The 60,948-nt window shown below is 53.2% G+C and overlaps 5 long non-coding RNA genes across 7 annotated transcripts; all 5 read right to left on the bottom strand.

Moving 5' to 3' along the window:
- Positions 1-22,672: 22,672 nt before the first annotated feature.
- On the bottom strand, positions 22,673-25,635 carry LOC136100294 (uncharacterized). The gene is made up of 3 exons (XR_010651173.2): positions 24,759-25,635; positions 23,463-23,590; positions 22,673-22,794 (listed from the first exon to the last, which is right to left on the bottom strand). It is a non-coding gene; the product is annotated as an uncharacterized lncRNA (long non-coding RNA).
- A 1,326-nt stretch (positions 25,636-26,961) lies between these two features.
- On the bottom strand, positions 26,962-31,591 carry LOC139826954 (uncharacterized). 2 transcript variants are annotated; one of them, XR_011737122.1, is made up of 4 exons: positions 31,474-31,591; positions 29,208-29,283; positions 28,151-28,297; positions 26,962-27,773 (listed from the first exon to the last, which is right to left on the bottom strand). It is a non-coding gene; the product is annotated as an uncharacterized lncRNA (long non-coding RNA). The 2 variants fall into 2 exon arrangements; XR_011737121.1 differs by having other exon boundaries at positions 26,962-27,621; positions 31,474-31,590.
- A 5,130-nt stretch (positions 31,592-36,721) lies between these two features.
- On the bottom strand, positions 36,722-40,171 carry LOC139826955 (uncharacterized). The gene is made up of 3 exons (XR_011737123.1): positions 40,038-40,171; positions 37,775-37,850; positions 36,722-36,864 (listed from the first exon to the last, which is right to left on the bottom strand). It is a non-coding gene; the product is annotated as an uncharacterized lncRNA (long non-coding RNA).
- Positions 40,172-40,281: 110 nt separating this feature from the next.
- LOC139826956 (uncharacterized) lies at positions 40,282-43,037 on the bottom strand. The gene is made up of 3 exons (XR_011737124.1): positions 42,779-43,037; positions 41,028-41,221; positions 40,282-40,780 (listed from the first exon to the last, which is right to left on the bottom strand). It is a non-coding gene; the product is annotated as an uncharacterized lncRNA (long non-coding RNA).
- A 2,443-nt stretch (positions 43,038-45,480) lies between these two features.
- Positions 45,481-60,666, bottom strand: LOC136109921 (uncharacterized). Of its 2 annotated transcripts, XR_010652558.2 has the most exons (7): positions 59,922-60,666; positions 59,651-59,739; positions 52,924-58,731; positions 52,377-52,456; positions 51,291-52,065; positions 50,874-51,031; positions 45,481-46,119 (listed from the first exon to the last, which is right to left on the bottom strand). It is a non-coding gene; the product is annotated as an uncharacterized lncRNA (long non-coding RNA). The 2 variants fall into 2 exon arrangements; XR_011737756.1 differs by lacking the exon at positions 45,481-46,119 and having other exon boundaries at positions 50,371-51,031; positions 59,922-60,665.
- Positions 60,667-60,948: the final 282 nt, after the last annotated feature.

Raw genomic sequence — 60,948 nt, forward strand, 5'->3', positions numbered from 1 at the left:
GACTCAAAAACTTCAAGATGCTGGGAAGAAGTGCCAGTCCCTGAGACTGGATGGGTAGAGAGCAGAGCTGCCGATGCAGCCCAGAACTACACCATAAACACAACTGACCAGCGACATCCAAGGCACAAGAACCGTCCACGCTTTCGGCTGCTGATACAAGAAAACCAGCACCCAATTGGCGCTGCGCCAATCGGCACCGGCATTCCAGATCCCGGGATGGCACCCGAGATGCCTGTCGTGCCCCTCGAGCACAACGAGACCCCAGCATCGTCTGACAGGCGCAAGGCAGGCTTCCCGAACTACACGACAACAGACACAGGCTGGAGCTGCCCTGCCCGGCACACCCTGCCATCGCTCTGCAAAGTCCCCAGGGTCTTTTCACCGCCCAAAGGGGACTGTTCCTGGATGGCTCTTTCCCCTATGGGAACTTGAACACCCTCCCTGCGATTCCCAGCCCCTTCCCAGCCCTCGTGTCTCCACTTAGCTTTCAGACGGCCCAGGGACCGAATCCATCTTCGACAGAGCATAACACCACGTGCGCTAACGGGCATCTCCCCGCATCGCCGGGTTCCTCTTCAACATCTACAGTAACACGAGAAAACACACGCTCACCGAGCCGTGCCAGCACACAGTATGGCGGGGTGAACGCCGACCCCTTCCGCAGCACCCACCTCCCGCTAAGTTCCACGGCGTTCCGCTCAGCGTGTGGTGCCTCGGGCGCAGTCAGAAACCCGCATCGCTCGTGACGCCTACGACAGCGAGAAACAAAAGAACCGTAGCGCTTGGAACGAGTCCCCTGCCCCACGCTCCTCCTCGCCCCTACCCCGGCTCACCGCAAACGCTCCTCCAAGTGCAAAGGGCCAAAAAGGAGCCTGCAAAACAAGAAGGAAACGCTGAACCGAGTCACCACGCGACACTGGGCTCCTCAACTCCCACCGCCGCCTCACCTTCTTGGCTGCTGCTGGTCGGCGTGCGGCTTCGCTCCTCCGAGCTCGTCTGCGGCACCTGCAAAAACAAAGGCACCCGCTCGGACGCTGCCCGGAAGCACAGCCTGCCCGCGGACGGGCCCACCTCCCCCTCCCTTACCTGGGCCGCTCGCCCGCCTGCCCGCCCTTGCTTTGGACTGCCACGCTGTTGACCACAAAGAGGTTCAGCTACCGCCCGTAAAACACAACCTGACTAGGCTTGGGTTACACAAACGGACTTGCACTTCTTTGACTCATTTTAAGCAGAGCCTCTCCTTGGGGAAAAAAAATGCCCACTCTGAGCTCCCGAACACTAGGGAGCCGTGGGGAAACCAGTGAAAGCCAAGACCGACAGCAGCAACGTCAAGTGGAATTTCGCTCAAATTCTGATGGTGCACTTAAAAGCCTCTCTCTGTCCTACCAATGACTGGTCCCTTGTAGCAAGGACAAACTTTCTTACCTGAACAGCCTAAATTGAAGACGCCCGCCCCTCCGGCAACCTGATTGGCTGCCTACGCACATCAACTGCCACTCTCCCGGTCTAGCAGCGCTCCGCCCCTCCAGCCCTCCCGAGCGATCCGATTGGCCCGCTCTGCATCCTCACTCGCCTTCTCGCCGCCCTGCCGGGACCACCCCACCCTTTGCCCGCGCAGCTTCCAACTGCCGCGTTTAAAAGGAAACAACAAACCGCGCTCCTTTGCTTGACGCTGAAAAGCGGGGCGGATGCTTACCCACGGCAGAAAAAACCCTTCTATCTTGCATTGCCCTTCGGCATTACAATTGCACAGGTATGAACTCGGTCGGGCTGAGAGGTGAAGCCAGAGACAAACGAAACCAAAGGAGCCCCATGAGGTGGGAACAATGAACGAGCAAGCGCCGGGCACGCGCGTGCAGAGCGCGTGGACAGTACACGCAGCATATCACGTTATTGCACGGCACTTGTTACAAACAATCACATTGTTGCTAGGCACTTGGACAGGGCAGCTTTGGTATAAAGCCAGCCCCGGCCGACAACAACGTGAACTCTGCGAACATCGCATCGGTGCGTCGGGTTCCGTCGCTCGCATGGTAAAGCAACGATTCGGTCCAATAGCAATAGCTGAGTCTGGGGTCTTCGTGATTCTCAGCGGATCCTTTCCACGGACCTCAGACAGGTCTTCGCTTTGTGCAGTTGGAGATACTGTTTTCAGTCATATTAACAATGCGGTCGCCTAAAAAGAAAAAAGAAATTGTTAACATGCTCAGTGAAAAAACAGCACGCTACAGAAAACATTAGTCACCAATGCTCTTGGCTGTGAACGGTAAAACACCAGTGAAGAGACTGCCCGCCCTCCTACCCATGGCAACTCCATTCCAGATGATGGCAACAACCTCTGCATACACAATTTAGTATATATGAACAAATTAACCACGGATGCCTAGAGCTCAGTCCGCCCACCCCTGACTCTGCAGCTCCGGGCAGAGCAGCTCCGAGCCAAACACGCACACGTGCAGACCAAAGTTCCACAGCACGTTACAGACAACATCACTACAACAGCACCAAAAATGCTCAACAACAAGAACAACTCCAAGACCAGACCCCACATCGATCAGAAGAACCGGCACAGAGGCAGCAGTGAGGCGAGCAGCCTCTACTGCAACCCCGGAATAAAAAGGAGCCCAACGTCACGGCCCCTTATGAATGGCACTGGCGCAAACACGCAGGGACAGCGCAAGCACAAGAAGCTGCTGCAAGACTCAAAAACTTCAAGATGCTGGGAAGAAGTGCCAGTCCCTGAGACTGGATGGGTAGAGAGCAGAGCTGCCGATGCAGCCCAGAACTACACCATAAACACAACTGACCAGCGACATCCAAGGCACAAGAACCGTCCACGCTTTCGGCTGCTGATACAAGAAAACCAGCACCCAATTGGCGCTGCGCCAATCGGCACCGGCATTCCAGATCCCGGGATGGCACCCGAGATGCCTGTCGTGCCCCTCGAGCACAACGAGACCCCAGCATCGTCTGACAGGCGCAAGGCAGGCTTCCCGAACTACACGACAACAGACACAGGCTGGAGCTGCCCTGCCCGGCACACCCTGCCATCGCTCTGCAAAGTCCCCAGGGTCTTTTCACCGCCCAAAGGGGACTGTTCCTGGATGGCTCTTTCCCCTATGGGAACTTGAACACCCTCCCTGCGATTCCCAGCCCCTTCCCAGCCCTCGTGTCTCCACTTAGCTTTCAGACGGCCCAGGGACCGAATCCATCTTCGACAGAGCATAACACCACGTGCGCTAACGGGCATCTCCCCGCATCGCCGGGTTCCTCTTCAACATCTACAGTAACACGAGAAAACACACGCTCACCGAGCCGTGCCAGCACACAGTATGGCGGGGTGAACGCCGACCCCTTCCGCAGCACCCACCTCCCGCTAAGTTCCACGGCGTTCCGCTCAGCGTGTGGTGCCTCGGGCGCAGTCAGAAACCCGCATCGCTCGTGACGCCTACGACAGCGAGAAACAAAAGAACCGTAGCGCTTGGAACGAGTCCCCTGCCCCACGCTCCTCCTCGCCCCTACCCCGGCTCACCGCAGACGCTCCTCCAAGTGCAAAGGGCCAAAAAGGAGCCTGCAAAACAAGAAGGAAACGCTGAACCGAGTCACCACGCGACACTGGGCTCCTCAACTCCCACCGCCGCCTCACCTTCTCGGCTGCTGCTGGTCGGCGTGCGGCTTCGCTCCTCCGAGCTCGTCTGCGGCACCTGCAAAAACAAAGGCACCCGCTCGGACGCTGCCCGGAAGCACAGCCTGCCCGCGGACGGGCCCGCCTCCCCCTCCCTTACCTGGGCCGCTCGCCCGCCTGCCCGCCCTTGCTTTGGACTGCCACGCTGTTGACCACAAAGAGGTTCAGCTACCGCCCGTAAAACACAACCTGACTAGGCTTGGGTTACACAAACGGACTTGCACTTCTTTGACTCATTTTAAGCAGAGCCTCTCCTTGGGGAAAAAAAATGCCCACTCTGAGCTCCCGAACACTAGGGAGCCGTGGGGAAACCAGTGAAAGCCAAGACCGACAGCAGCAACGTCAAGTGGAATTTCGCTCAAATTCTGATGGTGCACTTAAAAGCCTCTCTCTGTCCTACCAATGACTGGTCCCTTGTAGGAAGGACAAACTTTCTTACCTGAACAGCCTAAATTGAAGACGCCCGCCCCTCCGGCAACCTGATTGGCTGCCTACGCACATCAACTGCCACTCTCCCGGTCTAGCAGCGCTCCGCCCCTCCAGCCCTCCCGAGCGATCCGATTGGCCCGCTCTGCATCCTCACTCACCTTCTCGCCGCCCTGCCGGGACCACCCCACCCTTTGCCCGCGCGGCTTCCAACTGCCGCGTTTAAAAGGAAACAACAAACCGCGCTCCTTTGCTTGACGCTGAAAAGCGGGGCGGATGCTTACCCACGGCAGAAAAAACCCTTCTATCTTGCATTGCCCTTCGGCATTACAATTGCACAGGTATGAACTCGGTCGGGCTGAGAGGTGAAGCCAGAGACAAACGAAACCAAAGGAGCCCCATGAGGTGGGAACAATGAACGAGCAAGCGCCGGGCACGCGCGTGCAGAGCGCGTGGACAGTACACGCAGCATATCACGTTATTGCACGGCACATGTTACAAACAATCACATTGTTGCTAGGCACTTGGACAGGGCAGCTTTGGTATAAAGCCAGCCCCGGCCGACAACAACGTGAACTCTGCGAACATCGCATCGGTGCGTCGGGTTCCGTCGCTCGCATGGTAAAGCAACGATTCGGTCCAATAGCAATAGCTGAGTCTGGGGTCTTCGTGATTCTCAGCGGATCCTTTCCACGGACCTCAGACAGGTCTTCGCTTTGTGCAGTTGGAGATACTGTTTTCAGTCATATTAACAATGCGGTCGCCTAAAAAGAAAAAAGAAATTGTTAACATGCTCAGTGAAAAAACAGCACGCTACAGAAAACATTAGTCACCAATGCTCTTGGCTGTGAACGGTAAAACACCAGTGAAGAGACTGCCCGCCCTCCTACCCATGGCAACTCCATTCCAGATGATGGCAACAACCTCTGCATACACAATTTAGTATATATGAACAAATTAACCACGGATGCCTAGAGCTCAGTCCGCCCACCCCTGACTCTGCAGCTCCGGGCAGAGCAGCTCCGAGCCAAACACGCACACGTGCAGACCAAAGTTCCACAGCACGTTACAGACAACATCACTACAACAGCACCAAAAATGCTCAACAACAAGAACAACTCCAAGACCAGACCCCACATCGATCAGAAGAACCGGCACAGAGGCAGCAGTGAGGCGAGCAGCCTCTACTGCAACCCCGGAATAAAAAGGAGCCCAACGTCACGGCCCCTTATGAATGGCACTGGCGCAAACACGCAGGGACAGCGCAAGCACAAGAAGCTGCTGCAAGACTCAAAAACTTCAAGATGCTGGGAAGAAGTGCCAGTCCCTGAGACTGGATGGGTAGAGAGCAGAGCTGCCGATGCAGCCCAGAACTACACCATAAACACAACTGACCAGCGACATCCAAGGCACAAGAACCGTCCACGCTTTCGGCTGCTGATACAAGAAAACCAGCACCCAATTGGCGCTGCGCCAATCGGCACCGGCATTCCAGATCCCGGGATGGCACCCGAGATGCCTGTCGTGCCCCTCGAGCACAACGAGACCCCAGCATCGTCTGACAGGCGCAAGGCAGGCTTCCCGAACTACACGACAACAGACACAGGCTGGAGCTGCCCTGCCCGGCACACCCTGCCATCGCTCTGCAAAGTCCCCAGGGTCTTTTCACCGCCCAAAGGGGACTGTTCCTGGATGGCTCTTCCCCCTATGGGAACTTGAACACCCTCCCTGCGATTCCCAGCCCCTTCCCAGCCCTCGTGTCTCCACTTAGCTTTCAGACGGCCCAGGGACCGAATCCATCTTCGACAGAGCATAACACCACGTGCGCTAACGGGCATCTCCCCGCATCGCCGGGTTCCTCTTCAACATCTACAGTAACACGAGAAAACACACGCTCACCGAGCCGTGCCAGCACACAGTATGGCGGGGTGAACGCCGACCCCTTCCGCAGCACCCACCTCCTGCTAAGTTCCACGGCGTTCCGCTCAGCGTGTGGTGCCTCGGGCGCAGTCAGAAACCCGCATCGCTCGTGACGCCTAAGACAGCGAGAAACAAAAGAACCGTAGCGCTTGGAACGAGTCCCCTGCCCCACGCTCCTCCTCGCCCCTACCCCGGCTCACCGCAAACGCTCCTCCAAGTGCAAAGGGCCAAAAAGGAGCCTGCAAAACAAGAAGGAAACGCTGAACCGAGTCACCACGCGACACTGGGCTCCTCAACTCCCACCGCCGCCTCACCTTCTCGGCTGCTGCTGGTCGGCGTGCGGCTTCGCTCCTCCGAGCTCGTCTGCGGCACCTGCAAAAACAAAGGCACCCGCTCGGACGCTGCCCGGAAGCACAGCCTGCCCGCGGACGGGCCCGCCTCCCCCTCCCTTACCTGGGCCGCTTGCCCGCCTGTCCGCCCTTGCTTTGGACTGCCACGCTGTTGACCACAAAGAGGTTCAGCTACCGCCCGTAAAACACAACCTGACTAGGCTTGGGTTACACAAACGGACTTGCACTTCTTTGAGGAAACAAACTCATTTTTAAGCATAGCCTCTCCTTGGAGAAAAAAAATGCCCACTCTGAACTCCCGAACATTAGGGAGCCGTGGGGAAACCAGTGAAAGCCAAGACCGACAGCAGCAACGTCAAGTGGAATTTCGCTCAAATTCTGATGGTGCACTTAAAAGCCTCCTGCTGACGGCGCTCTGCTCGCCTCTTCCATGGCTTTTTCGTGCCAAGTTGTCCCTCTGCATCTGAAATCACGTTATTCAACAAGTCACCCAGGAGCTCATCTACAGCTTGACCATTCCACAGGTCTGCTTTCTATTCAGGAATCCCATCAGAAGCTCTAATTGCGTCCCTAAAACACTGGGGAAGGGACTGTCCCCCCCACTGCCCTCGGCTACTCCTTCCCAGATGACTGCACAGCCTTTGCCTACACAATTTAACACGTCCACAGATTAACCGTGGACTCCTACAGCTCAGTGCATCCACCCCAGACTCCAAACCTCCGGGCAGAGCAGCTCTCCGCCAACTGTGCACACGTGCAGACAGACGCTCCACAGAACGCAATAGACAACACGACGGAAACGCCACCAAAAAACGCTCCACAACAAAGACGCCAAAAGCAGACACGGCACCGTCCAAAAACCTACAGGGAGGCAGTGGTGGGGCAAGGAGTCTCTACTACAACCCCACAATAAAACTGAGCCAATCGTCTTGGCCCCTTGTGAGACGGCGGCACTGGCGCAAACACACAGAGACAGCGCAAACACAAGAAGCTGCTGCAAGAACTAATAACTTCTTCCCAGCATCTTGAAGTGCCAGTCCCTGAGACTGGATAGGTAGAGAGCAGAGCTGCCGACGCAGCCCTCAGCGATACCAGAAAACACAACTGACCAGCGACTTCCAAGGCACAAGAACCGTCCACACTTTCGTCTGCTGATACAAGAAAACCAGCACCCAATTATTACACCCAATTAGTAAGGCGAGGAGCCTCTATCACAATCCCAGAAAAAAAAGGAGCCAAACGTCACGGCCCCTTACAAGACAGCAGCACTGGCGCAAACACACAGAGACGGCGGCACGACCTAAGAACTTCTTCCCAACATCTTGAAGTGCCAGTCCCTTACACTGGACGGGTAGAGAGCAGAGCTGCTGATGCAGCCCAGAATGACACCATAAATCACAACTGACCAGAAACACCCAAAATGCAAGAACCATCCACGCTTTCTGCTGCTGATACAAGAATCCAGCACCCGATTGGCACTATGCCAATTAGGACCAGCATTCCAGATCCCAGGATGGCACCCGAGATGCCTCTTGGGCCCCTCGAGCACAACGAGACCCCAGGATCGTCTGACAGGCGCAAGGCAGGCTTCCCAAGCTACACAACACCACACACAGAGGCTGGAGCTGCCCTGCCCGGCACATGCTGGTATCGCACTGTAAATTCCCTGGGCCCTTTACCCACCCAAAGGGGACTTTTCCTGGACGGCCCTTTCCCTTATCAGAACTTTACCCCCCTCCCTGCGATTCCCAGCCTCTTCCCAGCCCCTGTGCCTCCACTTATCTTTAAGAGGGCCAAGGGACCGAATCCATCTTCAACAGAGAAAACGCCACGTGCGCTAACAGGGATCTCCCCACATCGCCGGGTTCCTCTTCAACATCTACAGTAACACGAGAAAACACACGCTCACCGAGCCGTGCCAGCACACAGTATCGCGGGGTGAACGCCGACCCCTTCCGCAGCACCCACCTCCTGCTAAGATCCACGGCGTTCCGCTCAGCGTGTGGTGCCTCGGGCGCAGTCAGAAACCCGCATCGCTCGTGACGCCTAAGACAGCGAGAAACAAAAGAACCGTAGCGCTTGGAACGAGTCCCCTGCCCCACGCTCCTCCTCGCCCCTACCCCGGCTCACCGAAAACGCTCCTCCAAACCCAAAGGGCCCAAAAGGGGCCTGCAAAATAAGAAAGAAACACTGAACCGAGTCACCACGCGACACTGGGCTCCTCAACTCCCACCGCCGCCTCACCTTCTCGGCTGCTGCTGGTCGGCGTGCGGCTTCGCTCCTCCGAGCTCGTCTGCGGCACCTGCAAAAACAAAGGCACCCGCTCGGACGCTGCCCGGAAGCACAGCCTGCCCGCGGACGGGCCCGCCTCCCCCTCCCTTACCTGGGCCGCTCGCCCGCCTGCCCGCCCTTGCTTTGGACTGCCACGCTGTTGACCACAAAGAGGTTCAGCTACCGCCCGTAAAACACAACCTGACTAGGCTCGGGTTACACAAACGGACTTGCACTTCTTTGACTCATTTTAAGCAGAGCCTCTCCTTGGGGAAAAAAAAATGCCCACTCTGAACTCCCGAACATTAGGGAGCCGTGGGGAAACCAGTGAAAGCCAAGACCGACAGCAGCAACGTCAAGTGGAATTTCGCTCAAATTCTGATGGTGCACTTAAAAGCCTCCTGCTGACGGCGCTCTGCTCGCCTCTTCCATGGCTTTTTTGTGCCAAGTTGTCCCTCTGCATCTGAAATCACGTTATTCAACAAGTCACCCAGGAGCTCATCTACAGCTTGACCATTCCACAGGTCTGCTTTCTATTCAGGAATCCCATCAGAAGCTCTAATTGCGTCCCTAAAACACTGGGGAAGGGACTGTCCCCCCCACTGCCCACGGCTACTCCTTCCCAGATGACTGCACAGCCTTTGCCTACACAATTTAACACGTCCACAGGTTAACCGTGGACTCCTACAGCTCAGTGCATCCACCCCAGACTCCAAACCTCTGGGCAGAGCAGCTCTCAGCCAACTGTGCGCACGTGCAGACAGACGCTCCACAGAACGCAATAGACAACACGACGGAAACGCCACCAAAAAACGCTCCACAACAAAGACGCCAAAAGCAGACACGGCACCGTCCAAAAACCTACAGGGAGGCAGTGGTGGGGCAAGGAGTCTCTACTACAACCCCACAATAAAACTGAGCCAATCGTCTTGGCCCCTTGTGAGACGGCGGCACTGGCGCAAACACACAGAGACAGCGCAAACACAAGAAGCTGCTGCAAGAACTAATAACTTCTTCCCAGCATCTTGAAGTGCCAGTCCCTGAGACTGGATAGGTAGAGAGCAGAGCTGCCGACGCAGCCCTCAGCGATACCAGAAAACACAACTGACCAGCGACTTCCAAGGCACAAGAACCGTCCACACTTTCGTCTGCTGATACAAGAAAACCAGCACCCAATTATTACACCCAATTAGTAAGGCGAGGAGCCTCTATCACAATCCCAGAAAAAAAAGGAGCCAAACGTCACGGCCCCTTACAAGACAGCAGCACTGGCGCAAACACACAGAGACGGCGGCACGACCTAAGAACTTCTTCCCAACATCTTGAAGTGCCAGTCCCTTACACTGGACGGGTAGAGAGCAGAGCTGCTGATGCAGCCCAGAATGACACCATAAATCACAACTGACCAGAAACACCCAAAATGCAAGAACCATCCACGCTTTCTGCTGCTGATACAAGAATCCAGCACCCGATTGGCACTATGCCAATTAGGACCAGCATTCCAGATCCCAGGATGGCACCCGAGATGCCTCTTGGGCCCCTCGAGCACAACGAGACCCCAGGATCGTCTGACAGGCGCAAGGCAGGCTTCCCAAGCTACACAACACCACACACAGAGGCTGGAGCTGCCCTGCCCGGCACATGCTGGTATCGCACTGTAAATTCCCTGGGCCCTTTACCCACCCAAAGGGGACTTTTCCTGGACGGCCCTTTCCCTTATCAGAACTTTACCCCCCTCCCTGCGATTCCCAGCCTCTTCCCAGCCCCTGTGCCTCCACTTATCTTTAAGAGGGCCAAGGGACCGAATCCATCTTCAACAGAGAAAACGCCACGTGCGCTAACAGGGATCTCCCCACATCGCCGGGTTCCTCTTCAACATCTACAGTAACACGAGAAAACACACGCTCACCGAGCCGTGCCAGCACACAGTATCGCGGGGTGAACGCCGACCCCTTCCGCAGCACCCACCTCCTGCTAAGATCCACGGCGTTCCGCTCAGCGTGTGGTGCCTCGGGCGCAGTCAGAAACCCGCATCGCTCGTGACGCCTAAGACAGCGAGAAACAAAAGAACCGTAGCGCTTGGAACGAGTCCCCTGCCCCACGCTCCTCCTCGCCCCTACCCCGGCTCACCGAAAACGCTCCTCCAAGCCCAAAGGGCCCAAAAGGGGCCTGCAAAATAAGAAAGAAACACTGAACCGAGTCACCACGCGACACTGGGCTCCTCAACTCCCACCGCCGCCTCACCTTCTCGGCTGCTGCTGGTCGGCGTGCGGCTTCGCTCCTCCGAGCTCGTCTGCGGCACCTGCAAAAACAAAGGCACCCGCTCGGACGCTGCCCGGAAGCACAGCCTGCCCGCGGACGGGCCCGCCTCCCCCTCCCTTACCTGGGCCGCTCGCCCGCCTGCCCGCCCTTGCTTTGGACTGCCACGCTGTTGACCACAAAGAGGTTCAGCTACCGCCCGTAAAACACAACCTGACTAGGCTCGGGTTACACAAACGGACTTGCACTTCTTTGACTCATTTTAAGCAGAGCCTCTCCTTGGGGAAAAAAAAATGCCCACTCTGAACTCCCGAACATTAGGGAGCCGTGGGGAAACCAGTGAAAGCCAAGACCGACAGCAGCAACGTCAAGTGGAATTTCGCTCAAATTCTGATGGTGCACTTAAAAGCCTCCTGCTGACGGCGCTCTGCTCGCCTCTTCCATGGCTTTTTTGTGCCAAGTTGTCCCTCTGCATCTGAAATCACGTTATTCAACAAGTCACCCAGGAGCTCATCTACAGCTTGACCATTCCACAGGTCTGCTTTCTATTCAGGAATCCCATCAGAAGCTCTAATTGCGTCCCTAAAACACTGGGGAAGGGACTGTCCCCCCCACTGCCCACGGCTACTCCTTCCCAGATGACTGCACAGCCTTTGCCTACACAATTTAACACGTCCACAGGTTAACCGTGGACTCCTACAGCTCAGTGCATCCACCCCAGACTCCAAACCTCTGGGCAGAGCAGCTCTCAGCCAACTGTGCGCACGTGCAGACAGACGCTCCACAGAACGCAATAGACAACACGACGGAAACGCCACCAAAAAACGCTCCACAACAAAGACGCCAAAAGCAGACACGGCACCGTCCAAAAACCTACAGGGAGGCAGTGGTGGGGCAAGGAGTCTCTACTACAACCCCACAATAAAACTGAGCCAATCGTCTTGGCCCCTTGTGAGACGGCGGCACTGGCGCAAACACACAGAGACAGCGCAAACACAAGAAGCTGCTGCAAGAACTAATAACTTCTTCCCAGCATCTTGAAGTGCCAGTCCCTGAGACTGGATAGGTAGAGAGCAGAGCTGCCGACGCAGCCCTCAGCGATACCAGAAAACACAACTGACCAGCGACTTCCAAGGCACAAGAACCGTCCACACTTTCGTCTGCTGATACAAGAAAACCAGCACCCAATTATTACACCCAATTAGTAAGGCGAGGAGCCTCTATCACAATCCCAGAAAAAAAAGGAGCCAAACGTCACGGCCCCTTACAAGACAGCAGCACTGGCGCAAACACACAGAGACGGCGGCACGACCTAAGAACTTCTTCCCAACATCTTGAAGTGCCAGTCCCTTACACTGGACGGGTAGAGAGCAGAGCTGCTGATGCAGCCCAGAATGACACCATAAATCACAACTGACCAGAAACACCCAAAATGCAAGAACCATCCACGCTTTCTGCTGCTGATACAAGAATCCAGCACCCGATTGGCACTATGCCAATTAGGACCAGCATTCCAGATCCCAGGATGGCACCCGAGATGCCTCTTGGGCCCCTCGAGCACAACGAGACCCCAGGATCGTCTGACAGGCGCAAGGCAGGCTTCCCAAGCTACACAACACCACACACAGAGGCTGGAGCTGCCCTGCCCGGCACATGCTGGTATCGCACTGTAAATTCCCTGGGCCCTTTACCCACCCAAAGGGGACTTTTCCTGGACGGCCCTTTCCCTTATCAGAACTTTACCCCCCTCCCTGCGATTCCCAGCCTCTTCCCAGCCCCTGTGCCTCCACTTATCTTTAAGAGGGCCAAGGGACCGAATCCATCTTCAACAGAGAAAACGCCACGTGCGCTAACAGGGATCTCCCCACATCGCCGGGTTCCTCTTCAACATCTACAGTAACACGAGAAAACACACGCTCACCGAGCCGTGCCAGCACACAGTATCGCGGGGTGAACGCCGACCCCTTCCGCAGCACCCACCTCCTGCTAAGATCCACGGCGTTCCGCTCAGCGTGTGGTGCCTCGGGCGCAGTCAGAAACCCGCATCGCTCGTGACGCCTAAGACAGCGAGAAACAAAAGAACCGTAGCGCTTGGAACGAGTCCCCTGCCCCACGCTCCTCCTCGCCCCTACCCCGGCTCACCGAAAACGCTCCTCCAAGCCCAAAGGGCCCAAAAGGGGCCTGCAAAATAAGAAAGAAACACTGAACCGAGTCACCACGCGACACTGGGCTCCTCAACTCCCACCGCCGCCTCACCTTCTCGGCTGCTGCTGGTCGGCGTGCGGCTTCGCTCCTCCGAGCTCGTCTGCGGCACCTGCAAAAACAAAGGCACCCGCTCGGACGCTGCCCGGAAGCACAGCCTGCCCGCGGACGGGCCCGCCTCCCCCTCCCTTACCTGGGCCGCTCGCCCACCTGCCCGCCCTTGCTTTGGACTGCCACGCTGTTGACCACAAAGAGGTTCAGCTACCGCCCGTAAAACACAACCTGACTAGGCTCGGGTTACACAAACGGACTTGCACTTCTTTGAGGAAACAAACTCATTTTTAAGCAGAGCCTCTCCTTGGGGAAAAAAAATGCCCACTCTGAACTCCCGAACATTAGGGAGCCGTGGGGAAACCAGTAAAAGCCAAGACCGACAGCAGCAACGTCAAGTGGAATTTCGCTCAAATTCTGATGGTGCACTTAAAAGCCTCCTGCTGACGGCGCTCTGCTCGCCTCTTCCATGGCTTTTTCGTGCCAAGTTGTCCCTCTGCATGTGAAATCACGTTATTCAACAAGTCACCCAGGAGCTCATCTACAGCTTGACCATTCCACAGGTCTGCTTTCTATTCAGGAATCCCATCAGAAGCTCTAATTGCGTCCCTAAAACACTGGGGAAGGGACTGTCCCCCCCACTGCCCACGGCTACTCCTTCCCAGATGACTGCACAGCCTTTGCCTACACAATTTAACACGTCCACAGGTTAACCGTGGACTCCTACAGCTCAGTGCATCCACCCCAGACTCCAAACCTCCGGGCAGAGCAGCTCTCAGCCAACTCTGCGCACGTGCAGACAGACGCTCCACAGAACGCAATAGACAACACGACGGAAACGCCACCAAAAAACGCTCCACAACAAAGACGCCAAAAGCAGACACGGCACCGTCCAAAAACCTACAGGGAGGCAGTGGTGGGGCAAGGAGTCTCTACTACAACCCCACAATAAAACTGAGCCAATCGTCTTGGCCCCTTGTGAGACGGCGGCACTGGCGCAAACACACAGAGACAGCGCAAACACAAGAAGCTGCTGCAAGAACTAATAACTTCTTCCCAGCATCTTGAAGTGCCAGTCCCTGAGACTGGATAGGTAGAGAGCAGAGCTGCCGACGCAGCCCTCAGCGATACCAGAAAACACAACTGACCAGCGACTTCCAAGGCACAAGAACCGTCCACACTTTCGTCTGCTGATACAAGAAAACCAGCACCCAATTATTACACCCAATTAGTAAGGCGAGGAACCTCTATCACAATCCCAGAAAAAAAAGGAGCCAAACGTCACGGCCCCTTACAAGACAGCAGCACTGGCGCAAACACACAGAGACGGCGGCACGACCTAAGAACTTCTTCCCAACATCTTGAAGTGCCAGTCCCTTACACTGGACGGGTAGAGAGCAGAGCTGCTGATGCAGCCCAGAATGACACCATAAATCACAACTGACCAGAAACACCCAAAATGCAAGAACCATCCACGCTTTCTGCTGCTGATACAAGAAGCCAGCACCCGATTGGCACTATGCCAATTAGGACCAGCATTCCAGATCCCAGGATGGCACCCGAGATGCCTCTTGGGCCCCTCGAGCACAACGAGACCCCAGGATCGTCTGACAGGCGCAAGGCAGGCTTCCCAAGCTACACAACACCACACACAGAGGCTGGAGCTGCCCTGCCCGGCACATGCTGGTATCGCACTGTAAATTCCCTGGGCCCTTTACCCACCCAAAGGGGACTTTTCCTGGACGGCCCTTTCCCTTATCAGAACTTTACCCCCCTCCCTGCGATTCCCAGCCTCTTCCCAGCCCCTGTGCCTCCACTTATCTTTAAGAGGGCCAAGGGACCGAATCCATCTTCAACAGAGAAAACGCCACGTGCGCTAACAGGGATCTCCCCACATCGCCGGGTTCCTCTTCAACATCTACAGTAACACGAGAAAACACACGCTCACTGAGCCGTGCCAGCACACAGTATCGCGGGGTGAACGCCGACCCCTTCCGCAGCACCCACCTCCTGCTAAGATCCACGGCGTTCCGCTCAGCGTGTGGTGCCTCGGGCGCAGTCAGAAACCCGCATCGCTCGTGACGCCTAAGACAGCGAGAAACAAAAGAACCGTAGCGCTTGGAACGAGTCCCCTGCCCCACGCTCCTCCTCGCCCCTACCCCGGCTCACCGAAAACGCTCCTCCAAGCCCAAAGGGCCCAAAAGGGGCCTGCAAAATAAGAAAGAAACACTGAACCGAGTCACCACGCGACACTGGGCTCCTCAACTCCCACCGCCGCCTCACCTTCTCGGCTGCTGCTGGTCGGCGTGCGGCTTCGCTCCTCCGAGCTCGTCTGCGGCACCTGCAAAAACAAAGGCACCCGCTCGGATGCTGCCCGGAAGCACAGCTCGCCCGCGGACGGGCCCGCCTCCCCCTCCCTTACCTGGGCCGCTCGCCCGCCTGCCCGCCCTTGCTTTGGACTGCCACGCTGTTGACCACAAAGAGGTTCAGCTACCGCCTGTAAAACACAACCAAAGGACGCTCATACCTGCAGCAGCAACACAGGACCTCAAACGAGCTGATGCTTCGGCCAGCACTCATTATTCACCTTGCCCGAGGAGCTGCGGTGCAGATACCCAGCTTTCCTCTTTACTTCACACCTATAAAATAGACAAACGACCAAAGTTACATACAGCCACACAGCACGTCTTCCCGCTGGCACCACGCACCGTCCCACCTGCTTACGGCGCTCTGCTCGCCTCTTCTGTTGCCTTTTTGTGCCACGTTGCTCCTCTGTATCTGAAATGAAGTTGTTCAACAAGTCACCCAGGGGCTCATCTACAGCTTGACCATTCTACAGGTCTGCTTTCTATTCAGGAATCCCACCAGAAGCTCTAATCAAGTCCCTAAAACACTGGGGAAGGGACTGTCCCCTCTCCTGCCCCATCCCAGATGACTGCACAACCTTTGCCTGCACAATTTAACACGTCCACAGATCAATCATAGACTCCTAGAGCTCAGTCCACCCAACCCAGACTACAAACTTCCGGGCAGAGCAGCTCCAAGCCAAATGCGCCTATGTGCAGAAAAAGGCTCCACAGAACGTTATAGACAATGCGATGGCAACAGCAGTAAACAACTCCAAACCAGAGACTGCGTCTATGAAAAGAACCTGCAGGGAGGCAGTGGTGAGGCGAGGAGCCTCTACTGCAACCCCAGGAAAAAAAGGAGGCCGAACTTCACAGACAGAGACAGCAGCGCTGGCACAACCAAACAGAGACAGTGGTACTGGCAAAACCAAACAAACAGAGATGGTGGCACACACAAGAAACTGCTGCAAGACTTAAAAACTTCAAGATGCTGGGAAGAAGCGCCAGTCCCTGAGACTGGATGGGTAGAGAGCAGAGCTGCTGTTGCAGCCCAGAACTACACCATAAACACAACTGACCAGAAGTGTCTAAAATACAAGGACTATCCACATGTTCGGCTGCTAATACAAAAAAAAAATATGTCTTTTGTGCCCCTGGAGCACAATGAGACCCCAGGATCATCTGACAGGCGCAAGGCAGGCTTCCCAAAGTACACGACAACAGACCCAGGCTGAAGGTGCCCTGCCCCACACAAGCTGGCATCAGTTCCCTGGACCCCTTACCCTCCCAAAGGGGTCTGTTCCTGGACTGCCCTTTTCCGTCTGAGAAGTTTAAACCCACCCTGCAGTTCCCAGCCCCTTCCCAGCCCTCGTGCCTCCACTTAACTTTTAGAGGGCCAAGGGACCGAATCCATCTTCGATAAAGGAAAACACCACGTGTGCTAACAGGGATCTTCCTGCAGTTGTCACTTTCTCCATCACCACCTACAGTAAGGAAAGCAAGGACAGGCACACTATTGAGCACACAAATAATACTTATCGGTAGTAGCCTACGAGTAATCGCTCACCTTGGCTGAGTTCTGGGAGGTACATTTGAATGATCTACCGGGGGCCACTGCACGCCGCAAAGGTTCTGGAGACAAGACGCCCTTCCAGGAGAAGAGATTATATTAACAACTATTAATACAGCAATACAAACCAAAAAATAACACGCCATCTTCATTGTAGTCAGGAATTTGGGGAAAATGCAAAGCACCTGGAAATGAATCAACAAATGAAACATAATGACAAACAACTTTTCTACTACAGCTATTGTCAAACCTTCACTGTCCCTGAAACTCTTACCTCAAACAGACACCTCCGCTTGTCCAAAGACATCTGCCCATGTAGCTTAAACGGCTCAAAAGCTGCTGACTGCTGAAGGAGGGGCAGAGAACAAGCACCCAAGCCGCCCTAGAGCAGAATGAGCTCCCTACCTGGGGACCGGGGCTCAAATATCCTGAGCCCCGCCCACCCCCTTCCCACAATCCCTGGGGAAAGGGGAGGGGGTCAATCACCCCAGGCCCCCCCCAGGACCCTTTTCAAATTACCTGGAATGTCACTGGAAGTGACAGCACCTGCACTTTATTAATGCTATTGCACCTGCAATGGGACTGAGTATGGATTTCAACTTAGATTTTCTAGGGAGCAGATAGAAAATGAAATACAATAACCAACACTCCATTTTCATTACAATCAGGAATTTTGCAAAAATGCAAAGCACCTGGAATTGAATCAATTAATGAAACATAGTTACAAACATACTTTCCACCACAGCTGCTACTAAACCTTTGCTGCCCCTGAAGCTCTTAACTCAAAGAGACCCCTCCACTTCTCCAAAGACATCTGCCCACGTAGCTGAGGACCTGCAGCCTCAGTTACATGTGTCCCCCACCTGCTCCCCCAAACAATGGTCCACAAAAAGGAGCATGCCCAGAAGCTTGCCAAGGGTCCTGAGGTCACCCGATGGACCAGAGAAAGACCCCTGAATGCTGGACACGTAAGCGTTGGCAAAAGAAAGCGTGAATCTCTCGAGCCTGCGCAGTACGAGCCTGGTCTGCGAAATCAAGTTGGAGACTGACCTAAAACAATGGGAGCAAGGGGGGTTGAAGAAGCATAAAAGATGAGACCAGAATGGACACCGTTGAAGGTCTTACCGCCAGAGGATCCCGAACCACGGCGTAGGACCGGCAGGACTCTACAGGACTGGAGACCAGAGGAACGCTTCTGGAACTGGACTGGTGATAAATCCAACCTCATTTCTCATATTTTCCTTTACTTTTCCCTGTTTCTTTCCCCTTTCTTTTCTCACTCTCTCTCTCTATCACGTGCCGCTTTACAGGCAAATTGATAAAGTAACACTGCTTGATTGAATTATAACCCCTTGGCTTTTTGGTCGCCTTAATTTTCCACTCTGAGATGAAGGTTAAAAAAGCATCACGAGTCCATCACCGAACAGACCGTGACACCATGGACTCCTAGAGCTCAGTGCACCCAGCCCTGACTCCACACCTCCGGGCAGAGCAGCTCCGAGCCAAATGCGCACGCGCGCAGACACACGCTCCACAGAACGTTACGGACAACGCGACGGCAATGGCGCCAAAAACGCTCCGCAACGAAAACGACTCCGAGACCAGAGAGGCATCGATCAAAATGATCTACAGGGAGACACTGGTGAGGCGAGGAGCCTCTACTGCAACCCTAGAATACAAAGGAGCCGAAAACCTGCACCCTTTGCCCTCCCAAAGGGGACTGTTCCTGGACGGCCCTTTCCCCTATGAGAGCTTTAAACTCCCTCCCTGCAATTCCCAGCCCCTTCCCAGCCCTCGTGCCTCCACTTAGCTTTCAGAGGGCCAAGGGACTGAATTCATCCCCAACAGAGGAAAACACCACGTGAGCTCACAGGGATCTTCCTGCAGTTGCTGCTTTCCCCTTCACCACCCGCAATAAGAAAACACACACACAATAATGAGCACTCAGATGATGTTTATCAGTACTAGTCCAAGAGGCATTGCTCACCTTGGCTGAGTTCCTGGAGGTACATTTGAATGATCTACCAGGGACCACCACACAGTGCAAAGGTTCTGCGGACAACACACTGTTCTGTGGGTGATCAGGGAGGCGATGAGCCACCCCGTAGCCTGAAAGACACTCTGCCCTATGGCCCTGCTGCTTCCTTCAGAAATGGTAAAACTCCATCTGTAGATACAAGGTGCTCATCCTAACCCCTGCTAGATAACCTGAGCATCAGTCCTAGGAGGAAAGATTATATCAGCAACGATTAATACAGCAATACAAACCAAAAAAGAATAGTCCATCTTCATAGCAGTCAAGAATTTTGGGAAAACGCAAAGCACCAGGCATTGATTCAATAAATGAAACATAGTTACAAACATACCTTCTACTATAGCTGCTGCTGAACCTTTGCTGCTCCTGAAGATCTTACGTCAAACAGGCACCTCCACTTCGCAAAACACATCGGCCTATGTACCTTAAACAGCTCAACAGCTGCCGACTGTTGAAGGAGTAGCAAACAACCAGCACCCAAGCAGTCCTGGAGCAGAATGAGCTCCCCGCTCAGGGGCTGGGGCTCAACTACTCTGAGCCCCACCCACCCCCTTCCCACAATCCCCTGAGAAAGGGGAGGGCATCAATCACCCCAGGGCCCGTCTACCACCCTTATCAAATCACCTGGGCCCTCACTGGAAATGACAGCACACTGTCGGTTTTTGTCAAGCCCTGTCGAGACCTCTTGGGGTGTGTCAGACTCTGTCAGGCTTTGGTGGGCTCTGTAGGGCTCTGTCGAGAGCTGTTGGGCTCTGCTGAGCCCTGTCAAGATTTCTCAGGCTCTGTTGAGACCCCCAGGGCTTTGTCATACATATCAAGGCTCTATCAGGAACTGACAAGATTTGTCAGGCCCTGACGGGTCCTGTTGGCCTCTGTCAAGCTTTGTCAGGCTCTGTGAGGATCCGTCAAACTCTCTCGGGCTTTGTCAGGCAGTGTCGAGACCTGTCGGGCTCTGTTGGGCTTTCTGGAGCTTTGTCAGTCCCTGTCATGCCCTGTCAGGGAGCCCACGAATGGGGGTTGAAACGTGGGTCAAGGGGGAGGAGCCCAACAGGGAGGGCGGGGTGCTTAGAAAGGGGGTGGGGCCTGGTTGGGACACACCCCTCGAGGGAGGCACATTGGGGGGACTGAGCTTGGGGGAGGGTGGAGTTGGCAGTGGCCCCAGCCACATCTTCAGCCCCAGCCTCAACCCCAAACCCCAGCCCCAAATCATTCACTGGAAACAGAACAAACCACATGCTTACGTTTTTTTTACATTTTTTAATTTTATTGGGTGAGAATTGGCCCCAAAACCAAGTTAAAAATCCCCCAACATGGCCGTGGGTGAGCCAAGTGAGGATGGCAGCAGCACAGTGCTGCCCTTTTCCAAGATGGCCCCCATGGGTAACCAGAGTCGTGAGTCCCACCACCCACCTTGGGCCCCAAAATGGCCACACTATGCAGGCTCCGCCCACCTCAGCCCCACCCTCCCAGTACAGGCTTGGCAGCCACGACATCCATAGCCCCAGCCACCAGCAGAGACACAGCAGCCAAGGTGGCCACGCCCATCAGGGTTGCCATCTTGTTCCCATTGGCAGGGAGGGCACAGGGCAAAGCACAGTGCAGGGCCACAGGGGTAGCCAATGGGAGCAGCTGATACAGCCAGGAGCTGCCACCAGAGCACAGCCCAGAAAAACAGCCCCTGCGGCAGTGCCAGCATGGGCACCAGCCTCGCCCCCCCAGTCATCTCGGATTCCAAGCAGGGTGGAGCCCAGCAGCCATGCTGTCCTCATTGTCTCCGTTGTGTGCAGGGCCCCACGCAGCATCGCAACCCAGGACATCTGGTGGGGTGAAGGGACCCAGGAATATGGATCTATGGGCAGAATGCAGAAACTGTGGGGTGCTAAATATTAATGAGGCACAGTGCTGGAACTATATGGTGCTGCAGAGCAGTGCTGTGGATGTATAGGGTAGACCAGATGTGTGGGGTGCTGTGGGGCACTGCTGTGGGTCTATGCAGCAGAGTGCAGGAGCTACAGTGTGCTGTGGGGCAGCATTGCTGGCCTATGGGCAAGTGTGAAGCAGCTATGGTGTTTTCTGGAACAGTGCTGTTGATCTATAGGGCAGAGGAGCCATGAGGTGCTGTGGGGTTACACTGTGGGTCTATAGGGCAGAGTGAACAAGATATGGGGTGCTGTGGGACAGCACTGTGCATCTATGGGGCAGAGTGGAGACATAGGGTGCTGTGGAGCAGTGCTGTCCATTTATGGGGCAGAGTAAAATCAGCTACGGGGTGGTGTGTCTGTATAGGGCAGATTAGAGCGGCTACAGGGTGCTGTGGATCTACAGGGCAGAGTAGAGGTGCTATGGGGTGCTGTGGGTCAGTGTGTGGGTCACTCACCTGCAGGGTTTCAGCCTCTTCAGGGGTGTTTCACCCCACAACAGCCCCATTGACCCCATAGCCCCCCTGACCCCCACAGCCACCCCATAGACCCTTGTGACCCACCCATAGTAGGCAGTGCAGGCGTGGTCGGGGGGGAAGGGTGGTCAGGTGGACAGAGGTGTGGGGTGCTGTGGGGCAGCACTTTGCACCTATGGGGCAGAATGCAGCACCTAAAGGCTGCTATGGGGCAGCTCTCTGGGTCTAAGGGGCAGAGTAGAGTCCTATGGGGTCCTGTGAGGCAGTACTGTGGGTCTATGGGGCAAGATCAGTATGGGGTGCTGTGAGGCACTGCTATGGATGTATGGGGCAGAGTACAGCAGCTATTTGGTGCTGTGGGGCAGTACTGGGCATCTATAGGGCAGAGTGGAAGAAATGAGGTACTCTGGGGCACTGCTGTGGATGTATGGGGCAGAGCACAGGAGCTATATGGTGCTGTGGGGCAGTACTGGGCATCTATGGGGCAGAGTGCAGGAGCAATGGAGTGTTGTGGGGCAGCACTGTGGCTCTATGGGGCAGAATGGAGCAGCTGTGGGGTGTTGGGCACTTCTGTGGATCTATGGGGCAGAGCGGACGATGTCTGGGGTCCTGTGAGGCAGTGTTGTGGGTCTATGGGGCAGAGTGTAGGAGCTATGGAGCATTGTGGGGCAGTACTGTGGGTCTATAGGGCAGAGTACAGGAGCTATAGGGTTCTGTAGGGCAGCACTCTGCATCCATGGGGCAGACTGAAGACAAATCAGGTACTCTGTGGCACTGCTGTAGATGTATGGGGCAGAGTGGAGAAGCTATGGGGTGCTGTGGGATAGCAAGCAAGAGCTATAGGGTGCTGTGGGGCAGTGCTGTGGATCTATAGGGCAGAGTGGAGGTGCTATGGGGTGCTGTGGGTCAGTGTGTGGGTCACTCACCTGCAGGGGGTTCAGCTTCTTTCATCCCACAACAGCCCCATTGCCCCCACAGCCCCCCTGACACCCACACCACCCCATAGACCCTTGTGATCCCCTCCGCTTCCCCACCATGGTGTGCAGTGGAGGAACAGTCAGGCGCGGGGGGGGGGGGGGCGGGCGCGGTCAGCCAGAGGCGGGGGGAAGGGGCGCGGTCAGCCGGAGTTGGGGGGAGGGTGGGCGCGGTCAGCCGGAGCAGGGGGGGCGCGGGCAGCCGGAGCGGGGGGGGGGGGGCGCGGTCAGCCGGAGCGGGGGGGGGGGGGCGCGGTCAGCCGGAGCGGGGAGCGGCCAGGCTGCCTTCACTGTTCTCTGAGCAGGAGCTGCAGGAGGAAAGGGAAGGAAAGGGCCGTTATTTGTGTCACAGTCCTGTCAAACAGCCTCAAATCCCCCCGCTTCAATCTTAACTTAGTGGGCAAATTATTTGCCAAAAAATGGATCTTAAAAGCTTCCTTGACAACAAATAATCCTAAAAACAGCCCCAAAATCAAGTAAATTGAATTTGAGACCAAACAGCCTTAAAAATCTCAAAGACCCACCCAAATATGGTCCCTCACAGCTTTATATAATAAGATATATATGTAAAAATAGATTAGATACATTACATAGTAATTATATATATTAATATAGATATTAATATTATATAATGAATATAATTATTAATACATTATGTTATATATGTCATTATATATTAAATATTAATTACATTAAGTAATATCAATGAATATTAGTTGATTAGTTCATTGTATCAGATTATATATTATATATATTTCTACTATTCATCAAATAATATCATTTATATTAGTATATTACTATATTGATTTTATATATTTAATGTTAATATATTATTTAATAAATAAATTAAATTGAAATATATTAAATTAAATTAAAGAATTTAAATGTAAATTGAATTAAATTAAAAATAAAAATAAATTATAAAATACAATGTAAACAATTAAGTGGGTTTAGGGAGGCGGCGACCAATCAGCACCTTCCTCTCCTCAGAGGCAGCGACCAATCAGCACCTTTCTCTCCTCGGAGACAGCCGCGCGGGGCGCAGTCAGTGGAGGCTTTCCCGCCAGACGGCACCGGCCAATCAGCGAGCGCCTCCTCGGCCCCCTCAGCGTGCGGGGAGAACGGGAGGGGGAGACAAAACGGCGGCGGGTTAAAAAAGCCGAATTTGTTCCCGCTTAAATATTAATTCAGTAAATTATCCATAAATAGATTTTAAAAGCTTTTTTTGGGGTCCAAATCAGCACCAGATCTGGGACCTCCAGCTCCGGACACGTTCAGTAAAGTGAATTCAGCCCCAAAACCCCTCAAAAAGCAACGAAATGCCCCTCCCGACTTTAAATACAATAATTCACACACTTATCTCAAAAACTATTTAAATTGTTTCCACAATTAATAGTTTAAACAATTAAGCGGCTTTAGGAGCCTCAGAACCGCCCAAAATGCTCAAAAAAAAAAAAAAAACGAACTCAAAATCTCAGAAAGCCCCGTTTCAATGTTATAGTTTAAATTAACAAGTGGTTAAAGGAAAAAGCCGCATTTGGACTCCCCAGATCGCCCCCCGGTCTTTAAATATTAATCCACTGTATAAATTCTTATCAATAAGTAGATTCAAAAACCTTTGAAGTCGCAAATCGGCTCCTCAAACTTTAACCGCGTTACATAAACTTTTTAAAAGCCGATTTAGACCCAAACGGCCCCAAAACGGCTCCTCCCCCCCCCCCGGATCCGCACTGAACGCGCTCAGCGCCCTCGGGAGTCAAACACAGCGATGTGACATTAATAAATCAACAATTACATTCTAGGAGCCTCAACCCGCCCGAGATGTTCCAAATAAAACCTCTAAACATAATAATTTCAATAAATACGGGCTCTAAAAAAACCCTGATTTGGACTCAAAATCCCAGGGAAAAGCCCCAGATCCCCCGAGGTTTAAACTATAATTCTCCTGACACACCGTCAATGAACGGATTTTAAAGGCGCCTTTTGGCACAAATCGGCGCCCAAAAAAAACAAAAAAATACCTAAAAAAACCTTTTACAAGCCGAATTCGACCCAAACCAGCCCCGATTGCTGAGAAAATCCCCGGACCGGCTCCTCCCGCTTTAAACACGATTTAAACCGCTAAAGCGGCTGCGGGAGCCTTAATCCCCGCCCCCCGTCACAAACCCGCGGCTTTAGAACCCCCAGCACAGCCCAGCCCGCGGTCCCTCATGAACCCGCCGAGCCCCGGTTAACACCGCACGGTAACGACCGCCCCAGCCCGCCTGCTCACTGATTCCGGCCGCCGTTCCCGCCGCTCCCGGGGTCCCACGGCGAATGGGGGGGGGGAGAGGGGGGGGGGTGGGGTGCTCAACCGGTTCGTCAGCGCTGAGGACCTCGAGCAGCCGCCGGCGCATCCACCTTTCTGGCCCTGCGAGCGCTCTGCGCCGCCCTATTTATCGCCTCGTAGTCCCGCCCGGTCCTGCCCCCCGCCCGCCCTCCGGCCAATGGGCGAACCGCCCGCCTCAGCCGCGCTGCCCAATCAGCGCTTCGTTGCTGTGGGCGAACGTCGGCGGGAAAACGGAGACCAATCAGCGCCTTTTCTACCTCAGGTGCGCTAGCGAATCAGCGCCTGACACTGGGAAGCCGAACTTCGGCGGGAAGGTAGTGACCAATCAGTGCCTTCCTCTCCTCAGCTATACGGTGACCAATCAGCGCCTTTCTCCCATCCCCTGGGAGAACCCCGCGTGGGGATGAGCCAATGGACGACTTCCGCCGCTGACACCGTTAGCCAATCAGCGAGCGCCTCCTCCCTCCCTCAGTATAAAATAGCGAATGTGACGGGAAAGGGAAAACAAGATGGCGGAAGAGGAGGTGTCATTACGGCAGTGATTGAGGAGGAAGGGGGGGGAGTCGGGGCTGGGCAAAAAAAGCGGCTGCTCTTTGGGCAGCGGCAACGATCGGGGGATGTGGGGGGCGGAAAAGCGGCGGCTCCTCAGGCAGCGGCAGCAGCCATCGGGGGATGTAATGGGCGGAAAAGCAGCGGCTCCTCAGGCAGCGGCAGCAGCGATCGGGGGATGTGGGGGGCGGAAAAGCGGCGGCTCCTCAGGCAGCGGCAGCAGCGATCGGGGGATGTGGGGGGCGGAAAAGCGGCGGCTCCTCAGGCAGCGGCAGCAGCCATCGGGGGATGTGGGGGGCGGAAAAGCGGCGGCTCCTCAGGCAGCGGCAGCAGCTATCGGGGGATGTGGGGGGCGGAAAAGCGGCGACTCCTCAGGCAGCAGCAGGGATCGGGGAATGTGGGGGGCGGAAAAGCGGCGGCTCCTCCGGCCGCGGCCAGGACGTGGCTTCACGGGCACCGGGGGCGCGAGACCGCGTGCTGCGGGGCTGCGGGGCGGGTGCGGAACCGGGGGCTCCGGGGGTCCCGCAGCGGTGGCCGTGGGGCGGGATGGGGCGGCTGTGGCCGTACCTGTGGGCACTTAAGTGGCGGCTGTGGGGGCTCGTGAGAGGCACGTCTGGGGCTCGTAGGGGGCAGGTACAGGGCTGCTATAGCGGTACCTGTACGGCAGCCATAGGGTTGCTGTAGGGTTACTTAGGGGTCACGTATTGCGGGACGGGTGGAGGGGGGGGGTGCAGCTGAACAGTGGCCCCACCTACGGGGGGGGGGGTTAATGCTGAGGGGCGGGAACGGGGAGGATACGCCCACGGGGAGGCCGCCTGGGAAAAGAGAGCAGGGGGTGGAGCCTCCGTGTGTCACGCCCCCGTAGGAGAAGCCTCTCGTGGTGGGGTCAGCATGGGACACGCCCGAAGGGGGCGTGGCTTAGAAAGGGAGGGCTGGAGCTGGGGGCGGGGCTTCGGTGCACTGTGCTGCTGTGTGTGGGTGCGACAGAAGGGGAGGGGTCTGTAAGGGACACGCCCCTGGGGGAGGGCACAGACTGGCAGGAGCGGAGCTTGGACGGGGTGGACGTGGGGTGTGGTTTTCTCAGACCACGCCCTTGGAGGAAGAAGCCAGACTGGACAACACACTGAAACATTAAAATTAACTGTTGGTAATCAGATGGAGGTTGCTGTCTTTTTATTTTAACTCAAAGGTAATTAATACCGATCATGTTTCACACAACCCCAAAAAAGCTGTAGTTAAATTTAGACAGTCATAACACTGTTTTCTAATTTTATTTTACATCTAAATATCTTCTCATGTTCTGTTGGGAATCATTACTGCCTGGGAACTTTTTAATACCTCCATTTATAAACACCCACTATCTAGTGGTTCCTTTTTACCTCTCTTTGGAAAAAAAAAAATGTAACGTTTTGACTCTGTTTGGTTCTGAGCATTGTTGCCTCCAATCTCATGGCTCTGTTGTAATTTAAATACTAAACACTCCCGATTACTTTCCAATGCTGTTTAAAATCTAAAGCTTCCTTACTTGGTTTCCTATGCAGTCATTCGTGTCTGCAGTTTATTTCATAACGGTTCCTCAAATGTAGCTACTAATGACTCCAATTTAGTTTTCTGCCTTTATCATTTAAAAGGAATTCCAAACAATGTGTTTTTTAAACTATGATACAGATTGGGAATAATTGCTGCCTAGTTCACCAAGTAATAGCTGAAATTAAATTTAGTTATTGATCACGCCTAAATAATTTCATTTACACTTCAACATTTTTATCATTACATTACGACCAGGCGAATTAACTAGCACACATTATTTTTTATTATAGATATAAACTAGAGATTTTTTCTCTACAGGTATTACTTCCAATTAGTGCTCCAGTATTTATATTCACTCTTTTAAATTTTACTATATAAATTTGGGATCATTACTGTCTGCAGAATTTTGAGTAACAGCTAGAGTAGATTATAGGCATTATTTACTCCCAAAGACTCTTCTGGTTACTCTTAAGTTTTAATTCTAAATGTCTTACAGTAAGTAAGTAGTTAAAATAATAAAACACAAGGACCTTGGAATTTCCAGGAAAACCCACCGTGGCGCCTCGACGTGTCCAGAGTTTCTCGGTGCCGGCTCCGCCAACAACGCGTCCGACGAGCCCCACGGTGCTGCCGAGGCTGCGGCAGCGCGAGGGAACCGACCGCGAGCGTGGGGAGGAGACTCAGCCCAGCAGGGACCGCACGGAACGTGGAACACCGGGCAGCGCACCTTCATTTCAAGGGAGAAACACACAAAGAGCACAAAGGACGTTACTCTACCTGAGACACACACTGTCCTTAGCAGCTGCACAGCAACATTGTCTCTGTGATTTGGAGTTCTGGTGGCAAATGATGGAGCTCTGTACGTTGCACCTATCAAACCTGCACACAGAAAGACGCTTCACCCCACAGGTGACATCAGAAACTAGGAAGCCTCCAAAAAGAATTTACAACCCCACAGCCAAACCAGTTACACTCACCCCCACAACCAATCCTGCTCTACACACATCTCCTTCTCCTTCAGACACCCTTCAACAGCCAGATCCACAGTCATCTCCCAATGGGTCATTCACTGCACTAAACGCAGCAGGGCGGGGGAGAGGGGGGGGGCGGAACTAAAGGAAATTTTAAAAAAACCCTCCCTGACTGTGTTTTTCTCAGTGGCATTTCTTGGCGTTATTTTTGTCGGGCGTTGGAGGTAAAGGTTTAGCTTCCATTACCTGCTGGGCAGTCGTCACTGCATGCCCAGGTTCACGTACCCCTTGCTTTATGCAAAGCTGCTTCCATCAGCGACCCAGGAGTCTTCAGCATCCTCCAGCGGCTGGTCCTTTCAATCCGCTCCGCCAGAGCGAACAGCTTCTGCTGTTTCCAAGCAATTGTGGGCCACCGACTGCAAAACGGATCCACTGAGGAAAGAAGCCGGATCGACAATGTTAGTGGTAGAAATATTTACATCTTTAAACGTTCTAAGGAGCCACCGAGGGAGGGATGTCGTTTTTACACAAATGGGGACGGACACTGACACACAGATACCTGGCCGCGAGCCCTGCGGGGCGAACAGCGCCTCTGCCCCCGGCCGTGCGCTGCAGTACCCGAGTTTCGCCACAGGGCGGCAGCACTGAGGCGCGCTGCGGCACGGCATTGGGGCGCCCGGGTGCAGCACCGCGCTTTGCCCACAGGACGGCAGCACTGAGACCGCCGCGGCAGCCCGGGCCGAGCGGTTGTGCCGCGTTTCGCGGGAATCCCGCAGAAAAATAAACAAAAAACAAACACAACAAAACAAAAACGCACACAGAGAGCCGCGGCACGAAAGCCACGCGTACAGGACACAGAACCCGCTGGGCCTCACCCCGAGCTCCCACTGAAGCGGCGCCCCACTCGCCACACCACCAAGCCTGCAACCGCACCTTAGCTCTGGTTTTATGCATCCCCCCCCACAGCGGAAAAAACCCTCCTATCTTGCATTGCTCTTTGGCATTACAACTGCACAGGTGTGAACTCATCAAAGTAAAGCAGCCATCTCACAGACACACACTCAGAACTCGACTAGGCTGGGGTTTCTCTTTGTGTTACACAAACGGACTCTCACTCCTCTAAGGAAACAAATTCATTCTTAAGCATAGCCTCTCCCTGGGGGAAAAAAATGCCCACTCCGAGCTCCCAAACACACTAGGGAGCTGTGGGGAAACCAGGGAAAGCCAAAACCAACAGCAGCAACGTCAAGTGGAATTTGGCTTAAATTCTGATCATGCACTTAAAAGCCTCTCTCTGTCCTACCAATGGCCGGTCATTCTTTGGAAGGACAAACTTTCTTACCTGAACATCCTAAATTGAAGACTCCACGGAACAGAACGGAGATTGAGCCACAGGACAACGGTGCCATTGATTTACACTAATGGGGAAAAAAACACCCTAGAAGTCAAACCCAAATTTACTTATTACTTCCCATCACATTTCATCCCTTACATTTCAACTGGCAGCAAGGTGTTCAAAAATTAACTATGCCCATGTCACTTACCACTTAGATTAAACTCTACATATAAATCTTAAAGGCTATTTCCAGCGTGCCCATAAATTCATGTGAACAAAGACAAGGGCAACGCTCGACCCTAAGGAGGGAAAGAGGCGGCTGTTCCTCTATGGCAGATCAAACTTCCTTCTTTTACCTGCAAAACGTGGAACTGCCGCGGGACCCGTTCGCCAACGGGGTGTGCGTTCTTAACTAAAACTGGTCGCCAGCTTCTCCGCAGAGGCACTGAATTTGCCTCTTCTTTTTTTTTTTTTTTTTCCCCCACGTGGGAAAAAAAAAGAAACAAAAAACACAAAAAACACACACCAAAAAAATACAAAGGAATGATCTCTTCCAGGCCATTTCTCTAAACCGTCAAGTCATTAGAAAATTGCACATGTCTTCTCCAAGCAGAATGAGCCTGTGATTCCATACAAAAGGAGGGCAAGGAGCAGGTCAGCTTGTCAGAGAAAGATAGGGACAGGGAGCAAGACAAGGTGACACAGAGAGAGGGAGAGAGAGGCAAAAGGGACGGAGAGGCAGGGCAAGGGGAAGGAGAGGCCAAAATGAGCGCTCCGCAGCCTCCCCTCCCTCGCCTCGACCCCCGTTTCCCCGTTAACTCCCGGTGCCCGCCCCGAGACACCACGGACGCGCTTGCCAGGGAGGCAGCTGTTCAAACGGGATTGAGTCGGTGCGCTCTGATTGGCTGCTTTTCACCCCAGCGCGCCGTCCTCCTATTGGATGCTCCTTCCCGCGCTCCGCGCCCAGGTGCCCGCCACAGGGTCAGACCTGACTGAGGACTGTGCAATTTGGGCATGCGCAGTACTGAGGCCTCAACGCCCGCCCCTCTGGCAATCTGATTGGCTGCCTGCGCACATCAATTGCCATTCTCCCCGCCTATCAGCGCTCCGCCCCTCCAGCCCTCCCGAGCGATCTGATTGGCCCGCTCTGCATCCTCACTCGCCTTCTCGCCACCCTGCCGGGACCCCCACGCCTTTTGCCCGCGCGGCTTCCAACAGCCGCCTTTAAAAGGAAACAACAAACCGCGCTCCTTTGCTTTACACTGAGGAAAGAAGCCGGATCGACAATGTTAGTGGTAGCAATATTTACATCTTTAAACGTTCTAAGGAGCCACCGAGGGAGGGATGTCGTTTTTACACAAATGGGGACGGACACTGACACACAGATACCTGGCCGCGAGCCCTGCGGGGCGAACAGCGCCTCTGCCCCCGGCCGTGCGCTGCAGTACCCGAGTTTCGCCACAGGGCGGCAGCACTGAGGCGCGCTGCCGCACGGCATTGGGGCGCCCGGGTGCAGCACCGCGCCTTGCGCACAGGCTTTCCTTCCTTGTCCGATTTATACAATGGCCTCTGCTCACAAGATTTCATCAAGGTTGCTCTATTCACATTATCACCAGGTGGTTCCTCAATCTCTTTCCTGTGAGCTAAAATACACCCTAACGGGCTCTTTTTCAGAATACCGCTACTACGCTGTCCTCCCATTACGCGTCACACGGAACGACACGGCTCATCTTGTAACAAATACGAGCAAATAACTATTAACACCTACAGCAGTACTCCACAGATAATACTCAAACCTACCCACGACACACCGCCCTCACAAGTTGTACTCCAAGTTTATCCCACCGTCTCCAAAACAAAACAATTCCGGTACCCAGCTCAAATCTCTCTAACACTCAGCACCGCAATTAGGACACTCTGCAACACAGATGGCTCCACAACGCTCACACTCCTCGCAAGTTAAAGCCACAGCAGCTCCTGCTGTAGTTTTTGGTGTTCAAGTGCATAGTCAGAACCAAGGCACATCCAAGAATTAAAGCGAACTACGGTACTCTTCACAGCTACATACAGAGCCAGCTTTGCACCACAACGAAGCACGGGAACAACCAACACCAAAAGCTGGCCGCACAAACAACTCCACAGCAACTACTGTATACCTCTAAGGTGCTCGCAACCCCGTCCACGCTATCCTGCCGAAATTCCGTACCACGACTTACGGACAGTTCACGAGCACGTGACCGGTCCCAAATTTCAGAGAAGAAAGACTTCTCACCAGAGGTCCTCGTCCGTCCCCGCGGCGATCCGACCGAGACGAGGAGTCTCTCCAGAGACATCCCCGGGGTGCGCCAAGAGAGTCCTCGACTCCATGGGCCCGGCGGCCGGACAGAGCGGGTCCTCCGGCTGGCTCACCGGCTGAAACGGGGAAAGAAACGGGACGGCAGAGTCAGCAGCACTGCTAAGCCACGTTCTTTATTTCATTTGACGATGTTAGTTATAATTGTTTAGTTTCTCGCTGACAATACATCTGTTAATTATTAGTCAAATATAAACTAAGCTCTCAGCTTCTAAACAACGTGTTACTTAATCTTCCATCTCCCTCTTGTCGTGCAGAAGGATCTAAAAGGTGAAAAATATCCCCTCATCGTGCAGGCGGTCAGAAAGCATTTACCTCATGTCAACTGGTTAATGACGGGTACACCTTCTATAACTTCATCGCAGTATACGTTAACTTGGCAGCTTCTCTTCAAAAGCGAGAAGAGAAAAAAGGGACAGGGCTCTGAAAAAACAAGGCAGAGATCAAAGCAGCGGCGGGGACAGAGGAAAAGAGGCCGGAAGAGCACCAGGAACAGGGCACAGAAAGAAACAAATCGGCGCGGCGGCAGCGGCGCGGAGACGGAGGAAAAAAACCCGGCACGGTCAACGGGACAGAGAGGAACGCGACCACGGGCAGGGAGCGGGACACGGGGACACGGCGAGGAACCACGGGACGCGGAGAGATACCAAAAAGTCGGCAAAAAAGACTCTCTAACGCTGTTCTGAAAGTGTTAAACGGCGGGCAATTTCAATACAGCGCACCGCACGCTCAGAGGATGGCCCCTGTAATTGAGCGTACGTGTGATTCACGCTTCTTGGTATTCTTTACATACACCTATTGCATATTCATTTGCTTCTACCGCTTAGTTAGTGCATTAAACAGAAGTCCTTTCCATAACCCCACCCTTCGCTGGCAGTCCATCTCTGGTATGCCAGTGTCCATCAAGGGTCTCCAGGGGTCCCCGGTGCCCCTGCAGCCCGGTGCCCCCTGCCCCGGTGTCGGCTCCTTGACCTCATTTCTTGAGCACGCCCGCTGTCGTTTTGTGCTGCTACCCAAGTAGCTCCTTCTCCATTTAGTGGAACGTCCCGTTTTCCCAGCCTGCGAGCCAAGGACATCCCGCTTTGCCCCACCTCCAGTCCCTACAGAGCTAGTGTTTCTCTGTTAGGTTTCTGTTCCGTTAGGCCTGGTCTTGCTGCCTTATGCCAAGGGCTTTCTAAAAGATTTGTGTTCCTCCTATCAACGGGAAGCAAGAGAGAGGGCAACAGGCAAAAACGATGGCAGAGCGAGAGACCGCGGGGAACACAGGGGCTTGGAGGAAGAAAGAGAGGAATGAGGAGCCCCGCGGAGAGACGGAGGACAGGAAAAAAGAAAATAAAAAGAGAGAAAAAAAACGGGGCAGGGGGCAGCACAAAGGCTCAGAACGTGAACGAGGACGGGAACAGCGCCGTATGGAATGAAGAAAGCCGGCAACGCCGAGCACGACAAAGGCACAGAGAGAGAGACGGCGAAGGGAGGGAGGAAGGAAAGAGACAGAGCAGCACATACAGACACAGAGAGGAAACTAATGGCAGGGAAAAGAACGGGCCAGAGAAAGCGTGGGGAAAAAGGAGACGGAGGGGCAGGGAGGCACCAGGACACACAAGCCGGGGACGAGGCCCCGAGGGCCAGGGACTCACAGCGGCTCTCGCTTTCGGTGGCTGCCAGGAGGCTTCTAACAGCTCAGACGCTCCCGTCTCCTTCTCTCCTCCCTTCCTCTCTGGTAACTCGGGGCGCTCGGCCGTCCTCAGCCTAGGAGAACACGGTGGGGTGTCAGGGCTCCACGAGACGAGGCTTCGGGGACACGGAGCCTCGCTGGCTCGCTCGCCAGGCAGCCGTCCCGCTCCAGGATACGCGCACGGACCCCGCCGCGCACGTTGGCCCCCGGCCCGCCGCACGCCGCGCAGAGGGAGCCTTCGCCACCCGGACAGAGGGGCTCGCTCTCTCGCCTGCCGCAGGAAGCGGACGTCGGGCCCACGGCCCCGCATTGCTTCAGGATCTTTCCAGATCTACAGATTTTGACATATTTACAATTACATAGGTTTAGACGGAGATATCTATTTGCACTTCTTAAAAAAATACGTACACGGGTATGAGTGAATACATAGAGATGATATTTAATATCCGTTTAGATTATGTAACGCACAGTCATTACAGGTAGCTCTACCTACTCACACTTTTCTCTATTTTAAATTGCTTTCTATATAATTTTTTCTCATTTTCGAGTCCTTCATTTTTTAATTTACATATAGACAAGATATTGGTATTTTTAAAACCAGCAACAGGAATTTTTTACATTCTAAAAATCCTTTATATAATAGAGTAGAAAAGGGGGTTGATATAAAAGCATTTGATATACACGTGAATGCCATCCTGCAATATATAAATACCAAGGACAGATTTCTCTGTTTGCAATTCCCACACTCGTGTTTACAGGTCGAACACGTGTTCTCCTCCCCCGGGAATTTTCAGGCACGTTTGGACTGTGACCCCCTCTTTTCAGGGGGACTCCCTTTTGACCCCCGCGTCCCCCACCCGCATCGCCGGCCCTGCTCACGCTGGGGCGCCACAAGCGACACCGTCACGCGACACGAGGGAAACGGCCCCCACAGGCAGCTCATTGTGTCATTTACTCTCATTGTGTCATTTACACGTGCACGTACCACAACCCCCAAAAAGCGGGGGGGGGCTCCCCTAGGAAAACAAAGCGGGGGCAGCGCCCCAAACAGCCGCAGCCCCCGGCCCACAGGCCGGCAGCCGCCCCCCGGCACGGGAATGCTCCTGGCCAACCTGAGAAGGGAGCTGCTGTGAGTGCCACCCAATAGCCATACCCCTCTTTTCTAGGCAGCTTGGAGAACCCTATTTGCCAGTGTTGTCCTGGGACATTTCCCTCGTCCAATTGTTCTTATTTATACCCTGTATACAGTATTAAGATGATGGTTTTCTAGACACATTTCACATTGCTGGGTCACTCCTTCGCAAACAGTTTATAAATTCACTCTTACCTTTTCACCTAATCTTAATAGAGCGCATCAGCTCCTTGCGCTGCGAGGTACCACTGCTCTCCCGTCACCAGCGACAGCTTCTTTGGACCCTAATTCTAATTCGGCTATAAATCTCCTATTAATTTCTTATCCTCTTTGTTGCGGTTTCCTGATGTTGGCTGGAGGAGACAGCCACCTGGGATCAGAGATGTGGCTTTTGTATCGGTCTCTGTCCTTTCGGTGGCTGGTTTCACACTGGCATCTGCTAACTTATTTCCAGTTTCCTGATCAGTGTTTCCCTTCTGAGGCCCTTTGCAACGCACGATGGTAACTTTTCCAGCAACAGCACAGCTTCCAACAACTGGAGTATCATGTTTCATCTGTTTAAAAAGCATGCAATTGAAGAAGTGAACGTATGCTTGCCTGTTTGAGTGAGCGTTCCTTAAACAGCTTCTCTACGTATGTCGCCGGATATCTTTGCTGCAGGTTTCGCTGCATCGTTCATCCGTTCGAGCAGAAGCTGACCGTTTCAACTGCAGTCATCATCATAGCCGTCACTTGGATTCTGGCCATCGCAATCACGCGTCCTTCTGCCGTCATGCTGCACGTACAAGAGGAGAAACATTTCAGGGTGATCCTCGGCTACGGCAACGAAACCCGCCCCGTATACTGGTGCCGAGAGGACTGGCCTGACCCAGGAATGAGAAAGATCTACACAACAGTTCTCTTTGCGAACATCTATCTGGCTCCCCTGTCGCTCACTGTTATCATGTACGCCAGGATAAGCATTGCTCTCTTCAACACTGCGATGCCCACGGTGGGAAAGCACAGCCAGGAGCGATGGCACAGCACGTCAAAGAAGAAACAAAGAGTAATCAAAATGCTCATTATTGTGGTTTTGCTTTTCACCCTCTCCTGGCTTCCCTTGTGGACTCTGATGATGCTTTCTGACTATGTCAACCTTTCAGATGTCCAGTTGCAGTTCTTTCACATTTATATCTATTCCTTTGCTCACCGGCTGGCCTTTTTCAATAGCAGCGTCAACCCCATCATCTACGGTTTCTTTAACGAAAACTCTCACCGGGGCTTTCAGGCCGCCTTTCAACTTCAGCTCTGCTCCCGGGAGGTGGCTCACAGGGACACCTGTTCTCAGCAAGGCCACAGCAATGTCATTTTGTCAGCTGGCAACCCCCAGACACCCCAGGATCAAGCTTCTCAAAACGCTAAGGGAAAAGGGAAGACAGTTAGGAAAGGAAATTGGGTGAATAACCAGCAAGATTTGACAATGGAGGCTCTAGAAGAGTCCTGCAATGACGGGATTAAGTGAAACATGCTATGCACCACCAAAACGATGTAAGCCTAGCAGAGTTGGTTTGTTGTGTTGTGAAACTCACGCTCTGTCAGCCCCCTGACAGTGTTTCTTTTCTGAAGGAGATACGCAGCTTGCCCAGTATCTGAATGTGTGATGTGAGCAGAAAGCCAAATTCATCCTCCTGTGTTAGCAGCTTGAAGAAGGTGCAACCGCCCTGCAGTCAGTGATGACCCACTCTGCTCCCGAACTGGGCTGGAGCAGAGACGTGGCTAAAACGGGCGAGCGTAGGGAGGAGACTCAGCCCAGCAGGTACCACACGGAACGTGAAACTCCGGGCAGCGCACCTTCGTTTCAAGGGAGGAACACACACACAGAGCACAAAGGACGTTACTCTACCTGAGACACACTGTCCTTAGCAGCTGCACAGCAACGTTGTCTCTGTGATTTGGAGTTCTGGTGGCAAATGATGGAGCTCTGTACGTCGCACCTTTCAAACGTGCACACAGAAAGACGCTTCACCCCACAGATGACACCAGAAACTAGGAAGCCTCCAAAAAGAATTTACAACCCCACATCCAAACCAGTTACACTCACCCCCACAACCAATCCTGCTCTACACACATCTCCTTCTCCTTCAGACACCCTTCAACAGCCAGATCCACAGTCATCTCCCAATGGGTCATTCACTGCACTAAACGCAGCAGGGCAGGGGAGGGGGGGGGGGAACTAAAGGAAATTTAAAAAAAACCCTCCCTGACTGTGTTTTTTTCAGTGGCATTTCTTGGCGTTATTTTTGTCGGGCGTTGGAGGTAAAGGTTTAGCTTCCATTACCTGCTGGGCAGTCGTCACTGCATGCCCAGGTTCACGTACCCCTTGCTTTATGCAAAGCTGCTTCCATCAGCGACCCAGGAGTCTTCAGCATCCTCCAGCGGCTGGTCCTTTCAATCCGCTCCGCCGGAGCGAACAGCTTCTGCTGTTTCCAAGCAATCGTGGGTCACCGACTGCAAAACGGATCCACTGAGGAAAGAAGTCGGATCGACAATGTTAGTGGTAGAAATATTTACATCTTTAAACGTTCTAAGGAGCCATCGAGGCAGGGATGTCGTTTTTACACAAACGGGGACGGACACTAACACACAGATACCTGGCTGCGAGCCCTGCGGGGCGCACAGCGCCTCTGCCCCCGGCCGTGCGCTGCAGTACCCGAGTTTCGCCACAGGGCGGCAGCACTGAGGCGCGCTGCGGCACGGCATTGGGGCGCCCGGGTGCAGCACCGCGCTTTGCCCACAGGACGGCAGCACTGAGACCGCCGCGGCAGCCCGGGCCGAGCGGTTGTGCCGCGTTTCGCGGGAATCCCGCAGAAAAAAACACAAAAAACAAACACAACAAAACAAAAACGCACACAGAGAGCCGCGGCACGAAAGCCACGCGTACAGGACACAGAACCCGCTGGGCCTCACCCCGAGCTCCCACTGAAGCGGCGCCCCACTCGCCACACCACCAAGCCTGCAACCGCACCTTAGCTCTGGTTTTATGCATCCCCCCCCACAGCGGAAAAAACCCTCCTATCTTGCATTGCTCTTTGGCATTACAATTGCACAGGTGTGAACTCATCAAAGTAAAGCAGCCATCTCACAGACACACACTCAGAACTCGACTAGGCTGGGGTTTTTCTTTGTGTTACACAAACGGACTCTCACTCCTCTAAGGAAACAAATTCATTCTTAAGCATAGCCTCTCCCTGGGGGAAAAAAATGCCCACTCCGAGCTCCCAAACACACTAGGGAGCTGTGGGGAAACCAGTGAAAGCCAAAACCAACAGCAGCAACGTCAAGTGGAATTTGGCTTAAGTTCTGATCATGCACTTAAAAGCCTCTCTCTGTCCTACCAATGGCTGGTCATTCTTTGGAAGGACAAACTTTCTTACCTGAACATCCTAAATTGAAGACTCCACGGAACAAAACGGAGATTGAGCCACAGGACAACGGTGCCATTGATTTACACTAATGGGGAAAAAAACACCCTAGAAGTCAAACCCAAATGTACTTATTACTTGCCATCACATTTCTTCCCTTACATTTCAACTGGCAGCAAGGTGTTCAAAAATTAACTATGCCCATGCCACTTATCACTAAAGATTAAGCTCTACATATAAATCATAAAGGCTATTTCCAGCGTGCCCATAAATTCATGTGAACAAAGACAAGGGCAACGCTCGACCCTAAGGAGGGAAAGAGGCGGCTGTTCCTCTATGGCAGATCAAACTTCCTTCTTTTACCTGCAAAACGTGGAACTGCCGCGGGACCCGTTCGCCAACGGGGTGTGCGTTCTTAACTAAAACTGGTCGCCAGCTTTTCCGCAGAGGCAGTGAATTTGCCTCTTTTTTTTTTTTTTGACCACGTAAAAAAAAAAAAAAAAAAAAAAAAACACACAAAAAACACACACCAAAAAAAAGACAAAGGAATGATCTCTTCCAGGCCGTTTCTCTAAACCGTCAAGTCATTAGAAAATTGCACATGTCTTCTCCAAGCAGAATGAGCCTGTGATTCCATACAAAAGGAGGGCAAGGAGCAGGTCAGCTTGTCAGAGAAAGATAGGGACAGGGAGCAAGACAAGGTGACACAGAGAGAGGGAGAGAGAGGCAAAAGGGACGGAGAGGCAGGGCAAGGGGAAGGAGAGGCCAAAATGAGCGCTCCGCAGCCTCCCCTCCCTCGCCTCGAACCCGTTTCCCCGTTAACTCCCGGTGCCCGCCCCGAGACACCACGGACGCGCTTGCCAGGGAGGCAGCTGTTCAAACGGGATTGAGTCGGTGCGCTCTGATTGGCTGCTTTTCACCCCAGCGCGCCGTCCTCCTATTGGATGCTCCTTCCCGCGCTCCGCGCCCAGGTGCCCGCCACAGGGTCAGACCTGACTGAGGACTGCGCAATTTGGGCATGCGCAGTACTGAGGCCTCAACGCCCGCCCCTCTGGCAATCTGATTGGCTGCCTGCGCACATCAATTGCCATTCTCCCCGCCTATCAGCGCTCCGCCCCTCCAGCCCTCCCGAGCGATCTGATTGGCCCGCTCTGCATCCTCACTCGCCTTCTCGCCACCCTGCCGGGACCCCCACGCCCTTTGCCCGCGCGGCTTCCAACAGCCGCCTTTAAAAGGAAACAACAAACCGCGCTCCTTTGCTTTACACTGAGGAAAGAAGCCGGATCGACAATGTTAGTGGTAGCAATATTTACATCTTTAAACGTTCTAAGGAGCCACCGAGGGAGGGATGTCGTTTTTACACAAATGGGGACGGACACTGACACACAGATACCTGGCTGCGAGCCCTGCGGGGCGAACAGCGCCTCTGCCCCCGGCCGTGCGCTGCAGTACCCGAGTTTCGCCACAGGGCGGCAGCACTGAGGCGCGCTGCGGCACGGCATTGGGGCGCCCGGGTGCAGCACCGCGCTTTGCGCACAGGCTTTCCTTCCTTGTCCAATTTATACAATGGCCTCTGCTCACAAGATTTCATCAAGGTTGCTCTATTCACATTATCACCAGGTGGTTCCTCAATCTCTTTCCTGCGAGCTAAAATACACCCTAACGGGCTCTTTTTCAGAATACCGCTACTACGCCGTCCTCCCATTATGCGTCACACGGAACGACACGGCTCATCTTGTAACAAATACGAGCAAATAACTATAACACCTACAGCAGTACTCCACAGATAATACTCAAACCTACCCACGACGCACCGCCCTCACAAGTTGTACTCCAAGTTTATCCCACCGTCTCCAAAACAAAACAATTCCGGTACCCAGCTCAAATCTCTCTAACGCTCAGCACCGCAATTAGGACACTCTGCAACACAGATGGCTCCACAACGCTCACACTCCTCGCAAGTTAAAGCCACAGCAGCTCCTGCTGTAGTTTTTGGTGTTCAAGTGCATAGTCAGAACCAAGGCACATCCAAGAATTAAACCGAACTACGGTACTCTTCACAGCTACATACAGAGCCAGCTTTGCACCACAACGGAGCACGGGAACAACCAACACCAAAAGCTGGCCGCACAAACAACTCCACAGCAACTACTGTATACCTCTAAGGTGCTCGCAACCCCGTCCACGCCATCCTGCCGAAATTCCGTACCACGACTTACGGACAGTTCGCGAGCACGTGACCGGTCCCAAATTTCAGAAAAGAAAGACTTCTCACCAGAGGTCCTCGTCCGTCCCCGCGGCGATCCGACCGAGACGAGGAGTCTCTCCAGAGACATCCCCGGGGTGCGCCAAGAGAGTCCTCGGCTCCACGGGCCCTGCGGCCGGACAGAGCGGGTCCTCCGGCTGGCTCACCGGCTGAAACGGGGAAAGAAACGGGACGGCAGAGTCAGCAGCACTGCTAAGCCACGTTCTTTATTTCATTTGACGATGTTAGTTATAATTGTTTAGTTTCTCGCTGACAATACATCTGTTAATTATTAGTCAAATATAAACTAAGCTCTCAGCTTCTAAACAACGTGTTACTTAATCTTCCATCTCCCTCTTGTCGTGCAGAAGGATCTAAAAGGTGAAAAATATCCCCTCATCGTGCAGGCGGTCAGAAAGCATTTACCTCATGTCAACTGGTTAATGACGGGTACACCTTCTATAACTTCATCGCACGTTGGCCCCCGGCCCGCCGCACGCCGCGCAGAGGGAGCCTTCGCCACCCGGAGAGAGGGGCTCACTCTCTCGCCCGCCGCAGGAAGTGGACGTTGGGCCGACGGCCCCGCATTGCTTCCTCTTTACCTCTCCCCAACCTCTCTGGCTCCAGCAGCAGCAGCCCCCGTCCACGGACGGGACGTGCTCCCCTGTCCCTTCTCCCGCCACGCTGCCAGACGAGCCTCGCCAGCCCGAGGCGGGCGCAGCCAACGGCATCCCCCGGGCTGGGAGCGAACGGCCACATCCTCAGCGCGGCCTCTGGGAGAGGGAGAGAAGAAGCAGCGGCCGTTAGCACCGTAGCTCATCCCTGCCCCAGCCTGCTCCTTCCGCAGGGGCCACCGGAGAGGTGCCGAGGGCCGGCTTGCCGCCTTCACGACGGGGCTTGGGAGCGGCCCAGGAACACGGGACGGGCTCGCAGGAGCTGCCGGAGCTGGGGGCGGCTGCACAGGGCGAGCGGGGCCATGGGAGGAGGCTCGGGGGGAGCTCTGGCGAGCTGGGGACGCACCCAGCATCCGCCCCCGGCCGGCTGTCGCCTCCTGCTCCTCTGCCGCACGCTGGGGACGGAGGATGGCGCCGCGTCTCCCACCCTGGCGCTGCTCCCCAGGTTCCATTCCCCGCCTGGGCTGGGGGGTCTGCTGAGCATCGGGCGTTCACAGCTCCCCCTCAGAAACACAGAAATTCCAAATTAGAGTTCAGCCTCTGAAAACAATAGAGCAGGAGAAAGCAGAGGAATTAGTCAGAAGAAGGGACAGGAGAGCAGCTGAGCTAATGGAGGATTCGAGGGAAACGGGCCACCCCAAAACACAAGGCATCCTCAAAAAACCAGAGCAACTGCAGCAACGCCAGACAACATTAAGACAAACTGACACCGTTTAGGACACGCTCAGCATAAAAGCAAACACATCCACCGGTGCAGGAAAGCATCTCGCCCCTTCCCCACAGCACCGCCACAGGACACAGCCCTGTGAGGCCACGGGATGGGCTCGTACTGAAACGGAGAAATAAGCTTGACAGCAGAGTCAATTACACCGTTAAGCAGGCAATGTTCCTTTCATCTGCACGGGGGAGCTCTGGGGGTCGTCCTCTGTAAGTGCTCCCACGACTGGATGCTCTTGCATTGCTTATAATCACACAGCTGCTACATATTAATTACAATTGTTTTAAATTTTAAACATACAATATATCTAGCCTAAGAAATAATGGATGAAGTTAGTTATAAATGTTTAGTTTCTCACTGACAACACATCTATTAGTTAAATATAAACTAAGCTCTCAGCTTCTAAACAATGTGTTATTAAATCTTCTGTCTCCCTCTTGTCATGCAGAAGGATCTAAAAGGTGAAAAACATCCCCTCATCGTGCAGGCGGTCAGAAAGCATTTACCCCACGTGAACCGGTTAATGAAGGGTACATCTTCTATAACTTCATCGCAGTATACATTAACTTGGTAGCTTCTCTTGAATTCCCCCCTTTTCAATATACTTGCAAACTCTTTGGCAGTATAAATCTACAAAATATTATCATCTCGCGTTGTGGTACAGCACAATTATTTGTTACCCACTAGCAGTACCAAACAGAACACTGTAGCGTAACGTAAGTAAAAACGACTAGCATCAAAATCAGAGTCCTAAGATCAATGCTGACAGAACTGCGAAGCCGCAGCTCCTGCCGGTTCTGGCGTTGGTTTCTGGCACTTCTGACCGCTTCGGGTCAAACGGCGCCTCTTCCCCCGGCCGTGCGCTGCAGTACCCGAGTTTCGCCACAGGGCGGCAGCACTGAGACCGCCGCGGCAGCCCAGGGCGAGCGGTCGTGCCGCGTTTCGCGGGAACCCCGCAAAATAAACCCCAGAAAACAAACGCAACAAAAAAAAAAAAGCACACAGAGAGCCGCGGAACGAAAGCCGCACGTACAGGACACAGAACCCGCCGGGCCTCGCCCCGAACTTCCGCCGAAGCGGCGCCCGAACAGCCACGCCACCGAGCCTGCAACCGCGCCTTAGCTCTTGTTTGAAACGTCTCCCCCCGACTAACGGGGGCTGCGCCGCTCCCGGAGGGACTGCTGTACCGGAGGGACACACGGCTCCAGACCGTAAGCCTTCGGCGCACCTGCCCTCGGGGTCACACACCTCCCACCGGCTTCGCCAGCTCGGCCGTAAGGGCAGGGGGGAAACTGAACCGAACGCCTCCTCACCGCGCCGGCCCATCCCACTCCCCCCCGTTCCAACGGCACGGTCACCCTCGCCGCGGACGCACTCACCTGCCGCCTCTTTCGCCGCTCCGTTCCCCTCGCACTCTCCCACCGTCCCGCCGGGCTCCGCGGGCACCGACACCCGCCGCGCCCCGGAGACCTCCGCGGCGGGAGGCCCCCGGCTGTCGCCTCCTTCCCCTCTGCCTTTCTGCCGCCTCCGGGGACCTCACGAAGGGCTGCCCTGAGCCGCCTGCCTCCAGGTCCCCGGGCGCCGGTTGCAGCAACCGCTCCGCAGCCGCCCCGACCCCCGTTCCCGTTAATTCCCGGTACCCACCCCGAGACACCACGGACCCGCTCGCCAGGACCCGCGCTGATTGGCTGCTTTCCACCCCACCACGCTGTCCTCCTATTGGATGCTCCGTCCGGTGCCCAGGAGCCAGCAACGCCCACCCCTCCGGCAAAATGATAGCCTGCCTAGGCACGTCAATCACCATTTTCTCCGCCTATCAGCGCTCGCAGTTTGGGCATGCACAGTAGGGAGGCAGCAGCACCCGCCCCCTTCCGCAACTCGATTGGCTACCGAGGACCAGTCAATCACCATTCTCTCGGCCCATCAGTACTCGCAGTTTGCTCATGCGCAGTACGGAGCCTCCGACACCCGCCCCTCCGGCAATCTGAGTGGCGGACAGAATGGTAATTGACGTGCCTTGGCAGCCTATCAACGCTCCGCGCCCCCAGCCCTCCCGCGCCATCTGATTGGCCCGCTCTGCACCCTCACCCGTCTGCTCTCCGCCCTGCCGGGACCCCCACGCCCTTTGCCCGCGCGGCTTCCAGCAGGCGCGTTTGAAAGGAAACAACAGACTGCGCTCCTTTGCTTTACGCTGACAAGCGGGGCGGGTGGTCACCTATCCTTAAATTCATTGTGAACAGAGAGAGCCCTAAGGAGCTCCGGCCGGCAGGTTTCTCTCCCCTGTGCCCGGGACCGAGGAGACGCCGCCGCCTCCTGCCGCCGCCTCGCCCGTCCCCCTCGCAGCGGGGCCTCCCCGGGAGAGCCGGGGGCCTCGTTTTTTCCCGGCGGCTCGTCCGACCGCTGCCCCCCCCTTTCTGACGGGCACGACGCCGCTCGCAGCGGCAGCGTCCCCCTCTTACCCCCGGCACGGGCACCGGGCGCCGCTCCCCAGCTGCAGTTCCGGGCTGTGGCCACCAGACGGCAGCACCGAGCGCGGTCACGCAGCGCCCCCGGGCCCCGCAGCGCGGGCGCTTTTTCTTGACCCGTGGGCAGCCTGAGCTCCCCGAACGCGCTTTCCCAGAGCCGCGCACATGGCAGACACACTGATAAAAGATCATAGCCCGACATTGCTAAAATGTGTTTTTTTCCTAAAGATGCCTTCTATCCTAATAAAATACATTGCCTCTCCCTGTGCCCCGTGTCTTGTCTGCAGCAATAACTTGGCTCGCCCGCAGCTGTGGCAGCTCTGCTGCTGTTACAGGGTCAGTTCCAGCCCTTACCCTCGGCTGAGCAGCAGCCGGGCAGGCGCTGCTGCTCTGGGCGCTGCGCATCCTTCAGGAATGGTTCTCAAACGATCCTGTGCAACGATGTCCAGAGCCAGGACCCCCGCGGCGGGGGACAGGAGCACACGGCCGGGCCCGTCCCGGCTCGGGGCTGTTTCCGCAGTCGCTGTGAGTTGGTCCGTGAGCTGGAACCAACCTCCCCATGCCCCGGCCCGGCCCTTTGTCCCCGGCTTTCCCAGGGCAGCGCAGCGGGCTGGGTCACACCAACTGTTCTCTGCTGGCACCACCCAGCCGGGTCACCTGTGTCTGCGGTTGTGGGGACACCCCACGGGCTCCCTGGAAACGGACATCACAGCACTGAGAGGGGGCGTTCAGGAGCCCATGCGCTTTTGGGTTGGTTTGTTTGGGGTTTTTTTCCTTTTGTTGTTTTGATCGTTAGCTTCTTCTTGTCGGTTGGTTTGTTTTTAAGCTGTTATTCTATATAGCTCATCCATGGTGCTTTTAGAGTATGGGTAAATCTACCCTGCTTCCTCACAGGAGACAACCATCTCGCTTTACAACAGGTGATTGAATCTGCTATAGAAAAGTTCAACCACCTCCTGTACAGCAAAGAATAAAAGAAAGTATGGATTTTTGTTGCATCTAATCCACAATGCAAGTACCAATTAACAATACATTAGCAGTGGGTTCCTTCAAATATTCACAGTGAAGGTAGTTCCTGGCACGATTGTATTAGCGTTCTTACTATTTTATGGGAGAAACACAGGGCACAGCTGATTTTGCCCACGTGCAGCGCAGTGATCACACGGGTGCGGTGAACCGGGTGGAAGGCCCTAGAAAAGGAAAATCAGCCTCCATGTGCAGGGCCAAAACAGAAATCCTTTTCAAACTGTGCCATTTTAAAAAGCTACCAGGGGTATAAAGCAGAAAAAAGAGCAGTGAATGTGTATAATGACACAATTAGATGGTTTTCCAGTTTCATGATGTGCTCTTTTACTAACAGTGTCTGCTGGAGTGGATACCCTGGACACGAACAAGCAGGTCCTGGTGCTGTGCCCACGGTGATTCATCCACTGTGGCCGTGGGTGTCAGGCCCTGATACAATAGACACAAAACCTTGGGAGGGAGGTGATCACAGTAGAACGCTTAAAGATAATGAGCTAGCAGACTTGATTTAATCTTTATTTAAAAATACACATGGCTGCTGTCTTTTCTACAGTTTAGGTAGGACAGGCTCCAATATCTCTATGAATTACAATACATGACAAAAATTAAAGGGGGAAAGCTTTATTTTTACAATGGTAAATACAGTCTAAATCAATTTGGGAAACAGGTAAAGGGGTGTAGCAAATGAGGCACAGACGATCCTGTTTTATCTCAGAAGGCTTTGGCGTATTTACAGCTTTAGGCACAGCGTGTCCAATCCCGTATAAAATGCACTGTCCATACCAATTCAGCCTGTCCCCCGATATAAGGACATTAGGATGCCACCCTGGATTCACCAAGGGACAATCCTGATCTAATGTTCTCTGTGTATTGTACACCAATATCTGTTCTTCAACAAACTTTTTACTGGTTTCAATTTCTTTCTCTGATGATGCTTTTTCAAATACAATGCATATGTAACATTTTGTATTGTGTAATATGCATTATATAATAGACAATATATGATTTAAAACATCTCATTATATATTACATGTAGTGCATTGCTATACTACACATCTCGGGTATACCCACCCAGACCTGTGCAGCATATTAATATTATTTACAGTGGCCACCATTAATTACAATATTCCCTGGTTGCTGTTCCCCAGGGAGTCAAACGATCCTTTTCCAATATCACAAAACACAGCCCGGGGGGGATTTCTTCCGAATCGCTCCTGTCCATTGTCCACTACCTATTTCACAATCACAATAACAGACAATTGGTGAACCATAAGTATTGGACTACAAAATCACCCAAGACACAAGTAACAACAACAACAAATCACTGAAGACACAAACAATCATACAATTGCTAAGGCACAAACAGCAAAATCACTAAAGGTACCTTTATCAAATTACTGTTCCCTTGTTTTTCTCTTTTATTTATTGTTTTCTCATTTTCCTCTTTTGTTTTTTATTTCTTTTTAATTTACCCAATTTACCAAAACGCGCAGACCCAACGCGCTGGTGTCGCCCACGTCTCGCGCAGGCAGCCTGCAAACAAACCAGACTATGAAAGTGCCTTATCTCATTGATGGGGTTTTACCCACGTCCCGAGCTGGCCCGAGGATCCGTGATCCCTTCCAGGAATTCCCCGGTGCCGGCACAAGGTCCCAGAGATCCTGGGGTCCACGGGAGGTCAGGCAGATTATCCCATCCTCGTCGCCAGAAAACGATACCGAAAAGTCGGCAAACAGACTCTCTAACACTGTTTTGAAAGTGTTAAAAAGCAGGCACTTTTATTACGGCGCGCTGGGCACTCGGGGGATCGCTCCTCTAATCCAGCGTGCGTTCCGCTTTCCTCTGGTTTTCCATATCCTGGAACTCCTGAAACAGCAAAACACGCCAACCACTGTTTACAGACGTCCCGTGCTCTTTCACCAGTGCGTGCAGCCGCAACGAGAAATCTGGAATGAGCGTCTACAGAAACACATACGTATTTACCCAATTCAGAACAACGCGTTACATCAGCTGGCCGTACTTGTCAGTAATCCCTCCTGGATTAACACCCTCTTTGGATGGCACGGGTGCCGACTGTTGGCAATCAGGGCAGGACATAAGAACGCTCCTGGCCTGATCCGTTGTAATTTGAAATTGTCGTTTTAACGACTTTGCATTCTGGTGAAAGAGTTTATGTGATAATTTAGCTTGCTCCAAGGCTTTAGGCACAGTAAGCGGCACAGCTCGTGCATCAGCCCTCCTATTGCCTTCCGCAAGAGGTCCTGGAAGGGCAGCGCGAGAGCGGATGTGCGCTGCATAAAAACCATGACGTCTATGATTTATTAGGAACCATAGCATTCTCAATTCAGCCATCAAAAGAGGATTATCCTCTTCCTTCAGTAAAGAAGCTTCCAGGCGGTTAAGTATGCCAGCTGCATAATGAGTCAGTTACAACATTCAAAGGCTCATTACAGAACACTCAAAAGCGATCCTAACAGCTGTCAGCTCAAGAACTTGTTTGACCCTTGGTCTCCTTTTTCTACCTTGTGTTTGGAACACTGGGTATCTGAGTTTAGCCATGTAATTACAACTTTACGTGAGCGACCAAAGGCATCAGTAAATACAGTCTTGTCACTTACTGGTCGTTGCTGACAGCAGCATTTGCCCTACAACGGTAAATTACCAATTTCAGCCCACAGTTTATGTTGGGGGTAATAAACTGATATGTTCCCTGCATATGTTGCCAATGCAATCTGGAAATTCACATCTTCAGTTAATTACCATTGCAAATTCTCCTTTGTTGTAGGAATAAATATACATTCAAAGTCTGTCCCATACATAGCATACAAACATTCTCTGCCTTTAATTATTGGGTTTGCATACATTTCTTTTATTATCCAAACTGTTTTCATTGGTGTGTGAGCTAGAAAAACCCATTCCAACTCTTAAAGAATCACTTAATGACTTGTCCCATTGAAACGGTACTGCACACGGTTGGACGGTATTGGCTATGAGTGCCAGCCAAACTGGCAGCTGCAAATTGCGTCCCCATCCCTATTTTTGTTCAACAGCATCGAATACTTTCTATATGGCCTGCTGAGCTTTGTCATCCAATACCTGAGTAGACAATAAATTCAGGTCTCCTTTCAAAAGTGTAAAAAGTAGACACAGTTCCTCTGTGGCAATGCCCAAAATAGGTCGGAGCCAATTTATGGCTCCTAGCAATTTTGTAAGTCATTTAAGGTCATGATATTATGGAATTTAAGAGTTACTGGCTAAGGAATGATTTCTTGTTCTGTTATTTGCCACCCCAAATATTTCCATGGAGCAGTTTTCTGAATTTTTTCTTGTGCAATTTGTAATCTAGCCTTTTGTATAGCGTTACATAGGACTTGCATTACTTGTTGTAGTTCCTGCTCTTATAACATGACAAGCAAGATATCATCCATATAACGACAGATACAAGCTGAGGGGTACAGCTTCCTCACAGGTTGTACAGCTGCTGCAACTACTGTCTTGCAAATGGTTGGACTATTTCTCATCCCTTGTGGTGATACCACCCAATGCTATCTCTTCATAGGCTCCTCTTGATTAAGTGAAGGAACACAAAATGCAAATCTGGGGGCATCCTCAGGATGTAGCAAGGTGGCACAGGTGTCCATGCCATAATTTTGATTTCACCTTGATAATCAGAGTCAATTACTCCAGGTAAAACAAACAAACCCAATTTGGTAGTAGATGATCAACCTATTAACAAAGCATGCACACTAGGCACTAAAGGCCCCCACACTCCTCTGGGAATAAGCAATACCACAGCAGTAATTAATTATCATCACTGACGGGCTGGCAGCCAAGTCCAGCCCTGCACTTCCAGCTGTTGCAGGGAAGAGATCTCGGGTCATGAGTTTAGACTTGAATTTATTTGATGGGGGTGGGGGAAGTCCTGTCCCCCACCTCCTGGGAAGGGTTAATTGGCTCCCCCTTTACATTAACCCTTGAATGATGTTCACTCACACAGTGCTTGCCCTTTCCCCATTTTGGACGATCTCTAGGAGGTACAGCCTTCGAAGTCTGGCGTGCATACTTCGTGTAATCTTTCTTTACACGACCCAGTGTCCCACAACAAAAACAATTCGATTTCAGTTCTGTTCCCAATACTTGTAACTGTGCTGCTAAAGCAGCAGCTAGAGAGCTGGTATAATGTTCAGTTGCATTATGTTTTGACACACTCTCATATCTGCTATAGTACACCTTTCCCTATTCCCCAAATCCTGCAACACACGCTGACAATCAGCATTAGCATTCTCAAAAGCCAATTATTTTAGTAACAACTCATGCGCTGTGTCATTATCAATTTGTCTCTCCAAAGCAGTTTGCAAGCGGTCTAAAAACAGCGCATAAGGTTCCTGTGATCCTTGCAAGATTTTTGAAAAGGACGTATTGGCATCTCTCCCAACCTCCAGTAACTTCCGAACCACTTTCATTGCTAGTTTTGCTATTACACCACATATATATCTCTCTGGGTTACGCAACTTGATTATCTGGCAAAGCATGGGCACATTCCCCAGCTAAAGGACTGCAATCAATCCATCTCATCCGATATGCATTATCAACGGTCTCTATAGTACAGTTCTCCCAAAAATCAGATAACTACTAGTCAATATACTGTATGGTTAAGATCATTTTCAACAAAGAACGCCAGTCATGTGGAGTAAGTTCGTAAGAGGAGCTTAATGCTTCAAAAATGTATAACAAATGATAAAGTAACCCCATTTTCTTTAGCTAATGTTGGTAATTCCTGTACAACATCATATGGTAGCTGCTGAAAGCCTGGAGATTGCTGTTCACAACAGATCACTGGCCATGCCGTAACCACTTTCGAGTCTCCTGTTTTCAAAGCCTCTTCTCTACATTTATCCCACATGGTTTAATTAGTGTGCACTTTCGGTTGCAAAGTAACATCCGGGGGGAATAAATCAGGCTCTTACTCTGGGTCCGTCGGGCCAGGATCAAGGGGCTTGTCAGGCGACTCCCACAAACCATCATTTGCCAAAAGTGTTCACTGTAGTGTACATGCAGGGGCTTTGTTATCAGCCAATCCTTTATCCACTACTACATCTGTGGTCAGTGCATTTTTGCCTAATCTATCTACAGGATCCCCCTCCTTCCCTGGCAAGGGAGGAGCAGAAGGTTCACAATTAGTTGCAACCCGCGCAACTACTTCCTTCTGAGTCGCTATTAAAGCAGACATAATTTTTGCCCAAGTAGATAAATATTCACAAGCAGCTTTATCTCCAGTTGCTGCCTGTTCATATAATTCTCGTTCAACTTTCTGCCATGCCTCCAACTAAAATGTACCAGTTGTGGGAAAGTCCAGCACATGATCAGCAAGCCTTTCTTATAAAGTCATTAATCGGACTACTGGTACATTGTGATTTTGCTTTCTTAATAAAAGTTGAAGGACATCTAGGGTTTGTTTGGTTCAAGGGATAACTTCCCTCCTATGGTTCCAAATTGCTCATCTTTTCTTGCTGATGGGCGCACGCTGTGGTTTCTGTTTCCTGGCTCTGTTTCCCTGTCCTTGTTCAATTGGGCTTTGCCACCAGAACGGCTGCTGCCTTTACAGCCGCACTCAAAGTCCCTGTTCGGGTGCCATTTGTAGTGAATGTGGCACCAACTCTCTTTTAAGGTGAGACAAGAGACATTTGTTACAAACTCAGGTTTGCATTTATACTCGCTATGATGCTTGCTCAAGCATTTGCTGATTTGGTAAGTTCGTCATAACATAAGTGATATATTGTTACTGCCATAAAAGCATCGTTGTCTATACCACAAGCTACCCCCGTCATCCCCCTTGATGTATCGTTCCTGTACCAATCCCTCTGTCCTCGATGTATCACGTAGCATACAGTACTTGCTTCTTGTGTTATTCCACTAATGACTGTTCTCACACTGTCAACTCTCACAGTTTCTCATAGGCCCAATGTCAGAATACTGCCACAATCACCTTTCTCCTTCCTTGAGCTCTCCTGACCTGCGGTTCCACCACCGTTGTCTTCTTTCTTGATCCCTCTTGACTCACAGGTGCCCTCCAATCCTCTTTCTCGATCACTCTTCCTCACAGGTTCGCCTCCTTCCTTGCTTTTCCTTTGCACGCTGCTCCACCTGAAGAGAAACACACAGAGGACTGAGCTACATCAGCCCCAGGGCACTACAGTCAGACGGGGGCTGAATCTGGGGGCTGACACCTCCCCACACCCCACAGCGTGCCCGCCTTGCCTTGGCCCCGGCCCCTCACACAGCCCTTCCCCTCAGCTCTGCCCCTCCGCTGCAGCACAGCTTCCGCACATGCCCTGCTCAGGCTGGACCCCAGTTTCATGGGTTAGAGATATCATAGCTCAGTACAAATCCCCACAGTCCTCACCTGCTGTTTGGTGCTTGCGGAGGGTCACACTCACTGTGCCCCAGGACACTGGCCCTGCCCGGCCCTGCGGGAGTGTCTGGAGCTGCCGGCTGCTTCTCCAGCTTTAGCGTCACCCGCAGAAGCCCGCTCTCCTCAGCTCTGCACACCCATCCAGTTGCGCCGCCCAGGCAAAGTCAGCTTCACCCTCTGCTCTACACCTCACCTGCAAACAACCAACTTTCAACTGACAACTGTCCAAAACCCACCGACAAACTCTCCACACCTCAGCCTTTCGCTTTCAACTGCTGCCTCTAGTGCATCTCACAGACAAGCCTTCAAAATCCCCTCATCCTGCAATAACACTCCAGCACTGATCACCTGTGGGAACAACTACCACAATACCATGCAAACACCAACCAGTTCTGGCACGGAAATATCACTTTCTCCTCAAGATTCCACCCTACACCAACTGCTGACAAACACACGCTGTCCTCACCAAAGCCAAACGCTGCAACAACCAGCGACAACTCAAATTTGCGTGTGTGGCGCAAAATCGCAGGTGTGAGCTAACATAGAGCTGGGCTTGAAAGCTGCAGAGTGTGCACCCTGTGGTATAACGTGGCGAGCTACTGCCATTCTGCCTTCTCCCTGGGAGAAGCGCGTGAGCAGAGGCTGCTTCAAGGCACGATGGGAACGGTTTGGTTCTCCGGGTCTCTCAGGGCGAGAGCGATAAATGTGACCTGTGTCGTGGCGCAGGAACTTCCCGTACACTTGCTCCTCCATTCGGTCTCCGGTGCTGCAAGAGAGGGAGCGAGAGATTCAGGGCAAGATTGACAACCTCGGCGTCCCCGTCCCAGCCACGGATCACCCAAACCTGCAGACATCCCGGGAGGCCCCCTAAGATTTACACTCCCCTATGCCCCACCCTTGAAGCCTGGACATCGCCAGAACCATAGAGCAAGTATTTCTTGAGGAGGCACCCAAAGGGTCCGTGTTCTCTTTCAGGCAGATGCTAGTGCAAGATTGCAAATCATCTCACAGCTACCAGGAAGGTAAAAAATAACGTCTTGAAATGGGAAAGGAACAGGTATTGTTTCTCTTCATCACCTCCCTCATTGCCACGTTATCAAGGTCTCCCGCAATGTTCCACAGGAAACTTGAAGCTTGGAATTCCTGGTATTCTGAACCTGGGCAAGAAAGGAAGAAAAGCATGAGACTGATCATAAAGAGGGTGGCTGCTCGTAACATGGAAAGAGCAGTAACAAGGTAAAAAGATATCACTTTTCCTTAGAGAGCTCTCAAAGCTGCCTGTTAAGGACAAGAAAAACAAACTTGTGACGGACCATTACTTAAAATCCAAGGCCCAGGAAGCGATCTAATGTACATTGAAACGCGGGCCACGAGACAGTGGAAGTGCCACGAGCTGAGACTGAAGGGACAGAGGATGAATTTCCAAAGAAGTTTAGGTTTCGATGTCAAAACGGAAAATTCTACGTCATTAAAATATAATGCAAAAGTCAGTGTAAAATCAAGTAAGGCAACAACTCCAAATGAACTCCCAGGCGCTTCAGTCACTCAGGAGATCAAAAATGCGGATCATTTCTCACCTGCCCACCTCCCAAACCCCAGCCTATGTCCCCTGCTTCCAGCTTACCTGAGCCCAGATTAAAGGAGGATTTCAGAGGCCATGCCAAGTTCTGCTGCTCCTCGTTCGGGTTGCCAGTCTTCCTCCTTGCTCTGGAATTGCAGGTCAACCGCCTTCCTGTTCTTCTTTGATTGACGCTGAGCTGCCGCGTTACCCGCTGCCGTCTGAGCGGATCTCGGGGAGCCTCTGGAACCGCCAGAGCGCTCCCCCCACCAACATTCTCTTGCCTTGTTTTCGGGGTTCCTCTTCACCAGCTGAGGCGCCCTCCCACCCCCCGCCGCCCTCTTACCTTTTTCTAGAGGTCTCTTGAGCCACCAGCAAGCTCCCCCGCACCTTCCCTCAGTGATCTTGGCCCGCCAGAGGCCTGCCCCTCGTCAGCCTCCTCCCCTTTTCCTGGGTGCTGCTTGAACCACTGGTGGGCTCCCCTCCACCATCCTCTCGTCCTTTGTAGGGGAGTCTCGTGACTCACCAGAGCGCTCTCCGCCGTTGCCTTGCTGGGGTTATTGACACCGCTTGACTTGCCAGAGCGCTCCCCCTCGCAGTTCTCTTGTTGGATTTCTTGGGACCTTTTGAACCACTGGAACAACGGGAATGCTCCCCCCCACTGTGACCTTGCCTTTCTTCAGTGCGATCTTGACGTGCTGGAGCACTTCCCCGCGCCGTCCTCTTGCCTTTTACTGGGGAGTCTCTTGAATATCCACAGCACTCCCCCCTGCCATCCTTTACCAGATTTTTTGACACTTCTTGACATCTCGGAGTGCTCTCACTCACCCTTGTCTTGCCTATTTTCAGGGCGCTCCTGTCCCGCTGGATGCTCCTCCCTGCTGTCCTATTGCCAGATTGAGAATTCTCGACCTGTCCCAGCGCTACCCCACCGTCCTTCTGCCTTCTACCTGGGAAGTCACTTGAAGAACTGGAGCACTCCCCCCTGCTGTCCTCTTGCCTTTCTTCACTGAGATTTTGGCCTGCCAGAGCACTCCTCCCTGTTGTCCTCTTACTGGATTTCTTGGGACCTCTTGACCCACTGGGTTTCTCCTCCTGCTGTCCTTTTGCCTTTCTTTAGTACAATCTCAGCCTGCTGGAGCGCTCCCCCTCGCCGTCCTCCTGCTGGATTTCTTGGAACCTCTTGACCCCTTAGGGCGTTCCCCCTGCCACCCTCTTGTGGTTTTTGGGGGAGTCTTGTGATCAACCAGGCCGTTTCTCCCCACCATCCTCTTCCCCTTTTCCTGGGTGCTTCTTGATCCACCAGAGTGCTCTCAAAGCTGCCTGTTACCATCCTCTAACCATTCTCTTGCCTTTTTTGGTGGAGTCTTGTGACTCACCGGAGCGTTCTCCACCATTGTCTTGCTGGATTTGTTGACATCGCTTGACCTGCCGGAGCGCTCCCCCTCACAGTTCTCTTCCTGGATATCTTGGGACATTTTGAACCACTGGGGGGCTCCCACCCGCCATCCTCTTACCGCATTTATTGAGACGTCCTGATCTGCCAGAGCGTTCCCCCTCGCCGTCCTTTTGCTGGATTTCTTGGGATGCCTTAAACAACTGTGGGGCTCCCACCCACCATCCTCTAACCGCATTTATCGAGATTTCCTGATCTGCTGGAGCGCTCCCCCTTGCCGTCCTCTTGCTGGATTTCTTGGGATCTCTTGGACCACTGGGGGGGCTCCCACCCGCCATCCTCTTACCGCATTTATTGAGACTTCCTGATCTGCTGGATTGCTCTCCCCCTGGCCTTCCTCTTGCACTTTTTTGGGGGAGTCTTCTTCACACATCCGAGTGCTCTCCCTCACCCTTGTCTTGCCTCTAGTCAGGGCGCTCTTCTCCCGCTGGAACGCTCCTCCCCGCCATCCTATTGCCAGACTGAGAATTCTTGACCTGCCGCAGTCCTGCCCCGCCATGCTCCTGCCTTCTGCCTGGGAAGTCACTTGAAGAACTGGAGCGCTCTCCCCCGCTGTCCTCTTGCCTTTCCTCAGTGGGATTTTGGCCTGCTAAAGAGCTCCTCCCTGTCGTCCTCTTGCTGGATTTCTTGGGACTTCTTGACCCATTAGGGCGTTCCCCCTGCCACCCTCTTGTGGTTTTTGGGGGAGTCTTGTGACCAACCAGGCCGTTTCCCCCACCATCCTCTTCCCCTTTTCCTGGGTGCTTCTTGATCCACCAGAGTGCTCCCCTGCACCATTCTTTTGCCTTTTTTGGGAGAGTCTTGTGACTCGCCGGAGAGTTCTCCACCATTGTCTTGCTGGATTTCTTGACATCGCTTGACCTGCCGGAGCGCTCCCCCTCGCAGTTCTCTTGCTGGATTTCTTGGGACGTCTTAAACAACTGAGGGGCTCACACCCACCATCCTCTAACTGCATTTATCGAGATTTCCTGATCTGCCGGAGCGCTCGCCCCTGCTGTCCTCTTGCTGGGTTTCTTGGGACCTCTTGACCCACACGAGCTCTCCTCCCCACCGTCTTCTTGCCGGACTTATTGAGACTTCTTGACCCGCCAGAGTGTTCCCCCTCATCATCCTCCTGCCTTTTTCTGGGGATTCTCTTCAACAACTGAAGAGCTCCCCCGCACTGTCCTCTTCCCTTTTTTCTGGGCGATTCGTGAATCACCGGTGAGCTTCTCCTTACCACCCTCTTGGGCTTTTTTCAGAGCAACCTTGACCCATCAGAGCACCCCCTCACCGTCCTCTTGCCAGATGTACTGAGGGTTCTTCATCTGCCACAGCGCTCCCCCACGCCGTCCTCTTGCTGGATTTCCTGGAACCTTGTGAACCACTGGGGGGCTCCCACCCACCATCCTTTTACCGCATTTATTGAGACGTCCTGATCTGCCAGAGCGCTCCCCCTCGCCACCCTCTTCCTGGATTTCTTGGGACCTCTTGAACCACTGGGGGCCTCCCACCCACCATGCTCTTACCGCATTTATCGAGACTTCCTGATCTGCTGGAGCGCTCCCCCTCGCCGTCCTCTTGCTGGATTTCTTGGGTCCTCTTGACACATTAGGGCGTTCCCCCTGCCACCCTCTTGTGTTTTCTGGGGGAGTCTTGTGACCAACCAGAGTGCTCCCCCCCACCATTTTCTTCCCCTTTTCCTGGGTGCTTCTTGATCCACCAGAGTGCTCCCCTGCACCGTTCTCTTGCCTTTTTTGGGGGGAATCTTGTGACTCACCGGAGCGTTTTCCACCATCGTCTTGCTGGATTTCTTGACACCGCTTGACCTGTTGGAGCGCTCTCCCTCGCAGTTCTCTTGCTGGATATCTTGGGATCTCTTGAACCACTGGGGGGCTCCCACCTGCCATCTTCTTACCGCATTTATTGAGACTTCCTGATCTGCTGGATTGCTCTCCCCACCGGCCTTCCTCTTGCACTTTTTGGGGGAGTCTTCTTGACACGTCCGAGTGCTCTCCCTCACCCTTGTCTTGCCTCTATTCAGGGCGCTCTTCTCCCGCTGGAACGCTCCTCCCCGCCATCCTATTGCCAGACTGAGAATTCTTGACCTGCCGCAGTCCTGCCCCGCCATGCTCCTGCCTTCTGCCTGGGAAGTCACTTGAAGAACTGGAGCGCTCTCCCCCGCTGTCCTCTTGCCTTTCCTCAGTGGGATTTTGGCCTGCTAAAGAGCTCCTCCCTGTCGTCCTCTTGCTGGATTTCTCGGTACCTCTTGACCCACTGGGTCTCTCCTCCTGCCGTCCTTTTGCCTTTCCTTAGTACATTCTCGGTCTGCTGGAGTGCTCCCCCCCACCATCCTCTTGCTGGATTTCTCGGGACCCCTTGTCCCATATAGGACATTCCCCACCACCACCATCCTATTGTGTTTTTTAGGAGAGTCTTGTGATCGACCAGAGCGCTCCCCCCTTGACATCCTCTTCCCCTTTTTCTGGGTGACTTTTGAACCACTGGTGAACTCTCCCCCATCATCCTCTTGCCACATATATTGAGACTTGTTGATCCGCCAGAGCGCTTCCCCCACTGTCCTCTTGCCAGATTTACTGATACCTCTTGTCCTGTCAGAGCGCTCCCTCTCGCAGTCCTCTTTGTTCAGTTTGTAGGGTAGGAGGGGGGATCTCTGATTACAGAAAGGTCCCTTTGTTCTAGGAGACATTCCCTTGCTCCATGCTTCAGGTTGCCCATCTTCCCTCTCATTTTCAATATGCACGTCCATCACCTTCCTCCTCTTCTTTCTTGATCCCTCGACTCCCGGATGAACTCAAATCCTCTTTCTTGATCACTCTTTCTCGTAAGTTCACAACCTTACTTTCCTTTCTTGCTTTCGCCTTTGTGAGCTGCTCCACCCAAACCGAAATGCCCTGAAGACAGAAATACACCCACCCCAAGCCCGTACAGTCACATAGGGGGTGAGTCCGGTCGCTGACGCATCCCCACATCCCACAGCAAGCCCACCTTGCCTTGGCCCCGGCCCCCCGCACAGGCCTTCCCACCAACCCAGCCCCTCCGTAGCAGCACAGTTTCCCAGCATGCACCCCACAAAGACTTTCTTTGCCAGTCACCCCTGGCACTTACAGCAACACACCACACCAGCATCAAGAGCCCTGGGAGTGGAGAGCTGGCCAGGCCCTCACCCCAGCAGGATCCTCTTTCCCCTCCTTTAGCTGACGGCAGACAGACAGACACCTCCCAAGAGGTGTCCAGCCCTCTCTCTCAACCACTCATGAGTACAAAATCCCAGCCTCTACTCACCCACCCCGCCTCCCAAAACCCCACCAGCAGCCCCTGGTCCCAGCTGAACAGCAGCCAGTGCTGAAGATCTGGCTCGTGTTGTCCGACACAACCTTGCCATGGATGTCTGGGCCCCTGAGCAGTTTCCAGGGGTGGGAGGGCGCAGTCCTGATTACAGGGAGGTCCCTGTCCCAAGGGGGACATTTTCTTCCTCCTCACTCCTGACTCGCAGCTCCATCACCTTCCTCCTCTTCTTTCTTGATCCCTCCTGACTCGCAGGTCTACCACCGTCATCTTCTTTCTTGATCCCTGTTGACTTGCAGATGCACTCCAATCCTCTTTCTTGATCGCTCTTCCTCGTAGGTTCACCACCTTCCTCTTCTTTCTTGCTTTCACCTTTGCGAGCTGCTCCACCCAAACCGAGATGCACGGAAAACAAAAATATACCCACCCCAGGCCCGTACAGTCACACGAGGGGGCGAGTCCGGTTGCTGACGCATCCCCACACCCCACCACAAGGCCACCTTGCCTTGGCCCCGGCCCCCCGCACAGGCCTTCCCACCAACCCAGCCCCTCTGTAGCAGCACAGTTTCCCAGCATGCACCCCACAAAGACTTTCTTTGCCAGTCACCCCTGGCACTTACAGCAACACACCACATCAGCATCAAGAGCCCTGGGAGTGGAGAGCTGGCCAGGCCCTCACCCCGGCAGGATCCTCTTCCCCCTCCTTTACCTGCTGGCAGACAGACACCTCCCAAGGGATGACCACCCTGCTCCCTTAACTGCTCCCAAGTCCAAGAGCCCAGCCCCTGCTCACCACCCCCACCTCCCAAAACACAGCCAACAGCCCCTGCTCCCATTTTACCACTTTACCCCCGAGCACGGTTTCTAGGGGTGGGAGGGGGACGCACTAATCACAGATCGTTCCCTGTGCTTAAGGATACATTCTCCTTCTCGCTGGCTCAGGCTGCCCATCTTCCTCCTCACTCTTGACTCGTAGCTCCATCACCTTTCTCCTCTTTTGTCCCCTCCTGACTCACAGGTCCACCACTGTCATCTTCTTTCTTGACTCTGCTTGACTCACAGGTGCGCTCCAATCCTCTTTCGTGATCGCTCTTCTGTGTCAGTACACGGAAGACCGGGCACATGAGAAACTGCAAGAGTCAACAGCATGAGAACAAGCATTAGTGGAAAAATACAAGAACAAAGGACTGTATGCTATGTGATACATCAAGGACAGAGGAGTTGATACAGGATTGATGCATCAAGGACAGAGGGACAGCTTGTGATAGACAAAAAAGGCGTTTATGGCAGTGACTTTGGTGGGAACACAAAACACATCACTTATGTAATGACTAACTTAGCTAATCAACAAATGCTTGAGCAAGCATCATAGCGAGTATAAACGCAAGCCTGAATTTGTAATAAACATCTCTCATTGCACCTTAAAAGAGAGTCCGTACCGCATTCGCTACAAATGGCGCCCTGGAACAGGGACTTTCAGCGTGCCTGTAAAGGCAGCAGCCGCTCTGGTAGCGAAGCCCAATCGAACCAGGAAACAGGACCGGGAACCAGGACAGTGCGCACCCACCACCAACGAAAGGTGAGCGATTGGGAACCATGGGAGGGAAGTTATCCCTTAAGCAAAGACAAATCCTGGATGTCCTTCAACATGCGCTACAAACGCAAAATCAGGATGTATCAGGGGTCTGATTGGTGAGTTTATTAGAATGGATTGCTAATCATGTGCTAGACTTTCCTACAACTGGTACATTTCAGTTGGAGACATGGCACAAAGATGAATGAGAATTATATGAACAGGTAGCGACTGGAGATAAAGCTGCTTGCAAATATTCATCTACTTGGGGAAAAATTATGACTACTAAGATACAGGATACAGGACTGATACATCAGGGACAGAGGGACAGCTTACTATAGAAAAAAATGCGTATATGGCAGTTACATCGCTCATGTAATGTCTAACTTAGCTAAAGAGCAAATGCTTGAGCAAGCATCATAGCGAGTATAAATGCAAACCTGAGTTTGTAATAAATGTCTCTCATGGCACCTTACCGTGAGTCCACGCCAGATTCGCTACACTCTTCCTCATAGGTTCACCATCTTCCTCTCCTTCCTTGCTTTTCCTTTGCACGCTGCTCCACCTGAAGAGAAACACACAGAGGACTGAGCTACACCAGCCCAAGGGCACTACAATCAGACAAGGGCTGAGTCCGGGGGCTGAAACCTCCCCACACCCCACAGCGAGCCCACCTTGCCTTGGCCCCGGCCCCTCGCACATGCCTTAGAGATATCATAGCTCAGTACAAATCCCCACAGTCCTCACCTGCTGTTTGGTGCTTGCGGAGGGTCACACTCCCTGTGCCCCAGGGCACCGGCCCTACACGGCCAAGCTCGGCAGCGGGACTGTCTGGAGCTGCCGCTGGCTGGTTCTCCAGCTTTAGGGTCACCCGCAGAAGCCCGCTCTCCTCAGCTCTGCACACCCATCCAGTTGCGCCGCCCAGGCAAAGTCAGCTTCACCCTCTGCCCTACACCTCACCTGCAAACAACCAACTTTCAACTGACAACTGTCCAAAACCCACCGACAAACTCTCCACACCTCAGCCTTTCGTTTGCAACTGCTGCCTCTACTGCATCTCACAGACAAGCCTTCAAAATCCCCTCATCCTGCAATAACACTCCAGCACTGATCACCTGTGGGAACAACTACCACAATACCACGCAAACACCAACCAGTTCTGGCACGGAAATATCACTTTCTCCTCAAGATTCCACCCTACACCAACTGCTGACAAACACACGCTGTCCTCACCAAAGCCAAACGCTGCAACAACCAGCGACAACTCAAATTTGCGTGGGCGGTGCAAAATTGCAGGGGTGAGCTAACACAGAGCTGGGCTTGAAAGCTGCAGAGTGTACACCCTGTTGTTTAACGTGGCGAGTCACTCCCATTCTGCCTTCTCCCTGGGAGAAGCGCATGAGCAGAGGTTGCTTCAAGGCACGATGAGAACGGTTCGGTTCTCCGGGTCTCGGAGGGCGAGAGTAATAAATGTGGCCTGTGTCGTGGCGCAGGAACTTCCCATCCACTTGCTTCTCCATTCAGTCTGGTGCTGCAAGAGAGGGAGAGAAAGAAAAAGTTAGGACCGAGTTAACAACCTCATCATCCCTGACCCCTAACCTGCAGGAATCCTAGGAGGCCTGATATAAGTTTTGCTCATCTCCCTGTCTTTGCTGGAATACTTTACTGTAGAAATTTCTGTCATCAACATTCTCTTAACCGATCTGATGTGTTCATAGTTCCTAGCCCAGCATCCTTTCCTCAAAGTACCTCAGCATTTCCCTTTGAAACCACA

Source organism: Patagioenas fasciata, chromosome 1 (assembly GCF_037038585.1).
Source record: "Patagioenas fasciata isolate bPatFas1 chromosome 1, bPatFas1.hap1, whole genome shotgun sequence".
In the NCBI taxonomy this organism is placed as follows: Eukaryota; Metazoa; Chordata; class Aves; order Columbiformes; family Columbidae; genus Patagioenas; species Patagioenas fasciata.